This window comes from Battus philenor, unplaced genomic scaffold (assembly GCF_028537555.1).
Source record: "Battus philenor isolate CCGP_79_NKW_IND1 unplaced genomic scaffold, ilBatPhil1.0.hap1 SCAF_12, whole genome shotgun sequence".
Classification (NCBI taxonomy): Eukaryota; Metazoa; Arthropoda; class Insecta; order Lepidoptera; family Papilionidae; genus Battus; species Battus philenor.
This window is the reverse complement of record NW_027181674.1, coordinates 3,563,799-3,635,887: the sequence shown is the minus strand read 5'-3', so window position 1 is coordinate 3,635,887 and position 72,089 is coordinate 3,563,799.

Below are 72,089 nucleotides of genomic sequence, written 5' to 3'. Positions count from 1 at the left end.
AAAGTAAAATAATTGTTAATAAAACATTAAAATCTCAATTTACAAGAACGTTTCTATTTAAGGTTTTAAATTTTAATACTTACTGAAAGATACTTATACTTAGTGTATTGTAATACAGTACACAGTTGTCCATAATTGTGTCACTAATAATGAATCTAAGAGAGAAGATAGAGATATTTCTGATGGTAAATGATATCGTAATAGCATAGGACCTCGGAAGACAATCTATTTTATTGTCATATATAGGAGAATACGTGAGAAGTTTGTAAAATATTGTATTGAAATAGCAGAAAAGTATTTAAGAAACCGAACACCCATAACATAATTTTATTTAGTGATCAACTATGGTAATGTAAAGAAATAAATATAATGAAGCATTGTAAATAAAAGAACGAGAGTGTGATTAATAGGAAACAGTACTGGACATCTAAAAGTAGAAGTAAGAAAGTTAATGGCAGGGCGGAAAATGTTTACAAAATTGATAACAAAAAAGTAACGTAATGAAAGACACTGGGTCTCTCCATGTTAGTAGAAACAGATTACTAAAAAGATCTCTAGGGAGGCCTATGTGTCTAGTAGTCGAAGTTTTACGACTGAACTGATGAGTATTTTAACAATGCCACAATTCGTCGTCGTTCCAACCCATAGACGCCTACTGCAACCTATAGATCTTCCCCAAAGATATCTACGGTACATCCATAATCGACAGGCTTGGCAGGCGGTTTAACGATCGCAGTATAGTATTATGGTAGACAAAGAATACAGCTGCCTATCATCTAGAAACTCGTTTGTGAGTAGTAGCAATCCTATATTGATAATGCAAAAAGTGTGAATTATACATGGGATTGTATGAGAAATCGAACCTGCGACCTACAATCGGAAGTTTCAGTCCACTGCTCATGCCAACAGTAAAACTTACGAATTATTATTTGGCAGCTAGCTAACAAGCCTCTACATTTGTTTGAGTAGGAACCATTACCAATCAGTAATAAATATTAATAAAAGTCATAGCCAATAATAAAAGTTATGTTGGAAAATTATATTATATGTGTATATATATATATATATATAAGTATACATACCTGATCCCGCAAACGTTGTTTTGCAAAAAAAATATTTTTAATTTTCAATTTAAAATTAAGGGTTGATCGTAGAGGGGTGAAAATTTAGGGTTGTATGTATTTTTGTATGTTGTATCATAAAAAAATAAAATCAAAAAATTTGGGTGAACAACCCTTATCACTTAGGGGTATGAAAAATAGATAGTAGCCGATTCTCAGACCTACTAAAGACTCATATAAAATTTGGTAAAAATCGGTCAAGCCGTTTCAGAGGAGTTCAAGTTCGAACACCGTGACACGAGAATTTTATATATTAGATATATATATATATATATATATATATAAATATATGTATATGTATATATATACATATTATACCTTGATTTTAGGTAAATGACTGTTACCTTAGTTACTGTTGTACAATCGAAACCTATTGTCCTGTCGAACAATGGTATAACAATAACTCGCTGTAAATTATTTGTGTGTACAAAGCAAAATACGAACACAGAATTCAGAGGCAAGACCGCCTTTTCGAGAATCGATATCTTCAAAATTTTTGCTTTGTTTATCACAGGGTGGACTTTGTAAAGGCTAGTGAATCGTGTTTATTTATTTAACACTTTTGTGCACATCGGGACACGAAAAAATGTATAAAATAGTCAGTAAACAACAAATCAAACCACCGACTAGACTTATTTACCAAGTATAAGGGAGGTTTACTTTATCCCATAAAAAGGAAAAAAATTACGAAATCGACACCTCATATGATTAACCTAGTAATGTTTTAAGCACAGTTCTTGTGTAATTTTTTGTATCTAGTGACCATAATGCATTTTAATAAATTTCTGATTGTTTTTAATATACGTAGATATAAATAAATATGTATTTATTCTATAACAAGGCGTTCTATTTTAGGCAATGATCATTAATGAGTTATTGCAATGTTAAAAAGAATTTCGTGTTTAAATTGAAAATTCCTTATCATCATTGACTCAAGAAAAACAGATGAAGGAAACAGCGGAACTATGTTTATTAAAGAATATAGAATTACATAAAAATTTACATTGATTCAATTAAAAGAGCTAAAAATAAAGTTCAATAAAATGCTCTGCAAACATGTTTTACTTAAATTTACTTAATACTTTGACTTTACCGAACAATATCATCTAGTTATATCGTAAAAAATTTCTGTATAATGTCAAGTTACACGAATAACATAGTAGGCTTTTACACGTCAAAAACTTATCTACGCCTAGTATCTTCATATATGATCGGTTTCATTGTAATGATATGATTGACTGTAATGAAATGTTATCCAAATTATTAAAAGTCAGAAAAACATCTTTCGTTTGCTATCAAAAATCCTTCCAGTCATATATTAAAAGTAATCCAAAAAAAAGCTTCTAATTTATCCGGATAAACCGCAGGTGTTGAATTAATTAAAAAAAAATTGATAATAGTTTAAATTTAGAATAGATTCTTCGTGCACTCTTGTCAGAGATAGTGGTCATGCCTCGGTGGGTTTTGATGCCCGCACTGCGAGAGGGATATGCGTCGCCATATAGCTCGGCGTTTGCCGGTAAGAGAGCATTAAAAATTAAGAGGAAAATAAATTGTGTATAAACTGTAATACCTATCAAAGTTTTATTTTAAAAATAAATACAAACTGAAATAGGTTGTCATAGGTTTGTAGCCGAGAACTATCGATACTAAACAGATTATATTCGCAAATAGAATATATTACACCTATTTTAATTCGTTCTATATTAAAATTGATCCTTCTGAAATAACTTTTTTTTTTCTATTGAATTCTGACACACGTATAAATTCTGGCAATACAAAGACTGTACGGAGAAATAATAAACAATAATTAAATTTAATAAGTAGGTATCCGTATTTTGACAACAATTTTTCTTTACTATATTATCACCACGTTATTTATTAAACTATTGATTTTCGGAAAAGCTGTAAAATATATTAATTTACAGCAAATGATGTACACATTAACCCTTTTAAAACTTTTAAATTTATAACATTCTGTATAATTTCTTGTTTAAAATAACTTATTTAACCCATTTAGGCCATCAATATATCATATTAATTTAACCGACTTCACACAAATAAAAAGTCAGCGCTTCTAAACGCATCCTAATAAAAAAACCAATGCCGGCTTTCGCGAGAATTATGAATGGGCAAGACGCCATCGCCATGCCGATGTACGTTGATCTCGCTGGGTTGAGATACGATTGTGGTCCTTATTACTATTGTGTTAATGTTGTTGTTGTTTTGCGAATCATAACGGCTAGTGTACATGGTCGTTTTAATAAAACGCATGACTACATTCGTTAGGATCGCGGGCAGAAGCGGCGCGTGCGGTTTTTTGTACCGCCCCTCATTAATTGTTCTTTAATGAGAGACCGCATCCCTATGGATACGGCGGTCGCGGCGCACTTTGTTCTGTGGCGCCCTGATATAATTTACCTGTAATGGAGTCTACGAACAGATTGACCGAGCGCTATCTCCGTTTGCTGGGAGGAATATTTTAACAGATTCGAACGCGAGATAGTTGTTTAACGGAAATATTATATACATAATGTCGTAGCTTTGAGTTACAATAATTTTCATCCAAAAAAATATCTTTTATTTTTTTTTCTTCTTTCTGTCCCAAAACTCTACGCTTTAGTGGCTACACATTTTAATATTATTATTTATTAATTCATTCCGTCTTTATCCACTTATACCATTTGCAGTGATCGGTTTGATTTTAATAGAAACTAGAACAACTTCAACAACGAGGGTTACAAATGCGTTCTGCTCTGAGAAGAGCGCACAACAATCTAAGATGGAGTTTTTTTTGTGTGATCACATTTATTATTCTTAATGTACTATATTAAACTTGAGAAATGTATTACTACGTTTCAATAATATCAATTTAAACGTGTTTAAAAAAAAGATTTCGTAATATTTTTGTTAATACTTGTAAGAGGATTTTAATTACGTATAACTTAATATAAACAATGTTGGCGAAATTACATGAATATTAATAATTCTGCTTAATATTAGTTTCATAAGTATGGGGAGACAACTCAACATCATTACATTATCAGCCGATAGCACTGCAAAGTTTACCCTAAAAGTCGCCATGGTTTTGCGCTTCCCGAATTCAGAGACTTTCCGAGACTTCAACTATACTTAAACTATACTCACGCCACCTCTATCAGCTTATGATCATCATAAGAAATCTTCTAACTAACAATTACTTTTTCAATTAAATTTCTTGTTCTTCCGGTAAACGTCCGATAGGATCTTGGCGTCTTCTCTCAGACCTTCAATTATTGCGACTCTCGCTAACTCTTTTTAAGTTGTAAGCTTCTCCATGTTTCTTTATTCATCTTTGGTTTTGAGTTTAATTTTACGAGACTATTTTTATGTTCTATTTCTATTTTTTTGATTAAATTAATGCTGCTAGCCCTTAGACTTTTACGGCTTCGTGGGATATGAGTTCACGGAGCGGAAGATTATTCTTGTTTATCGATATCCATTACAATGAAATATTTAAATGTTTCCCTTCCCGTGCAACAAGCCTCGTAGACAAATAACAATGTTCGAGATTGCTCCGTTAGTTCTTTCATTTGAACAACAAAAATTTACCGTTGAAATGTTTGCTCCACGAAATGTCTGAAGATTTTAAAATTTGTTTTGTAAAGTCAATACTTTGCAAACATTAACCTATCACTCACTTTTTAAAGTTAAACAATAAAATGTTACTAAATTATGTAAATACGTTTCAAGTATAAGATTTCATTTATTTTATCGTTTTGTACAATGTAAGATTCAGTCACCAAGCCCACTAAGTTTTCGGCTCACAGATATATACTTTTTATATCTTATCGTCGTTTCAGTCAATAGACGTTTACTAGAAGGTATAGGCCTCTGTATGGAGGATATACAATAATCAACAAGTCGGCTGTCAATCCTTTAGAAACTTGTTTGTGCTCAGCGGTAATTTCATATAATTAATGCACATAGTGTGAATTTTAAGACTTTATCCCAGGAATCGAACCCGTGACTCTACCGCTGGAATACCACTTTTACTTTTAATTTATTAAAAAAATATATTTTAGTTGTACAGAAAATGAAATGTCATGATGATCTGTGTGATGAGTTATGGCGAAAAATCATTATCATCAATGCAAGTTTTACAATAGTTCCACTGTTGCATTAGTGCCTAAAGGGTTAAATTCAAATTGATAACAATACAAAATATCTAAAAAATAATGAATACGTTTTTTTGTCACTGCACAGTGACAAAAAAACGTAAACTACTCACAGTTACATTGTGAAAACTTTAAAATGGTGAGTTTAGACCTCATTTGCTGTCAACTTTATATGACAGCTTTAAACAAATACTACATACTTTAGAAGGACCACTTTTAATACGACGCGATCGAAAATAGGTGTAAAAACTTTTTGGTAAAAAATGAGCTATACATTATTCCCTTTTAAACCTTTTTACATATTTAAGCAACTACTCAGTATATAAAAAATGTAATATACATCAATGTTCAAAGAAACAGCTCAACATATATCAGTGTTTAAAAAAGGAACTGTGCGTAACACAATATGGCAACGAAAGCGTCGCGTCTGAAACATACCATCCGTTCTATATTATTCAAAGACTAACGTTCGTAAAGTCTCATTCCTGAACGCGAATTCAATTAAGGAGGACGACGATGCGTCAGCCGCGTGCCGCATAATTTGCTTTCACTGAACATGCATCACACGAATCTTGCATAAAACTGTCGCCTGGAATAGCTCTGGTAAGCTTCGATTCTATTTCCGTTAATTTATTTGTGTTGACGTTGTCCACGAATGCACGAAACAAATTTCTTTTACTTTAACTACATATAAAAAAACTATGATTTATCGATCGATTTATAGATCTTCGTTTTTGATATATTTATAATACATAAATAGATTGTGTAAAAAGACGCAGGAGTTGCGACATCGAATTCCTATTTTTATTACTTTGAAATATAAAAAAAATTCTTACAAACGTAATAGATACAAGCGTGCGGCATACATGCTTAATTGAATTAATAAAAGAAATGTTATTTTTTTCTGTTGTTTACCAGTGTCATTTATAGAATTTAGATTATTATAGCACGTTTATAATAAAATAGTTTCGTATAATCAGAGTGACTAACGCGCAGCCTCCGTGAGCGAAAGCGAATTGTTAGAATGGAATGAGTAACACTCCTCCCCGTCTCGCCGCGCATAACTAAGGTGTGGTACAACAGTTTCGGTAGCACTGTAACAGAGCATCAAAATGTTACTAACTATACTGTAAATGAGACAACTTTCTCTCTCTCAGTAAGAAAAGGACCAATATTTAGCCACTTCCGCACATGCAGTAGTAGTCGTGCAACAAAGTGCACCGCCCGCCAGCCCGCTGATAACACAGAGTTGGCATTAATCGGTGTAACATAACTCCTAAAGATGCCCCGTGGAGGGGTGAAACACGTGTTGAGTGATTTGACAGTGGCAGTTGTGTAATTCGCATTGTTTGCCACATACGCATTTATGCATATATATATATATATATATATATGTATATATATATATATATATATATTGAAATTGTGGAAATTTTTACGTTGACGCCACTCCGCACCGGTGGCAATCCGGGCGAGATGGTTTTTTAAGTCGCCTATTAAATACTTATGACTACGATCGATATAATTTTAAACTGATTTAAAGTGCAACCTTATTCGTACAATTTATTCGAAAAAGATAGGGTGCAGGTAGCTTTTGACTGGGACTATTGTTAATATTTTTTGTAGGGGTGGGGGAGATAGGTCTATATCTATCAGCGGATATTATTTGCTGAAATGTTAATAATGGCGACAGAGCGTTTTCGAAAATATACGACAATTTTCGCTGGTGAAACCGCGGTAGAGTTAAGAGACACTTTTATTTCTCATACGTTATTTATTACAATATCCGGATGTACAAAACCACAGTTTGGAGCATTTTGTGTGCGCGATGGTCATGACAAATATTTGAACCCATCAAAGTACTCTAAAAATCGACGTGCGACATGAAGTTTAGTTTTTACTATTTGCTTTATGTTATAGAAGAGTATATGAAAATAGAATCAAAAATCTATTCTCTTTGAATGTTTGTACTAAAATGTATGATAAAAATACAGTCGGAAGGTCTGATAAAGTGCATCTGTTTTACCTCTACACTGTACAAAGTTTTTTATTTTTATTTAAAAAAAAATTCAACTTCATTAATTTTTAGTTAAGTAAATAAAATGTATTACATAACTACTTATATTACACAATGCTTATATAATTACAAGCTATCCCCTGCCCGCTTCGCGAACTTAATGAACGCCCTCTCAACCCACTTTGCGGATGGAATTTTGTGAAATCCAAATTTAGCTGACCTTTACACAACAAAAGAAATATTTCTGCCAAAAAAAGTCTTTTAAACTTTATGATTATAAGGATATCGCTATGAGTCAGCATATAATAAAGAAATCACATATACAGAGTTAAAAGATATAAATGCAACCGTAGAAACCTTTTTGATTTTTGGCTAGTTTGTACCATACATTAATTGACAGCAAATAATCAATGAATTCACCCCTTTATAGCTTTCACACCCATAACCAACCACCCTGTATACATGTATATTATTACAACGTTTAATATCATTACTTTTTGGGCAGCCATCAGACCTTAAAATTTACCTTCAAGAGAAATCTTTCAAAATTACATTGAAGACTGCCCTACGTATTTCATCATCATCACCATCATATTTTCAGGATTTGGACATGTGCTGCTGAACATAAACGTCACCCACAGATTTTCAATAATATCTGTTGAAAAGGACCTGTATCCGGGGTCTTCCGAGGACTTTAACAAGCCCGTCTGTCTGCCCACCTGAAAAGACAATTAAGATGCCTGAACTATTCATTTCATTTTAATTAGACGCTTGTTAATTATCATTATAAATAAAATCTTGTCAAGTCGTTAGATGAAAACGAAATAACATCGTACAGTAATCTGAAAGGGCAACCCTTGTTCGGAGAGGGCACGTTGCGGTCGCTTCGCCGAGACTAGTGTCACGGAATAATAAAACAGGGTGTGTTAGGTAGAGGACAAAGTTGGCAACATTCCTTATTTTAACTGTTTTAAAATAAACAGTATTTTTTATTATTTATTATTAAGCGTTTTACAAGATATTTTTTATGAAGTATTCTTAATTTTACAATTCATAAAAAATACATAGATGTATATTAAGTAAAAAACAATTAAATAAATAAATTTGATTTATGTAAAGACGATTCAGTCCATAGATGCCTACTGCAAGGCATAGGCGTACCTTAAAGGTGTCGTACTACCAGTGTCGTATTATGGCAGGCACAGGATGCTGCTACTCATCCTCTGAAAACTTGTTTGTGAGCAGTGGCAATCCCAGGTAATAAATTCACAGAGTACGAAATATGTAAAATATAAGACTATCTCGGGAACCGAATCCGCTACCTACGATTACAAGTCTCTGTCATCTTCTGCTGGTCTACCGATGCTATATATGTGACTTTGCTATAAGTCTCGACATTTTTTTTATTTTTTTTACACTTTATTATACTAAAAATGACAACTAAAATACGTCTAAAAGGACATGTAACCAAAAAAATTATCGTAAAGTAAAAATTAGCTTATAGACACAAAGACATCCATTGCCATACACATACATATATATTTCATTTGATTGCTCCATGACTTAAGAATGCGACTATGCTGATTTCACAATTTTTTTTCTTAATTCTCCTTTCTCCCTTTCGTGTTACGTTGTCAGAGAAAAATAAATAGAAAAATTGCTCATAAACTTTCTTTTTTTAGAAGTTATAATGTCTATCGAATCCTCGCATTTGACAGCTCTCGATGGACTTCACGCCTTTAACAATTCATTTTGAATTACGCGCGTTTCACATTCCACGCGTTGTAAATTTAAATTATTATTTTAATACTGCGTTGTTCAGTATTAATCGATTAAAAACTTGTATTTTTGCTTGTTATTCTTTCAAATCGCGGCCATTTTGATTCTTTTTGGTGCAATATATACCTATATTGTGCTTAGTTTAAGTTATTCTAGTGTTAAGCTCTAAAGCTCCGGAGACCATTTTAAAGAGAAGCGTCCAAGAAAATTAATTTCATTTACTATAAAGATATTATTAAAAAAATAAATTATTAAATAGTCCATACCAAATATTTTAAAAAATTATTACAATTCATTGGCTAAATTAAACCTAGATATCACGAAATAAAACTAAAGACCATTTAGAATGTTAAAGAACAAATTTATAAAAAGAATTGTTTAGCCACATCATACCATATTTTTGCGCTACCTTTTGAAACAAATAAATATACTAAACATTTTTCTTGTAATATAATTTTTACAATTTTAATAATTGATAACGAACAAAAAGTATAACATATCTTCTTTTTTCGATGATATGTCTAAAAGCAATTCGGTAAATATAGCTGCAAAATGTGCCAATTAAAGTTTTGATTTAAAATACACAACAAATACAAAATACTTTCTCAAATAAATACCTTGTAAATTCTAAGTACAGTTACGTACAAAAGACTTAGTTACAAAGCAATTTTATTTAGGTCCTTGATGACCTTAATATGTTCGGATATAAAACACATTTGTAGTAAATTAATCGATTACTATAGGCTTTGGTTTTGAGCAGTGGGCGGAAAACATTGTTCGTGTAGCCGAAGACCTGTAGGGTGGAAAGGTTTTTGAGTGGTCACCACGAGCAGGTAGACCCAGCGTGGGTTGGCCCCTCACTAGGTAGACTGACGACATAGCTAAAGTCACCAGGCAGCGCAATACCGCAAGAAAGTTGCAAACTAAGTTTTATTCGCAACGTAATATAAATAAAAATGTAATAAGCAAAAATATGCAAGAAGGGAAGTTTCTAAAAAGAAAAATTAGGCCTATCTCCTTTGTGCTTTGATTGAATTTTAATCTATTGAATAAAAGGAACAGTATTTTCCTCGTTAAATAATAATACTTAACATTTTCCTCAATTAAAACCTTGTTTTATTTCCCAAGTTTTGCTTTCATTAGGGAAAGTTTAATTATTGATTTAATTAGATGGAATATTGTTACAAAATAACTGAAAAGATTTAACTTTTTAAAAGAGAATATATTACAAGAGTATTTCCTTTATTGACATAGAGATATATAAATTCAAAGTCGTCGTGATCGTATTGTAAAATTGCATAATCAATGAAAATTTCCGGTGGACACACAATCAGAACTTATTGAGACTTGGTTGTGAATGATGGACCTTAAAGAAGGCCTGAAAGTCACATAGAGACCAATAAAGAGTGCTTGTTCGGAGCTATGCTACGGTACCCAATCAGAAATAAGGATATTAAAAACCGGAAGAACCTAGGTTACTAATACAGCTCAAACATTTGGTCGTCTGAAGTGATACTGGGTGTGGGGCATATCGCTCTTGCAACTGACGGCCATTGGTGTTGAAAGGTCAACCATGAGAAGACGTGGCGCAGTAGGGAGCGTGGACCTTTGCTAAGTGTACCGACAACATAGTCAAGTTTAATACGGGCAGCACAAGATGAGTCATAGTGGCAATCCTTGCGAGAGGGGCCTATACCATGCAGTACGCGTGAATTGGCTGACATGATCATGGTGATGGTGATGAGAAGTGTTTTTTAAGACCGTTTCGCAGGTGTAAATAACGACGCACCGAAGGCTTAATCGGTAATAGTTATCAGTTAAACCGCCGTACCTTTCGGATTTCTCAAGACTTCGTTGCGTATGACGCAGTCAAATATAAAGTAATTCTCCGAAAGTTATATTTTTTTTCGTTACCTCTGTTTGGTGTGTGGCCGGGATGTTACAGGGACGTTTCAAATATTTATTTTTTTATTAAAATTTGCCTCCTTTCTTTCTTAACAGTATCTGTCATGTTCTTTTGCGTTGTATTCCTGATGTGTTGTGATTACCGGAATAATTGTAGAGCTTACGTCGGACACTTTTTTGAAAAGGCTTCTGAGGATATTTCTCTGACATATGTTATATATCATAAAATACTAGATAAGTAAAGTGGTTGCACGACGACCGGTATGATTGAAAATAATCATCATCTTGATATTAGCGGTAGAATTTTTACGACTGGACATAATTCTACTCCATTTCCAATAGGGTTGGTTGGAAGCGCCCTGCATCCAGTGCTTTTCAATGACTTTGGCAAGATCTTTAGTCAACGTGCATGTCCTACGTTGCGCTTGCGGGTACGAGGTCTTTATCTTTAACCCTTCACTTCATGACCTAAAAAGACTAATGTGAATCAGTTATGCAGGCAGATGTGGCCTGTCCTCTGACATTTCACTGGTTTGTCTACGGACCTCTTAGCCCTTGATTTGATCTTGTGAATAAATTCCGTGGATTCTGGTATATCTTTTACCAGTTTCATTCAGTAGAAGCGTATTCGAAACCATATGTTTATAATAACATCGCTTACTTGTTTTCGTATTAATGCAGTGTATAAGTAATTTCGGTAAATTTGTTTAATTATATTCCGTTTGTGAGGCGACGTTAATAGTATTCAATGTATTATAAAGTCCATCGGGTACCGTAATTACAGAAGTCGGCATTGAAAGTGGGGCTGCACTTTGACTTGTGCGTTGCGAACACTGTTTAATAGCCCAGCTTTCCATTTTCCCACGAAACTAGCGCTGCCAGCGACTTATTTTATTAAATATTCAAACTTTATGAGAAAGTAGACACGTGTCATTTAAGCGCTTCACGCTACAAGGTCTTATGTTGTATTAACTTTTACGAAAGTAAGTTTTTGGACATATTTACTCTGTAAGAAAAAACTTTCTACGAAAATAATGTTATTTTATTTGAAGCTACTGACGACAAATATACCAGTAACACACCTTATAAATGTTTTTTTGGAAATGAATATATATTTTCAATGTAATTAAAATATTTATGCCTATTATCACATCAACATTTTAGCATTCGGACATCCACTGCAGGACGATCATTTCGTACAGATTTCTGATAAGACCGTCATCTGTCCGACAACCTTAACAATTTGGTTTATCCACCTTTTTGGTGGGCATCTTTCTCTGCTTGTCGATTCTTGGTCTCAATGTCAGAACTATAAAGCCTCAGAATACGTTGAGAATATTTTAAATTACAAATAATCTTGTGTAAATATTGACGATCACGTTGGACGCCCTCTTACTCAGGTATTTCGGGTCACTCGCTACAGAGGTGATCATTGGATAGCACTGACCTCGCGAACGATATTTTCTTTAAGCGCTGTGATGGTCACTGGGTACGTTTCGTACACCCATAATTACACACATGAAACAAAGATTATTATAGATTATATATGTGGTTAGCGCTGTTAAAATGTCTAGTACTAGCATTATTCGGTAAATGAACAAAATCGGACTGATGACGTCATCCGGCGTTGTTCAGGAGATCAGTGAATAAAACAAAATGTAATTTGAATTCTCATTACTATTGATCACAGCTCAAATCACGACAGGAGGGACGAGGTCCCGGCCGATCACGTATGTGGATGCATGCATAATTTACTAGTTTCGCGTTCGCTGCTGTACAATACATTTACTCACTAATTGCTCTTATTTAATGACTTGCGCCGACAATTAATGATAATAATTTGTCATTTATTTGTACTCTACTTACTAAAACGAGCTAGTAATTCTTTATTTAGTAAAACAGTAGGTTGTGTTAACCTACATATGCTTTAGAGAAGAATCAAGTACTTCAAGTTCTTGTCACATATATAGAAATCATTAACATTAAAAATTTATGATGTAGATATTTGTAAAATAATATACACATATAAATATTAAAAATAAGTTTATTATGACATTTTAATCAATAAATAAAGTGATATAAAATATGTAACAATATATTTTTTCTATTGGAATGCGACTGGTCGCTAACTTCTGGCGGCAAAAAATAAAAAAAAAATGTGTTCATAGCAAAGCAGTTGTTTTATGATAAAATTCTAAAATCATAATATTATCATTTTTATGTTATCTTTCACGGGTGTGATATATATATTATATTAGATATAAATATTTATAAATTTATTAATGAAAGCACAAGAATTGATTAAAGTTTTATGTAATATACGAATATAAACGTATTTGGGATAAAATTTGTTTAATATTTTAAAAAGAAAAACCTTGTCTAAGTTTATACAGTTATATGAAAAGTTTGCGAATGTTCTGTAAGGATCCGATTAATTTATTTTGGCGGAGATTGTGTCAAGCCGAAGTGTTCCAATAGATTTCATTTATATCGTCATCGATTTGCATAAATCCGACAGGCGTGTGCGTGTCTTTAGGTAATAACACAATCAGGCATAACGACGTTATAATTTTGATTGACTTTGCTTTATTTTACTTCATTATATAAGATTAGAGGTAGTTAACTTATTTGTTCTTTTTATTCTTCATTCGGTTCATTTTTAGTCACCAAATGATTATATTTAAAGAAGTGTGGGAGAAAATCCATATTTATGCATCAAATTGAATACCCATGTAATGACGTCATTAATTTAAAAAATAGTGAAGGGAATTCTAATCGCGTTCTAAGAAGAATTTATTCAAACTGTCAGGTTCTTTTTATGTAACACATTTTTATCATTACTAGGTTTTATTATAAGTAAAAAAATTCCGTACGTACTTTTACTTTTTAAATATCGTTCTTAACTTTATTATAAAAGCGTAAATAGTTCCTACAAATATCTTTTTATTCATATGAAGCCTAAAGTAAGGTGTAATATTTTCCACGTGTCTAAAGACGGTTTTTTAAATAATACTATCCTAATCCTATTTTTATAACTTTGCCAGTATTTCATAGAACCTGGAGTAAAGAACACGGACCAGAAAGGTAGGTTTCTGTACATACCTCTTGGTCCGCCAACTATACGTACAGAGGAGTTTGTTATGATCTTCTAATGCCTCTGGATGCAATTTGCGTCGAAGTCTATGAGAGAAACCGAAGTCCAGTTGTGGGCGTCCTATAGTTGAAATGACGATATTGAATTATTTCATATAAATTGTTGTATTTCAAAAAATTACTCTTTCATCTTTCACAGGTATTTACCATTGCGACATCAATAATTAAAATGTACTTATGAAATTTCATTCTTTAGTGTTTTTTTTAATCAAAAATTAAATTCAGTTCACAAAATGATAACGGAAGCAGTTAATAATATTTTACATTCTGTAACGGTGTTAGAAAATGCAATCAATTTCTTATTACCGCTTAGTTTAAAATATATAGAACAAGTTTGTATAGATCGGTCGGTGGCAGCCCGAGTTCACTTTGCCACAAGCAATTTAACAAAGTGATTGCAAAATTGCTCTAGAATTTAAAATGCTGGCTGTCCACTTTGAAAATATCTTTTATAAATGATAATATAGAATCGTTGTTCACATTGACGGTAATGCTTTGGATGTGTAATAGTAATGTGCATACTAACTTAGTTGAGTAATGAGAACTTTTAATTATTTGTCGTGAATGGCTTGATCTTTAGTATTGTCAACATTGAAATCTACTTCGCGTGTTGTTATATAGTACATGCTGCTTGACACTGTCCTCCTCCATAGATGTGCATGCAGATAGATCGGTTGAAAATGTGGCAGGAAGCGGAGAACATCGTTCGTGCTACCGATGACCTTTGATCCGAAAAGTTCTCGAATAGCAGACACGATCCGGTAGAAGCGGCAAAGGTAGGCCCCCTGGTAGTTGGATTGACGACATAGTTAAAATCGTGGGAAGTTCGGAAGACCGGTTATCTTGGGTGAGGCTTAATCCTCGCAGCGGGCGTCTTTCCACTGAAAAGAATGAACTATGCGTTATCAAAATAAGTCTCGATTCTACGACAAAACATTCCATTTTCTTACGACACGAACTAATGATTACAATTCCATTGACTTAAACTAATTGTCCATTAACGGGGTAAATTGTTACAAAGTTGTTAAACTTTGCTACAATTTAACCCAAGGGGACGGTTGACCACAATGATTATAAACTTTGTTAATAAAAATTGTTTTAATTGAACCATTGTAATATTCATTAAAGATTATATTGTAAGTTTATGTTTTATCCACAGTCTTGGGTTACGTTATATAGTTTTGCCTATAAAATTTTATATGTAGACGTGACCGTCTTACAAACTAGAGTAATTGTTAGAATTAATTATTTTAGGGTACTCATATTTATATGAAAAATAATAATAGAGGTATGAATAACGAGGTATAGACGTCACGAAAGTGTCGTCTCGTTGATTGACGTACGTTGTTATTCGACGATAAAAAGATTCCTAGTAATAATCTTATCATCACCGAATTATATTATATATGATGTAGATCAGTGTTGCCTAACGTGGGGTCCACACCGCATAGGGAGAAAATTGCAAATAAAGCATATTCACTAACATTAGTTTATTTTAGTGTATGACATTATATATTTATAATTTGTTTTATTAAGAGTGATTTTGTCAAGGCATCAAGTTTTATCAGTGAGTAGTTTCAAAGAAGAGTCGTCATTGATATTGCAGAAATCATTCTTTGGATATTTGCACTATTTAATTTTTTTTTATTTGGATACTGATAGGAACTGGACACAGTTTGAAATACGTATACCACACGTAAATATACGTTAAGTTCTCTCTTATAGCTACCTCTTGTCTTTCTGCTCTTGTCTTTGTGCTCTTGTCAAGTGAGGGGTAAGAAATACTGCAAATTTCTGACTCGTGAGGAACGATCTAATTACTACTCATAAATAATATTAAAAATATTTGCTTTTACCTTTGTATGCATATCCTTGGTCATATTTATGCTTATTTTACATAAACTTTCAGATTAAGTTTTAAAATATACGATCCGTAATAAGCTTTAAGAAAAATCACATTAATCGTACATTTTTCAATCGTAAACTCAACTCCCTTAGAGTTTTTTTTTTGTTTGCGTGCCACGTTTTATTTTAGCGCGCCGTTGCGGAGTGTGGTCGTGTGGGGCGAATGAGGAGGCCAAATTAAAAAAGTTGAACCGAGTGGGAAATAAAAAACGATGCACTTGTAAACGAAATAGAAGAGCTGTTCTATAGACAAATTTATTGAATTTATCGGTGAGATTTCCGTATTGCGGAATAGGTTTATTATTCTTGCCTGCTTACAAAACGAATATATAAACCGAGTGCGTGAAAAATTGGGAGTTCGAGAGACGAAGCGATCCCGGATGGAAAGCAGAAGTAAAAACAGAAAATATGATAAACAATAAGTATAAATAGATAGAGGAGTAGGCGGTAGTTCCTTTTATTTTATGGTCTGGGTTTTATTTGTTTGAATATGTCAATCCCATTGTGACCAATCTGGATTTTGATTTTGGAACTGTTATTTGTTTCAAATGAAATCAAATATACTGTAATTGTATATATTCCATTTTTAAATTCTGATTTGTTTTCTCCCGAAAATTTATGTTTAAACGTAAGACCAATGAATCGATACGGTCGTATATCGATTAATAGGCAGTTTGTTGTACAAATGTTAATAAACACGCGCGCAGAGGAACATTATTAAGTGTAATAGACACCGTGCTTCCGATTTACTTCGCTCCAGCCCAATTAAACGGGATAAGCGCCAATAAAAGTCTGGACTGGAGTTATAAATTGATCAATTTGTGGGAGCGAAGCCAACGCATCCAACGAACACGGTTGCGGGGGCGGACGATCGAATTATTTGCTTGAATATACACTTACCTACTTCAGAAGGGCCGACGACTGGATTGTCGCAAAAAAATTCACGACTATAGTTTCTCTAACATTGCTTGCAATCTGTATATCTGTATTTTTTTATAACTGTCCTTGCGTAGGTATGTTTATCCTTAGTAAAAGTCACTGTGATTTTTCGCAACTATGAAAAAGACCAATATTTAGCCACTTCCGCACATGCAGTGGTAGTCGTGCAACAAAGAGTCCTCTCTGTGTTTGGCATTAATCGGTGTAATATAACTCCTGAAGATGCCCCGTGGTGGAGTGAAACACGTGTTGAGTGATTTAACGGTGGCAGTTGTGCAATTCGCATTATTTGCCGCATATGCATTTATGGGCGGGCTGGCGGGCGGTGCACTTTGTTGCACGACTACCGCTGCATGTGCGGAAGTGGCTAAATATTGGTCTTTTTCATACTTAGGATGGACTTCTGCAAGATAACGCCTGATTCCATGAAATATTTTTAACATCATTTTTCTTCTACATAACACTTTTGCTTTTGTCACGTCATGCCCTGTTTACATGTGCGATTGTGATGAGTGAAGTGTTTTTGTATTCCTTATATGCGAGCGTCTTCCGTCGATCTTATTGAAGACATCTGTCCACCTTATGAATGTCCGTTCTACTCTGCACTTGCTATTTTGTTGTCTCCGCTCCAAAACTCTAAGGCCCCTACGGGACATGCGCTATTTGGCTTCTCTACTGCCACTTAAACTTGTCTATACGCTGGACTATGTTTGGTTACTTTTATTCGTCTATGTATCTCATCTTTTCTGATTTCATTACATAGAGGAATCTCGAGCATTACAGACATACTAAAATAATGAATTCAAATTTAACTTAAAAATAAAACCAAATACGGATAAATACGTTTTTTTTACCATTAATACACATAAGATTTGCCTATACCGGGTAATTGGTTAGAGGGAAAAAGCTTTAAAGAATTGAATTTAATAGCTGTGTTTTTAGCAAAAACCTTTAGATATTTTACACCTGTTTCAATGACACTTAGTGAAAAGTGTATCACAGTTGAAACATCACTTTGAAACATGTTACATTAATTTATGGTATAAGGACTACAGGGAGAGATAGTAAACCATATTCTATATGGACTTTTTCGGATTTTGAAATTGCTTCTTGTTTCATTTAGATGTACCATGTACATACAAATGAGCAATACATTCATACTTTTTAAACTTTTACACCTACATAACCAATAACCCCGTATGTTGACAGTGTATAGTAAAACAGTTCGGATTGCCTAGAGCGGGTTCCTCTGCTCTGGTCTCATTTGCAATGCAGTAAATAAATGGGGGACGCCAGTGTTAAAAGTGCAATGGTCCCGCCCCGCACGGCCCATTAGATGCGTCCGCGGGAAATCGTCATTTGCATAAGCGGCTTGGCTCTCTACACATAGTAATTGGGATCACATGAATGTGCCCACTTTATATTGAAACGCAACCCCCCCACCGGGCGCCTCATTGTAAAGGATATTCGCGAGTTTCATTAAATGTCGCCGGGGTCAATCTAAACTGGCACCGTCCAGTATCGGTTCAAGTTAGCCGGGTACCGTTGTTTGCTTTACACTTAGGCACGCGTTGCTCTTCGAGCTTTTAATCGAAGTGCAAAATTTGAATGTAATTTAAATTCGTATTGTTTTAATGGAACCGAATGGCTGTGAGAAGTTCCACCCCTTGCAAGTGCCACAAGAAATTTGCATTTAATTTGAACTGCGCTCAAATCTTAGAAGTTAGTTGTAATAATTAATTTGGCGTCGGTGACTTAATTACTTGTTTAAAGCGAACACGTGCCTCTGTTTAGTTTTCATTCTGAAGTGTTTATTTAAAGGTGCCGTTTCGAGAGAAATAAATTTTAATTTTGCAAAATCTGAATTAAGAGTTTCCCACGGCACCGCGCCGGTAGGTTTGGACGTTTAAAACCTAATGAATATTAATTTTTGAACCTACAATGCTTCTGAATTTAAATTCGTTTATTTTTGCTTCATTCTCGCAGACAATACGTTAACAAATGTATTTATTTATTTTTCGCTTGCTCATCTTGATTTTGTGTTTATCATATATATTTGTATTTAAAACCTTGCCACAACCTACTTTGTATTGTTGAAAGTCAAGAATTCGTTGCGTTTCGAAATCAGACTGATCTATAAATAAATTCATTTAATATATGCATAATAAGCAACAAATGACGCTATCTCGTACACTACAGAATTGGTAGATAATGTGATATTTTCTATTATACATCACATATTTTCTTTTTTACATAGCCTGCGATTGATATAAAACGTTTGAGGGCTGTGAAAAAGTGTTACTATGCGGTTTAATGGGATAAAAATCCTATATTCACTGTTTCATGTTTATTGTTATATGTTATTCCTGTCCATTAAAACCTTCTTCGTGTCTTAACTAAAACATGAAAAATAACCAAATTGATCGAACAGTTTCCGACATCGGTTTGTGCGTATTTTATATTTACGTAGACTAGGGCGTACATAGAAGTGGATTATATGTATAAAAGAAATTGGAACTCTTAATGAGGTTTGTTCTGTAAAAGAAGAATATTATGAACTGTTTATATTCATTCACGTCTTCAGACTAGAATTTTATTAGTACTCCATCAATCGGTGCTATTTGAAGTTAAGTTAAACCACGACCACTCATCCTGATAGCAGTATACTATTTTAACAGTATTGTTTTTAAAAGAATTAATTAATGTTTAGAATACAAACTCCTCTATCTGCTTATTGTTATCTGTATTTTTGGATTTGATTTTTTTTACCACTTGCGGGCAGCAACTATGTTATTCACTAAAACCTAAAACTGTAGGATATTGAAACCGGCTGTTGGGTTATCATTGAAAATTCAGACTTTTGCCTACTGGACCACTGTGATAACTATATCATGACCTATTACATCAATTATACCTGGTGAAGTGTTTTAATAAATTATTGTTTTAGTCTAGTTTTTCTTTTCTTATTGCACATGTGTACCTTAAGAAGAATAGTTATTTATTAAATCTTTAGGAAGGGGCAAATCCTATATGACTGATAAATTTGTACGTCATCACATATTTTAATCGATGGAAAGATTGAGAATGTATGCGAGCGGGACAAAGTGAGATTATACGAAGAGCAATGTTCGATTTTAATCAAAGCTTCGAGGTTAAGTGGTCGCTCAAAGAAGTATTTATTGCGCTGCGCCTTCACGTCAATAGTTTCAACTGCGGGGCGCTAACTGAAACCTGATTTAACTCCGCCGCCTCGCTTCTGAAGCTGGAATAGTTTAATTTAATCATGGGATATTTTTCTTTAAACATTTTTAGATTAAAGCAAACGGGTAAGTAAATGGCTTTTTATTTTGGTTACGGGAGGAAAATTTTTATTACATACTAGCTGATCCCGCAAACGTTGTTTTGCAAAAAAAATGATATTTTAATTTACAAATAAAAAATAAGGGTTGATCGTAGAGGGGTGAAAATTTATGGTTGTATGTATTCTTGTATGCTGTATCATAAAAAATAAAAACAAAAAATTTCGTTAAAAAAATAAAAAAATTTTTTTTAAGTGTGAACAACCTTTATCACTTAGGGGTATAGAAAATAGATAGTAGCCGATTCTCAGATCTACTGAATACGCATATTAAATTTGGTAAAAATCAGTCAAGCCGTTTCAGAGGAGTTCAAGTTCGAACACCGTGACACGAGAATTTCATTTTTATAACATATAACATTTTTTTTTCGCCCAGCGGGCTAGCATTATGAAGTTACAAGGACCACGTGGTGCGCGCTACGTGGTCAACTCCGGCCAGAAAGCCGCTGGAGCCATAGAGTTGGGAAGTTAGCATCGACCGTCACATTGGGTTTCTACTCTCAAGGTGGATAGATCTTGTTAGTGTCGCCGAAAGATAGAAGAAGAAGCTGGATATGGGCCCTCTCCATCTGGTTCTATAGTATAACCTAACGGTTGGAAACTTAGGGAACACTATAATCAACAAATTAAGAATAAGTTAGAGATGTTGATGTTCTGAAAAACTGTAGAGGACACCTATGTCGTCCAGTTGTGGACATCCTACGGCTGAAATGCTGATAAAGGTGACGATATCTTGAAAATCAGAGCTGGTAGTCAATTTAATAATTTTAAAAGACTACGTCATTGTGTAACTATTGCTGTCCAGTCAGTTGACGGAATGTCCACAAACTAAGTGCTTGGCGACTTATTTATCCTAGTGAAATAATTAAAGTATCACTTAAAATCATGGCTCCTGGTAGAGTCATGGAGCTTTGTTACTGTAAGGACACAAATCAAACCAGGTAAAGGTAATATTGCCAATTGTGATCAGCATTTGTTCATGATGAAAAAAATTCTTGCAAGCAAGTCCGCAGGAATCCTTCTGCGGTTTACATAATACCCTTACTGTTTTAAAGCAAAACGGGTCCTTTGGTTTAGGTGACCCCCAGAAAGCGCTTCAGACGATTTTTGAGGTCCCTCACCTTCAATGCCCTTTGTACCAAATAACGCTATATAGTTGTCATCTAAGTTAGGCTAAGGAATAACAGTGAGAGGTATCATTAGCTTCTACCAAGTTGTCTTCGTTTTCTAGCAATAGCAACTCATCTCCGAATCCACTCGGCCGTCTCTCTATGCTCTATGCCGCTTTCACTTAAGAGAGATGAGAATGATTGTAGTCGGTAACCCGTGGTCTAACGTTTGAAAGCATAACCCGCTTTCAAACGTTAGACCACGGGTTGGATCAACCATAGATACACTTACTGTGCGTATTATCTAATATACAGGATGATGTTGATGATGTTTTGGTGTATAAGCTCTAAAGAGATGAATATATACAGTTGATTTGTTCCTGTAGAAAGTTATCACTCTAAAACAGGTTAGTTGGAATACGATACCCTGTTAATTTCTCGTAATATCTGTAAACGTATAGTAAACTAAATTGAGAATAAGGTTTTTTTTTGTACTTAAGTTATTTATTATATCTGAAACTATTCCTATTCGCAAAGAGTATACCAAAAATTAATTGTAAATGAACTATACATCTACTTATTTAAAGCATTTATATCTATAAATAATGTCCCTGTGTAACTGTTTTAAAAAGTTATTGTAAATTGTGAATAAATTGTTACATTTTTAAATCAAAAATAGATGTTCATATGACATTCTATAATCCAAACACATTCCACAAAATGCATATGATCTTTCTCCTTTGAAACGGTGCTGAATCCTAACAATAGGATAGCAGGGCTGAAATTTAAAAACAATTTTTCTGAGCTTTGTTAATCCACGAGAAAAGAATACTTTCGACGCAAGTCTTCGTTGCTTTCCAGGCGTGCTATTAAAATACACCATGCTCCTTTTTAATTAAATATTATGAGTTTGCACGATGTTACTCGTTCATTGTTTTGTTTGCATCAGCTAAGTAATCTTTTAATATGAAGATGTTGTAGAATATTTTCTATACATTAATATCCTGACACCATCTTTTATGTTTACTTTATAATATTTAATATTACTTTATAATATTAAATTGACTTTGTAATTTGTTTAGTGTTTCACTAAACAAATTACAAAGTCAATTTACTCGGTCTATATTCAACTGTTTTAATAATAGTTATATTAAAAATGTATACTAGTTTTTATAAACACATAAGTTTTGATATAAATATGAAATATAGTGGTAAAATATTTTCTTCGAATTAATGCGTTGATTATATATATACATATATGCATATACTCATAAATACATATATACTTATATTTGTATATATTCACATTTATGTGTAATAAGTGTATATGTATATATAAATATAGGTTAAAGATATAGTTATTTTTAAGGCTTTATTTACTCAAATTTCATAAACGTAACTTATTTGTCACTTATGTTTGACGTTTATTTGACGTTAATTCGATGCAATAACACAAGATATATAGAGTCAAAAGATAGTTACGCTGCTAAGAACAAAAGTAACGACTTCGGGGCGGCCCCTTTTACTGTTTGACAATTCCACATATAAAAATATATCACTTGCAGTGATGATTATTATTTGATTATTATTATTACGTTACATTCCTTGTCAATGTTAAGTATCGTTTAATAAAATTAAGAAAATAAATTCAAACATAAACTTTATCAAACGAAGTCAATTATACAGTGAAAGATTATTAATATAATAAAAAGCCTTGAGATTTAATTGCTCTATCACTGTGTTAAGGATTTTGTTGAAATTACCCAAAAAAAAAAAAAAAACAGTGTTTATTGTGGATTATTTTCTGTGCAGGGCACCTTTGGAACCCTCGTGGCTTTAAATTAAAGGATGCCATGATTGGGGAACTCAATCGGATTTTGTTCTATCGAGTTGGACTTACCTGACAGTCTTTTTAAGTCACAGTCAGACAGTCTTATTAACATGTACAGTTTAAATGATCCTAGGTGAACAGTGATAAAAATTAGTTCTTAGTTTTTGCTACATAATTTCAAAGTATTTTTTTATAAAAAATACCAAACACTGGATATTGAATCAATGACAAAAAAGCTCCAAAAGATGTCTGAGGACACGACGCGCGAGGTTCCCGCAGCGAGCGCCCGCGGCGAGCTTTAATAAAGCTCGGGGGTCGTGTGTCGTCATTTACATTTAAAGCACCAATTATTTGACGTCATTAGCGCCCTCTGCCGACCATAAAACGCACCCAACACGCGCGATCGCCAGCTCTATTGCGATTATAAATTATAAATAAAATGGCAATTTTTAATCTCAACCACTCGTTCAGCTGTCCAGTACTTACCTATGTTTATATCTGTCGCTCTTTTTTATACTCTTAAAATTATCGGGTTTATCGAGAATTTTATCCTGAAAAATAAGGTAAAGGACTGTATTTACAGATTTACATTCCGAAACGACGAGCACGTATCATCCTTCAGTATATTTAGTATAAAAACAACTCAAGTCAAAATATTTAATGGAATCAGGCGTTACCTCGCAGAAGTCCATCCTACGCATTTATCAGCGGGCTGGCGGGCGGTGCATTTTATTGCATGACTACCACTGCATGTGCGGAAGTGGCTAAATATTGGTCCTTTTCTTACTCAAGTCAAAATAAAAAAACTTTGTTCTTTTAGGATGAAATTTATATCTTTGTGCGACCTTTAGTAACGGCTTTTAATTAATATATTTGTTATGAGCTTTAATTTGGATTTCATTCTTTTAAGCGGATAGACGATCACTGCAAAGTATAGGCCTCCTCTAAAGATAGCTATGATGATCGATATTGCGGTGCTGCATCCAGTTACTTCCTGCTACTCTATGTCGTCGGACAGCCTAATGGGGGGCCGACCCATGTCACGTCTTCTATCTCGTGGTAGCCACATGAGAAACTTTTAACAATTATGACTAAAATTGGAATAAAATTTAAAAAACTATGCATCGAACACACGATTGTTGCACATTTATAAAATTGCATTAATGGTATATTAAGTGATTTCGTTTAAAGTGAAAAAAGACTACGGTCAAAGCAATATATTTGCACATATGATACATGTGTAATCGTTGACGTAAATCTACAAAGTACTATTACTACATGATCGATGGTAATTGAATCTAAAATGCTCTATTCGCTTCTTGTCGTATACAGGCATACAAAAATAAATACATGTTCGGTTCTATTCTATATCTTTCTGTTTAACGAGAATTACCCTACCAATTATTGTAATGTCATTACATGTCACTAATTGCATTTGATTGGTTTGTTACGATCTGTTTGTACAATTTCCTTTGTTATTTCATAGGTATTGTATTACTTGATTAATGTTCTTTTATGCTGAAAACAAATATGTTGCATGTTGAAAAATGATTTAGAAACTTTGTGTTGTTATTTGTTGTTTAATTTTATTTTGATATCTATACGAAGGTAAAAAGAATTACTATATTATTGTAACGTTCGTTCATAGATAGAGAATGGCCAACAGCGTCCTTAGCGTAAAATATTACAACACTGTGATCGCCAAACTGCCTGCTAAGTGTGACGATTATGTAATATCGCCCATAGATATCTTTCAGAAAGGACTATGCCTTATACTGGAAGACATTCGTTTGCTTTTTTGATACAACTTGGAATAGTTGTGAAGCACCGGCTATAAGTATCCTTATCCATACAAAAAATAAATTAGGTGTGTCCATTTGTAAAATTATAATAACCGTCTTTTACTACATACATATGAATATATATGGTTACATTGTTTTTGTTTTTGTCTGTCTGTTTGTCGCGGCCAATCTCATGAAGGGTTAAATCGATTTTAACGGGACTTACACTGATAGGTAGCTGATTTAATAAGGAGTAACCTTAGGCTGCTTTTATGTTAGAAAAGTTCCTGAACCAAAAAAAAGTAAAGACTGAAAAAAATATAAAAATTATTAATATTGTCGTCATCAACACCATCTTCATATCAGTCGCACACGTCCATTCTGAACCATAAGCTTTCCCCAAAGATCACGACGATGACTAGATATGCACTACTCGTATCGGGCGAATTCTCGCGACTTTGTTTATATCGTCGGTGTATTTAGTAGGAGCATACCTACGCCGCGTCTAGCAGCTCGTGATCGCCTCTCAGAGAGAAGCTTTCGGCCATAAGGGCCTATTTATTTAAAGCTGTTTTTTTACTTATAAAACCTCTTATACTGCAGTATGTTTTTTTATTTTTTTCATAATCGCAGAAAAAGAGAAAAGAATGAGGAGATAAGCTTGCCTTAATTTCTAATGCTAGACTTATGTACAAGATTATTTTGTAATAAACATAAACGTCAGGGATATTTAAATCAAAATCTCAACTGTTGTGATTTCTTTACAATACATGTGTTATAAAAAGTACCCTCGAAATTATTCCCTTCTATTTTATATGACTACCGGAGCACACGCGATGAGACGCACTCACCGAGCCATAAAAAGGGAAATCAATTATAACGAAACGCCAAGCCCGCAACGAACGGTAGCCAGTTTTTGATAAAACCTTCCACCCCTCACAATGTCACCCAAACACAAATATAGATGAATACATCTAGGATGATACAGAGGTCAGCGGAAAATGGACACGGGGTGAAAGACCGGCACAAAGAACACAATATGTTGTTGTCTCGGGCCTTTTCAAATCGAAGCCTAATTAGTGAATTGATGTAATTCGACAATGGAACGTTCTCTGTTATGATTTTTAATATTGGTTACGAACCGAACGATTTTTATTTATGTAGTATATACATTATATTCGTTACACGCGTTTTTGTGGTGAGAATCAATTTTAGTTTTATTTTTTTACAAATTTTCCTACTGGTAACTTGTTTGCTATTTTCAAAATATTTGTATCGCGAGAGCTTTATGAAATATGAAATAGTTCTATTGGAATGGGATTGGCCAATCATTTCTGACAGTACAAAATCTGCAGAGACAGATTGTAAACGATAATTAAATTAATTTTGTTTTTAATTAATTATTGTTTACTATCGAATTACTTCTAAATTTTAAAAAAGCTTTTTCTTACTATATAACCTTTACGTCATTTTAGTAAAAATTAATTTTTGAGATAGAGTGAACGATACGAAATTAATAGCAAATAAACGAAATATTTACCTCTTTAAGCTTTTATATTTATTTTCAATTACTCTATATATATGTTTACAGCGTGAAATGTGAAAATATATTAGATTTTTATGAAAGCAAAACGTCGTTTATTTTAGATATATATTCAACGTGCGAGTTGTAAAACTATGAGATATTAAACAAAAATGTTCTCTTGTAAAATATGAAAAATTTTATGCATTTCGCGTATTTTAAAAACGACTACAGTTCACCGTATAATGTTGGTGTGGATGCATATGATAGTCAATTCTTGTGGTATGTGAAAGGTAGGATGAACAAAACCTAGGGAATTATCTGATCTCAAATATCTCGTGTGCGTCTCGATCTCTTCTGCCTTACCGTTCAAATGCCTCAGACGATGACTACTACTGCCTACACTACACTATAGTTACATAGGAGTGTTATATGCAAATTTGGTTCGAAAGAGAAATAATTAAAATTACGAAGTCTTCAAAAGTGTTCATTGCAAATAGTGGTTTAACTACTACCAAATATATTTGGTAGTAGTTTAATTTTATAAAATAACGTTATATCTTTTCAATTAAACGTTTGCAATAAATAGATGTACATCGCATATAATAATATATCAACAATTAAAAGTATTTATTTTACTTAATACTTCTACGATACGGACCAGCGGGATTTTAAGATTACTAGTAATAATAATTTTAACAATTTAAACTGTTTGCCACGTAGAAGAATTATAAATTGACGACTATTTTATAATAATGCAAATAGATTTTTAAAAATATTTTGATGTACGTTAAATCAATAAATATCAGTTTTAATTAGTCGTTACTTTTATGAGTTAGTCATAATCAAGTTCGCGGGAAGACCGGCGATCTTTGGGACAGGCCTATTGCCTTGCAGTGAGGGTCTCATGTTTGACATAAATATTTAAATAAATTAGTTAGTGGAGTTTCTTGTTAAACTGTAAGCGTTACTACTACTACTCCGCTAGCTCAGTGACCCAAAGTGGGTCGTGGCCTCCGAAGCGAGAGACTTCCACTTTCCTCTATCTTGCGCCATCGTCTCCCATTGGTTGACATTCAATTCGCGCAAGTCAGCCTCAACGCGATCGATCCAGAGATACCTGGGTCTACCCACTGGTCTTCGACCCCTCGGTTTTTCCAGGTACGCTACCTTCACGCTCCGATCCGATCCCATTCGCTCCAAGCGACCAAGCCAGCGGATTCGTTGAGCTTTATATTCGCCAATGATATTTGGCTGTGCTACTAAAGTCTCAATTTCGACATTCTTTCGGAGCGTAAAGTACACTTAAATGTATGCTCATAATTTAATACATGTCTTGAAAAATTGTTACATTTGTAAACAAAAACAAAGCGAATAAACATGTAAATATCACATGTCGCGGAAAGTAAAGAATTATTTTCTCATTCGAAATAAGCCTCCGATAATTTTGTGTACACTTTCTCCGTTTGATTGTTTAAACAGTTTGGCGGCGGGGGTGTATTCTGACTCGTTTTACTTGTTTAGTAGCCCGAGTACGTAAGCGGGGTGGAGCGAAGAAGCACCTGTTGCCTCGAGTTTCTATGTGAGAAAGCCTAATCCGCGCAGAGAAGAAATAAATAGAACGCCGGATCAACAAGACTTTGCGAAATATTTTAACCTTTATTCTTTTGTTAGAAACTTTACGAAAATATTTGAAATTTATGTTGATGGGTTCATAGTTGAAATAAATCAATATGTCTGTGGAAGTTTTGTTTTTGATTTTCTTTATATTTTTGGTTAATATCTATAATTGAAAAACAACTTTCTATCCTTTCAAATCAATTTTGGTTTTAATATAATTTATATGGGAAGCTCCGAAATGTCACCTCGTCCAAAATACCGCATTGCATGACGATGAAGGTCTTTGACTTGTGTCTGTAGCCGGTGACATATACCTACGGATCCGAAGCGTGGTTGCTTACGTGGAATCTTATAAGAAAGTCCAATATCACCCAGAGAGCAATAGAGAGAGCTATGCTCGGAATTTCTCATGAAAAAGAAACGAGGAGATCCGTGGAAGAATCAATGTCATCGACATATCTCGAAAAATTACAAGTCTTTAGTGGCAGTTGACGGAGCACATCCCTCGTGCAACCAAGGGCCGAAAATTTCTCGAGTGATGACCACATTCTAATAGACCTGGCGTGGGTAAACCCGCTCCTTGGTGGACCGGCGTCATTGTTAAAGTAGCAAAATGTCCCTGGATCCGAGCAGCACAAGACTGGTTATCGTTGCGATCTTTGGGGAAAGCTTATGTCTTGTAGTGTTCGTCTATATGCTAAAAAGAAGGAGATATGTAAAACATACATAACGAATAATACAGTTTTTTGACTATCAATTTCTTATATGCTTCACTTACGTGAGTAAGACACAAGACAGTACTTGAGGATTTGTGAATATTTTTATATCAACTTTAGCGAAAATAATAATTTTTTCTATTAATTGAACTTTTTCAATTTTACTAGCGCATTTAAATGTTTATTTCTTCATTATTGTATGTATTCGTTGTCTTGTTTATGCAAAAGATGTCAATAAAAACCAAACCCGACTGTGGTTTTAGAGTGCTCTTCTGAGATAAGGGTGCATTTAGAACCATATTAAACACGAATGTTTCATTGAGATTTGCCATTATGATTAGATTCCAATTTGTTTCAAATTGGGTTCTTTTGATTTTCTTCTCATGATGTACATTAGTGATCCAAAGTTAATATTTAAACCTATAGATTTGGCGTTACCCACTTTGTCAGTAACAAACTTATGCAGCTATAATTATATATAAGTAATTTAAAAAAGAATTAAAATAGCTTCTACTAAAATGCCTAATTTATTCCACTTATTGTATTTGAGTTTTTAAATTAAGCCATGTTTTTTTGTGTAAGTACATGTTTAGATAATTGGAAAGGGAGAGACATTAGAATATTCCCTTTTTCACCTTCGCCGAAGGGATAGGCGAGGTATTGCTAAGCCCTCCGTACCAAAAGTCTAATTTATAAAATTAATTAAATTTCGTCTCGGCCAAACAGCGAACTAATTACTCGCCTCTTTTGTTTCAGGTAACTCTTCTTCTATCCCACAAAGGAGCGCACAAACATAATTAATTACAAATGAAAATGTCAAATGGGGGTATACGGGTGTACAATTTGCATGAATGGATTATTATTCCAATGTTCTTTTTGCACGTTTCATTATCTCACATTATTCAAACAACGAATGTGGTAAACTATGTTCATTTGCGTAATGTTAACTTTGTACCTGTTTATATTTTGAGGGACTTGTACATTTTTATTCAAACTTTACACACTAACGACTATTTAAAAAGAAAATAAAAACAGACTAATTTGCTTTGTGCAAACAAATTTAAAAAATTGTACCAAGAAATCACGTTGTTTTAATTATCAAAAAGGGTCAAATCTGAGTCTTATGGTGAAGAATGTAAGCATTAGTAAGATCTTCAAGAAGACTGTACCGTGATTTTATCATTCGAGTACATACAATTATTGTTTAACTAATTCTGATGGTAAAAGAAAAAAATAAAGGATATTATTTTGATATGTTAAAATTGAGATAGAAATAGGAGTAAAATAATTCATATCAAATATTATCCTATTGTAAAAACGAACACATTATTAACCAGTGGCAAAGGACTGAGACTTGAGATCGTAGGTCGCGAGTTCCCGAGACACAGTCTTATATTATTCACACTTTGTGTTAATTATATAGGATTCCTATAGCTCACAAATAAGTTTCCAGAAGATGGGCAGCAGCGTCCTCTGCGTACCATAATACCACACTGCGATCACTAAACTTGCCTGCCGAGAGAAGCGATTATGGAATATCACCCTGTAGGTTTTTTTGTAGGAGCCTTATACCTTGCAGTGGGAATCTATGGGCTGAAACTAACTATAAAGTCAAGTCTTACGTATACATTATATATTTTTGTTCCTGTAATTTACAATGTGTATATATTACACTTTCTGGGAAAATCTTTTGGAGGAAGTAAAATATATTTTCATATTCGTATAAGTAACGTTCAATATATATTTTTTAAAACTTTACGTCGCAAAATCACAAATTGCATGTACAGTTCTTTTGCTTTATTTTTTTACAACAGAATGATCACACTGCAGTCTTAAGACAATACTGTGACAGTAGATGAAATAAATTATGCGAGCTGTTTCAACATCCGCGACTGATCTGTATCTTTTATCGCGAACGCTGTCGACCGGAGCCTTCTCGCTAGGTTTGTCTCAGAAGGTACATTTCCTGATTATGGCTTTTGTACCAGATTTTAAATATTATGTAATGTTGTTTCGACATCAAAAACATTGCGAATTCGCAGTCGATCCAGTTTCTACGATCGTCGATTGCAAAACGTTATTTTTAGCATTACCGCTATTTCCACTCGATCGCCTCGTTCTATTTCCGTTGGCAGACATTGACATAAATTCATTTTCAGATCTCGCGTCGCTTCAGCATTTCCATCCTAATGAATTCGTGTCTATAACAGGATTAGTCAACGTTCGTTGCGGTGCCCTAGTGTCCGTCTCTGTAACAATTAATTTTAATTCTCTAATGCACTAACTTGTCTGACTGTACATACGATAATAAAAGCCTTTTTAAATGCTATCAATCCTTTTTTAATATCGTTGTAAAATTTGGATAACACGGTTAAAGTAAATATTGCAGGTTTATGCATAGTTATAAAATAGATTTAGTTTGAATCGGCTAACAAGATGGTTATCTAGGGAACAGTTTTCTATTGAATATCAATGAATATTTAGTATATTAACCAAACCAGAGTTCCCCAAACTTTTTTGTGTCGTAGACCCCTTGCCATGTTTTTCCGTGTTGGGTAGACCCCATACTTACCTGATATTGATTTTGGTCGCAATACATTTTGAACATACACTAAACTTCACTACAGTTAGAAATTTACAGGAAATCAAATAAATAAATTTAAAAATAAAAGTAAATTTCTAACTGTAGTGAAGTTTAGTGTATGTTCAAAATGTATTACGACCACAAAGCGAATACCAACATCCCACAACTTACACAATTTTATAAACATATATAATAATGTAATGTAATGTAATGTAAATGTTTTGATATTATAAGATAGTATGATGTAAGTAAATAGGTACTATCAGTGTATGTGTTGAGATCCACTGTCGTGGACCCCCATTTTCATTTTATGGACCCCCAAATTTTTTTTCGCTGACGTAGACCCCTTGCAGGATGTCATAGACCGCTAGGGATCGATATAGACCACTTTGGGAATCACTGAACCAAACTATTTCTAATTTTATTTCTAAGAATGTAAACGAATACTTTTTCGTGTTCTAGTACAAGTTACAAAAGTGTTGAATATTATTATATAGGTAAATTTACCATCTATAGTTTACTATTGAATCCATTTGTTGCCTTACATTGTACTTTAACCTAAACACTTTTTTTTAAATTATATTTGTAAGTACTATCCGACAAATTAGTAAAAAAATTGGGATTGAATTTCTCAAAATACTACAATGAAGTTTTTTGTAAAATCACATAAAACCGATTGGTGTCGTTGTGAGCTTTTTACAAACTCTAACAAGGTATTTACTGTTATTGATCCATAGCAGAACATAGATAGTAACATGAATAAATACACATGTACAAATAGGCGATTGGAAATAGATGTAAAAGCTTTTAAGGAGGTGAATTTATAGCTCATTAGTGTTCTCAAAAAGCCTTTCAGCTTTTGGCATATTACCTACTCAAATATGTTTAATTAATCTATTTTGTCTTATGGAATGCGTGGGACGGTTGAAAACAGTAATTTAAATTTTAGCATCCTTCATTTCGTTAAAGATTTTACACCGATTTCCATTCATTCTGTATGTAAAAATCTTACTTAGCTATATACTGTTTTCTAAGCTGCCTCCGTCTCTCATTCCACATAGACAAATATACAGGAGAATCGAGAGTGCCTGCACTTTTTTATTTCCTGGTGCCGTTATTCTTGCTGTAACAAAAGCACGCGTTGATCCACACTCGCCTAATGGATCATTGGCTAATGGAACGGACAACCGTTTCAATCGGAAAATTGTTCGAATGCAAAACCAAGACTGTTGGGATATATATCGAGCCGGATTGAGAATGTTATTTTTAGTGTTTTCCTATAATTTAATTGATATATATATATTTACGTTTAGCCGTTTGATTTTTGATGTCACGGTTGTCAAAGATCTCACCATAAAAATCTGCAAAAGTGTACAGTTTTTTTTTTTGGTTACCAATTACTTGAAACATCCTTGAATCTCAATATGTTGTTTCATAACAAAGGAACATGCATTGTGCCCAATTATACTTGAATTTATTGCTCATTCGTTGCATTCTGGTAAAATAACAGAAAACAGTCAATGCTACTGTACCAAATCAAGAACCGGAGAAACAAAGAGAGATCTATATAAAATAGTTATTATAATATGTATATATATATTGAAGTACTCGACATCATTCTGTATTAGCTTGAAAAGTAAATATTCTGTTTATTATTATAACAAGTTACTGTTACTGTAACTTGCCACCTAGCTATATATTTGGTATAAATTTGGTAAAGAAACATCCGGCACTTTAACTAAAGAGTTCTCATAAATGCATTGATTACAAAGTTTTATCAGAAATCTATCAATTTTTTGACTACGAATATAAAAAATTACGCACCGTTAAAATTGAAACAAATAAAAAATTAGAGTTCGTAGAAAAATATCTTCTTTATTTTTCATTTTTTATCTTTTCGCTGATGTCTTCTGCAAGGCATTGGTTTCCTGAAAAGGTCGCCACGACATTTGGTCCTTTGCTGCCCGTATTCAGCAACTTCCAGCGACCTTTACTATGCTGTCTGTCTACCTACTGAGGGCTACCTACTTCGCCTTTACCGGCTCATGGTCGCCACTTGTGAAACTTTCAGCCCCACTTCAGAATCCGCTTATCTTGGTTCTTCTGCGGGTTTTCTCATTTCTGATACGATCTTGTAGCGAAAGTCTGAGCGTAGCCCTCTCCATGGCTCTGTGAGTTTTCCGGTTGCATCCTTCATTTTCCATTGACCTTAATACAACCACATATTGTGGACACCACATTTGCTTAAATCCAATCGATAAATAAGAACTTTACGTAAAGTACTTTTATTATTAAATTTTATAGTTACAAGTAAAAATAAAAAAATTAATGCTAATCATATATTATCATTATTAATTTACACGTCAACTTTGTATTCAAAAATTAAAAAATATGGTGTTTGTAATGATTTCTCGCCTCGGCGCATTCACTATGGTCGCATCCTAAGACGGAAATATCGTGAGTGGCATGAGGTGCGGACAGGCAGCCCGCTCGCGGAGGCCGCTTCCGGCGCGGCCTCGTTATGCCGCTTTGTGCCATCAGGCGGCGCTGGTATGAGTGACTCATTGTCCACCAATACTAACCCGGCCACGTACGCCTAACTGTCACAATGATTTGGGTATAAATGACCCTCAAACAGTAGCATCGAATTGAGTTTCCAATATAATACAATGCTCTCTGTTTCATACGTATTCCTTGAGTGTAAATATACACAGACAAGATATATATACAAATACTAGCTGATCCCGCAAACGTTGTTTTGCAAAAAAAAAATATTTTTAATTTTCAATTTAAAAATAACGGTTGATCGTAGAGGGGTGAAAATTTAGGGTTGTATGTATTTTTGTATGTTGTATCATAAAAAAATGAAAACACAAAATTTCGTCAAAAAAAAAATTAAGGGTGAACAACCCTTATCACTTAGGGATAGATAGTAGCCGATTCTCAGACCTACTAAATACGCATATAAAATTTGGTAAAAATCGGGCAATCCGTTTCAGAGGAGTTCAAGTTCGAACACCGTGACACGAGAATTTTATATATTAGATATATACCTTGTCACCGTGTATAAAAAATAGTAATAAATATGAAAAAAAAACCAAATTCGGTAAAGGTTTGCTTTGACCATAAAGACCGGTAAGTCTACATACAAGCCGGCAATTTTCATCATTTTTTAAAAAAAAATCTTTATTCATTAAACAGAAATATACAGTGCTATAACACAATATTACATCATAGCGGTAGAACCGTAATATACAAACAAAAACATTGCGTTGAGTTTTAATAAAACGGTGAACTATTTGGAATAAAAAAAATATTTACAGTAACAACGCTTGTCAAGTTGGTTACAATAAAAACTTATGTTATATAATACAAATATATATTTATCGAAGTTTCTTTATGTATATATATGCAACATTATAATTATCATATATTAACCGTATTAAGTGGACATAGGCTACACCTATAAATGTCCAAAAGTATCAATGGAAAGGGGGCAAAATACATCCTGCGTCTTCAATTGATCTGTTCCAATTTTGGTAATTATTAGATAAAAGTATAGTAAAGTATGTCAAATTATCGATGTTGGTATGTAAAAAAATTTATAGTCCTGGTAGTCTTTATAAAAAAGACCAGTAACGGCGGTTTTACTTGTTGACCAAGTTGTTTGAAAAAATGAGCCACGAATCTCTTAAAACGCGATTTACAGTTCAAAAACATTAGACAATTTTTTTTTTATTGATACAGTACCACTTTCTTTTAGTGTATGAATAATTTAAATTTTAGAAGGATGTAATTTCACGTCCTTTTTTTAAACTGAATAAATATTCCCCTGCCCCTGGAAGTCTTAGTGAGACTTCTCTATTCAGTATTGCATGTACCTATGTGGACACCCTGTATATAACATACATTTAAGGTTTTCTTCTTATAATTATTTATATCTATTATAAACGTCATCAAGCCTACGATATGATTTATATGATTTAAGTACTCAATTATTCAAACTAAACGTTTTTTTATATATGAATCGTATCATGTAATTTAATTTCTTTTAGTCAAATTGAAAATCACTAATAACAAATTGTCATTTTTAATGATATATGTATAGTCTTGCTCGGCCGTCGAAAAATTGTTCAATCTACTTCTAAATCCACCGAATAATTTAAAAAAAATATATAAAAGCCATAAAGCAATTCATTTCTTTACCGTAGTCTATACGTGATTTTTTTAACAACGTTACAAAGGTCGGGGAAAACATTTCAAAACCTAACATCATTGGAATGCATATAGCCCGCCCAAATCACGATGTAACGCAGTGCTCAACATTTTTCTCCGTCGGCACCCGATATACGAATCTCTAGGATTCCATTTTATTTTTGACATTTTTCCCGTTCAATGCCGGTAACCCGCGCCAGTCAATTCGTTACGGGCTACGCTTTCCACTGTTGCGTATTTGTATGGACTTCGCTCCAGTATTTTCGGCTTTCGATTAGCTTTTTTTTCCTATTTGAAATAAGAACAAAAGTCTGTTTCATCGCGTAATATTTATGAGCATTGGAATGGAATCAATCGATACGTGAATTTCTAATTTTTCTGTACATTCTCTAAAAATTTTCACTTATTTGAAAAGAAATACGCAGAGAGAGTATTTATTTAATAAGATAATTTATGCGCCAACATTCTAAACTTTATCTTAAGATGGGTCTGAGTGTAAAGTTATATATACGTTACACTTAGATCCTAGATAAAGTTCCATAAAATATGCAAGTCCTGCTTTTTCTAAATTGTAAATCTAAAATTAAAGCGTGTTATTAAATAAATTTTATTATAGCATTAAAGAGATTAAATCAAATGAAGATCGAAACCATAAAATGGGTCAACTCTTAACCCACAGACGTAAGTTATAAGCCTCCCTAAAAATATCTATGGAAGGATTTACTATAATCACTACGTTTGACGGGCTTTTATTGCAGTGTAGTATGTATACTATAGTATGCAGAGAAAGCTGATGCTCATCTTCTGGAAACTTTTTTGTGAGCAGTGTCAATTAATTAATGCATAAATGTGAATTATAAGAGTTTATGTATCCAGATCGAATCCGCGATCTACAATATAAATTTAGGTCCATATAGCTGGATACCACTTCTCCATATAAAGTACAAATATGCTCGTATACAAAATGAGTGATGGATTCTAAATTCATAAATCTTTAAAACCTTTTTTTTAAATGTTATTATGTACTAGTAAAATATAGCATACCATAGAAAAACAAGATCGCTTTACTGTATTGTATAAAATAGTATTGAGAAATGTTCAACTTAACCAAGTTCTCATTGCAACTTGTTGAATGAAAATGTTTATATTGAAAGTAACTTGACTTTGAAAGCTTTCAGTTTATTGTAACATGATCTTAATGCTTGCCTGTAATATGAGTTTTATGAAAAGTATATTTAAAAGTCATTTCGAATTACAAATTTTTACATTTTACTTTATATAAATTTATTTATAAAACTTGATGGGTACTTTATAATTGTATGGCATATTTAAAAGCAAGTTGCGATTTATTAAAAGAAATTTCTTGTTAGATCGGTATATTAAAGGCAAGGTACTTATTTAAGTTTTGTTAGATAATATTAATATTTGTTTTATTAGAAAATCAAAGTCAATAATGAAAATACAATATAGTTTGATCTAGTATTCTTTAATATAAATCATAGACAAGCATCCTAACAATAAATATTACTCTGTTTTCGTCGAGGAAGGCATAAGAATACTTCTTATGGAGAGAAAAACTACAGAGTCAATCAAAACGAAAATGGGTGTATTGGGTTGTAATTGATAACAAAAATAACGATTGTCATGAAGCGTTGCTATTATTTATTGCACTATTTTTATTAAGACATTAAAATAAAGTAATCATCCTGTAATACGTGTTGGTTTTTTTTAATTGGATCGCATCTTTCGACGAAACGAAGTCTGGTAAGAAAGGCAAAGGTGAGTTCTCTAGTAATTCTTCGTCGTCGTTTGAGCCCATAGATGCCCACAATGTCTTACGTTAAAATGTCTATTTATACCATAATTGTCACGTTTAACAGGTGGACTGGCGATCACAATATGGTATTATGTACGCAGAAAACACTGCTGCCCATACTTTGGAAACTTGAAAATTAAACCATACGTGGCAACACCTTATAATTAATACAATAACTGAGAACTATATTAGATTTAATCCCGGGTATCGAACACGTGACCTACGATCGCAAGTTTCAATCTTTTACCGCTAGGCCCATCTTTTACCACTGCTCACGAATGAAACCCCCTAATAAATAACTAACGAATTTTTACAGTTGTAAGCATTAACAAAACGTTAAAATGTCAAACGTGAAGTAAGGCATGCTACACACGAAATAGAACTATTAAATTTACCCGCTAAATGACCGACAGGTCTTAGATTATTATGCGACACACGTGCCTCTGACTTCAATGGCGCTGATGAACAGAATTTGAAACTACGGTCGGGGTACACGTTTGCAGACGCCCCGTCTGCAGATCGCCTACATATTAGTGTGCCTTCACGTCGACATTCCGTCTTTTTTAATATGCGCAGTAAAATGAATATTTAAAATTTAGATGGATGTAGTTTTTTTTTGGAATAAATATTTTGTCTCTCACGCCGCGGTCACAAACTAATGCGTGCGTATTGGTAAACTTTGCATTAATCAAGTAAATAGTAATTATGGGGACCGCAAAGTAATGTCGCTTTCTTAAATTAAATTTACATGATTACATTTTTAACAAGTGTTTATTATTACTATCATTTATATTCAAATTTCAACCTTTTGTCATCTAGTGTACAAATTTTCAATGCCAAAGCCGGTAAAAATCAAACGGTTTTTCTGTAAAAAATGTCGACAGAAACGACATTACTTTCCGGACCCCCTAATATATCTTTACAGCTATAAAGTTGTTGAATTTCGCCTTTCTCTGACAATGTTACGGGAAAGGAAGAACCCTATGAACAGGTTAGTTTTCTAAAATAGAGTCAGTGGCTTAAAAACAAAATATAACGCCCTACTATACTATAGGCAGATCAAATTATAACCAAGTTTTTTTGATTTTGGCACGTGAGATACCTTAATGGGAAAGAAATGGCGGGAAAATAAAAAAAAAATCAATAATTAAATGGTAAATAAAAAATGGAACAAGAATGATAAAACGATACTGCTTTAAAATTATAAAGCTTCAAAAATCATGCTCAAATAGACAGAAGTACGATCAGTCGAACATTCATAGTCGAAAATAAAGGTAAGCGAACAAAAGAGATCGCATAGCACTCGTGTTGCTACGAATTGAACCTAAATTATTTGTTTCGGAACCGAAACACAAGTAGCTACGGAACAATAGCTGCTCTCAATTAAAAAAAAAAAACTGTGCAAATTTACCTACACGCAGATTTTACAGAAGGTTGGCTGCTATTTTCAAAATTCGAATTCCAAATTTAAACTTTTAAATTGAAAATGTTTAATGTTTTGCTTTGGTACAATAAATAATTAGAATACGCTCAGTTTAAATGTGGTAGTAAAGTTATAATTATAGGCAGCAAAAACATGTGTTTTATGTATCATCAATGAACCGTGTAGTTTTTCTAAGAAAAATGATTGCAAAGAAGTATTTTACTTGTGTGCTATTATCTAGCTTAGTTTACATTTTGTTTGGCTATATTATTTTCTTAGTTCACTTTTTAATCCTTTATCACAGTTATATCACTATTAATCGCTATTCAATCACAATATTCGTTACTTTCTGTTCCTTTTTTAATTTATTTCTACTGATGGTTTCTCCTATGAACTGTATGCTAAATTCTAGAAAAGTCTAGCGACTCTTCTCGTCTTTCACGATGCGATGCGATTTATTCTTCCTCGATTCTTTACTGCAGCTAAAACTGGCAATCCAAACGCTCTGCGCCAAATAAAAAAGGGCCATATCTCACCAGGGTCACAGATGGACGAGGGACTCTCCTTTGAGCTTTTTCGAGTCCCTTGAATATCTGGATCAAAACCGTGTCCACTGGCGAAGCACGGTGTAGTTTGTCCTAGATGAGGTAAGGGACTTTCAAAGAAGTTAGAATACTTTTAAGTAAAGTGAAGACTTTTTGAAGGCAGCCGGAGGTCGACGCTTACCATGGTTCTTTTAAAAATCTAGGCCTATGTCTTGCAGTGGATATCCTATTGCTGAAATGATGATGAATTTATAAATATTATATTTAAAGGCTCTGGTATTACTATATGCCAAAAAAGATATAAAACTATTTTTAAGAAGACTTCTTAAAACCATCTTATGGTAAGCCAGGAAAGGAACATAAGAAGTTTCAATGTCAAATGATTTATAGCTAAATTAGGAACTATACCAAATACTTTTATTTATTATGAAATTTCCTGACATAACTGACTTTATATAAAAAATAAATATAGTCATAACTTACTTTTTATTTCTTGAGCCCTACAATCCTTTGTGGGTTTTGAAAGTCTGGAGGTGGAGGTTGTTGATGAAATGAAGAGCGAAAAATTAAGTGATCACTGTGAAAATGTTTTTCACTGTGATCGTGTCATTTCTTCATTTAATAAAAGATAACAATTGTTTACAAATACAAGTTTTATATTTAGCATACTTTAATACGGCTAGTAATAATGTTGTATATTATTGTTTGATTATGTCCCTGACAAATGGTACTGAAAAAAAGTAAAACCTTTATTTTTTTTCTCCACATTACCAACCTTGAACCCTAACGTGTGTGGTGTGAAAAACTGAACCGAAATGGTCAAGCTATTCTCGTGCTCGGCTCGTAGCAATACGTTTTTATTTATATTGATTAGTTACAATAACTGGTCGTTTTATTCGATATCATCGTCATAAACTCTTAGAAAATTCCAACAAAACAAAAATACCTTCGAATAGAAACGGGTCCGATTATGAGAACATTGATAGATTGAAATGAAGGTAAGGGAACAATGGAGATTGTAACATTGATCTGGCTCGGAATTGAACCGAAAGCATTCTTATTGGAATCGAAACGTTGCTATTCCTTATGACGGAGGCAGGTATACCGCTTTAATCAGAAAGCTCTGGCAATCGGTTCGAATATTGTGTTCATAGGTTTTTATTTCTCATTTTGTGTATCGAAGGGTGAACTAATCCTTCAATATTTATTACAAAATTGGTTACTTTAATAATAAGAAAAGGACCAATATTTAGCCAATGCATGGCATTTATCAGCGGGCTGGCGGGTAGTGCACTTTATCGCACGATTACCACTGCATGTGCGTCTTCCGACGTCCTTGTGGATGAATGTCTTATGCTGCTGCTGGTCTGTTGTTTCCATAAGACTCTGAAATCTTAAGGCTCGCTGGCTGTCCTGTGTTTGAAGGACTCCGACTTGAGCTCGAGGTAGAAATATGTAAGAAAATAGATGAAGAAAAAGTTGCCTCTTTCATTGGCGATGATAAATGTTGCCCTACATTTTTCAGATCTTGCAAACAGGTAGTTCAGCAGACCATCGATAGAAAAAAAAAACTAAAGAATAAACATTAACGGTTTGATGACATACCCGTTAAATGTAGCAGCATATAATAAAGAACTTAATACTATTTATGCAATAGCTGTTGCAAATGGCTACGAGCGGAGAATGGTGGATGGTTTAATTAGGAAGAAGATGAACCAGCGAGTGAGGGGCCTTTTATACTCGGTGACACCTGAGCGCGGTGTCCAAAACTGTAGGTCTAGTTTAGTGTATTTGGGACCAATATCCGAAAAATTATCTAAAATATTAAGAAAAAACGGCGTTTCTGTTTCATTCAGAACCAACAACACTATTCGGCGTGCGATTTGCAACGGCAAGGAAAAAACAGAGGTTGACAAAAAGTCGGGTATTTATAGGTTGAAGTGTGGTGGGTGTGAAGGGGTGTACGTGGGCCAAACTGGTCGAAGTTTCAACATTCGTTATAAGGAGCATATTTCCGCATATAGAAATGATCGCCCTGAAAGATCTCATTTTTCTAAACATTTATTAGAGACTGGACATAGTTTGCCCCATGGTCATTCCTATGACGTGCTGCACACCTGTAGCAAAGGATTACGTATGGACGTGTTGGAACGGCTAGAAATAATAAGACACGCGGGTAGTGGACCTGTATTTAATGAGCAGGTCAATGTCTCCTCCTCTCCATTATTGCAGGTTTGTCTGGGGAATCGGTCGGGGCACTCGTCTATTACGTAAAATCTCAAATATAACAAATGCGTAAGAGAGGGTAAAATAAAAATACCCACGTGGTCGATCACGTGACATTAAGTTGTGGTGGGGAGGAGGTGACATATAAATAACAAAGCGACAGCGGACTGAGCTCACTCGGTGTTTAGCACTAATCTGTGTAACAACTCCTGAAGATGCCCCGTGGAGGGGTGAAACACGTGTTGAGTGAATTTACGGTGGCGGTTGTGTGGTTGGCATTGTCTGTCGCGTGCGCATTTACGAGCGGGCTGGCGGGCGGTGCACTTTCATGCACGACAACCACTGCATGTGCGGAGGTGGCTAGATATTGGTCCTTTCTTATTTAGGATGGACTTCCGCAATGTAACGCCTGAATCCATTAAATATTAACGGTTTGTTGATGTAGCCCGACTGTAAGATAAACGGTGATATAAAAATGATAATTATATAAATGAATAATAGTAAGAGTTAAAAAAAAATATTTTAAATTAAAATTACTGTTAAATTAAACAAAACAAATGTTGCTGTAAAAAACTTAATGTTACCAGGAATGTCGATTAGGGAAAAAAGGTGATGTGTGAGAGAAGATTAGAAAGGAATGAATGAAATAGAAGGATGCAAGGAAAAGTATGAAGAAATTGTGAAGAAAGAAAGAAAGATTGAATACATAAAAAAAGTAAAATAATGTTATAACACGAAACTGTGACTTCCCTACCGTAAACAAAACAGGAGGAACGAGAGCCCATCAAGAACGGGGTGATTAAAAAAATAGTAAGACTTGAGTGGAAACCACGGTCTCCTGACAATCATGATTCTCGTAGAGAAATCCCGAGGGAAATTCATGGCCCTTTGAGCGACTGTAAGCTTGCCAATATGGCCGAAAGTAAGAGACCGTGTTTCAGTGCCGAAAGTCATCACCGGTAACACATATCGATTGTAAAGTCTCGTCTTAAGGTACTGAAGGATATTGGACCGGAAGATATTTTTTGTCTCTCAGGCTGCCAAACTATATATTATATCCATAAAATTTTTTTCGCAAGAAATTTAATCTGCGTTTATTTAAATTTCGCATATCAAATATTCACCTCGGCGGAATTCACTTCACCACATCTGAATAATTTGACTGGATATCTCAACCGAGACGAGATTAGCTACTTTATGAGCCATTAAATGTATTACATTTTTATTTCCCTTTGGTTTCCGCGGAGGTAATAAAATACGTCTAACGAAATGGGGATTATACGTACACATGAATTAAATAAAATCTAGAACAGATTAGTTTAAATTACATGACTTTCGAGAGATGAACGGTCGGAGGCTGATGTTTAACCAAATGAAATCGGTGAAGAAATTAACATCTGAAAGAAAACATGTGTACACACCTACCCGACTGCGACGAAGATGTACTAACATCTTTACATCTATTTTAATAGGTTGTTTCACATTTTTTTGATGAAAGTAAACTTATTTGCGCTGTGTTAAATACTCTTGTAAAAATGGTATACAAACGAACCAATGTAAATTTCTGAAACTACAAGTTTTTTGTCTTCGTATGCAGCTAGAGGCTTCGAGAATATGCAGTTCCTTTTTTAAATTATACATTATCTCATTTAATCCGCTTTAATAATATCACAGTGTAAAATAATTGGGACAATAAGCATCCATATATCCCGTTCCCGTAGTAGTGCTTTTACATAAAATAAAGTATTTTTACTGCAATTCCATCCATGGTATTTAAACTTGTATAAATGTAAAGTACATGGAAATTGTTCACAAATCTTTTCTGTAATTTCATGAATCATAAAGATGTAATCTTTTACAACTCCGCTGTAGTCGTTGGGAGGTAATAAAATTCAAAGTCGAAATAAAGATTACGGGCAAGGTATAAATAAAAGAATGTAAGAATCGACTTGTAAATATCCAGATAACCCTACGGGAATAGCGCAGGTACATTTTTATCGCTTGCCAAGAGGAGTATCTCAGTTTTGCTGGCATACCTATAATTTACAAGAGCGAGGAAGTAATAAAACTTAATGCAAACGCGTCGACTGCGGTGGTGTTTGTCGAAATCTTCGCTGCGGAAACGGTACACGACCAGTAGAATTAGGCCCGTGCAGTTCCTTCACTAAACACTTCATCCGTATTATTCCGTTATACACGACGAGCGACAGTGCGGCTCTAGTTATTATTGTCGGCAAACCGCCCGGTATTAATGGTGTAAATACATTAGCGAAGAGAAAGCGAATGTGTATTAAACCTAAAATCACTGTTGTTTGTTTCGGTAACATTGTTTTGCATCCGTGATTCGAGCAAAAGTTAAACAAAGTCAATAAAACGAAAGATAATGTTGAGTCGCACTTATTCTTTCTACTCTATGATACATTTTTGGTTTTGTATGAGTATTCTTCTAGATGTGCAAAATACCCTATCCTCATGGCAGGTGTTTTAATGCTACGCTAATATAGCCTACCATATCCTTGAAAACCTCGTTGTACTATACCACGTTCGAGGCTCGGTATAAAATATGCCGACGTGACCGCGTTGTGTAATCATTTGATTGTTGAAAATTACTTATTCTTTATTACAATAACACTATTTAATGTACATGCCAGCCCACAGTAGCTTAACGAGTAATAGCTCAAAATTTCTGTACGAGATTGAATCAATGATTTGAAGATTTGTAGATGAATGAAAGTCCGACATAACCCAATAAATTGGTACGAAGTATTAACAGTTGGCTGACCATATAACACGTAAAATGGATGGTCGTTGGAGCCATAAGATTCTGCAATGGAGATCACGAATAAGCAAGCGCAGCGGAGAGAGTCCAATGACAAGGTGGACAGACAACCTGAAGGTCATTGAAAGAGGCCGGTAGCAGGCCGCTTTCCACCGATCCTATTGGATGTCTCGTCTTATGTCTTACAGCAAAAATGATGATGCTGAAAGACATATATTATTTTTGCGTAGTGATATAATAAGTTTTATAAAACTAATTATTGAGACCAAACAAAAATTTGTAAGTCTTTTTTAGGATGTATATATAATTTTTGTTCTTATACATAAATAAGATCAAACTGATCTAGTATTCGGATCTATAAACACTTTGTTACATGTAGAAGATTATATAAAACTGTGTTTGTATTTAAGAAGAATATTCTATGAAATTATGTTAAAAATATCAGAGTTGCTGTCGTCACGCTTTTTTGTGAATGCACCGTTATATATAATTCAAATTAACTTACGTTTCACAGTATTTAAGAACTGCGATTCGAGATTATAAGCTGTAGTTTCAATTCCATGTTGAATGTACTTTTACTTAGTTCATCTTCATTTTTCCATATTTTACAATTTGGATTATTTAAAACGATCATATGTGGAGCCAAAAAATTATCAGAATTGAATAATTTTATAGAAAGTTAAATAAAATTAAACTCGACTATTATCATTAAAATTTCAGCCGCAAGATAGTCAATGCTGGACACGGGCCTCCTCTATAGATTTACTAGCTGATCCCGCAAACGTTGTTTTGCAAAAAAAAAATAGGGTTTTAATTAACAAAAAAATAAGGGTTGATCGTAGAGGGGTAAAAATTTAAGGTTGTATGTATTTTTGTATGCTGTATCAAAAACCAAAAAAATTGTCTAAAAAATAAAAAAAATAATTTAGGGGTGGGCCACCCTTATCACTTAGGGGTATGAAAAATAGATAGTAGTCCATTCTCAGATCTACTGAATACGCATATAAAATTTGGTAAAAGTCGGTCAAGCCGTTTAGGAGGAGTTCAAGTTCGAACACCGTGACACGAGAAATTTATGTATTAGATTATAAAATTACTTCATTCTTTAATATAAAATAAAGCTACCGAATTTAATCATGTCCTTAAATAAAAATAAGTTATGTTTTAAGTTGTTTTAATCAACTTTACAAATTTTCTTAATACTATAAAAGGTCTTAAAAAATAAATGTGCTTTTAATAACTGGATTTATTTCATCCGCTATAAGTTTCTACCCTCATCGAAAAGCTCCGAGGTAAAATAATTGCTTCCGACGTAACTAGCGTAGGTAGGAGTCCGTTTCCGTTGCAAAGTACCGATGTGTAGATAATATCAATACACTCTGTTACGTTTGCCCTTTCTAGAAATAAATTCGATGAAACGCGATTCCTCGGAGTAAATATAGAATGTTTTATGATATTCCGCCAAATCATTGGGTATTCTGGCCTGGTGAAATCTCCGACGCTGATCTACTGGATAGGTGCCACAAATATATAATCGAATAACAGACCAAACGGCGCAATTGAAGTTGGATTGACCACACCTTACGAAGGGCTCCTGACCATATATCAGATAGCTAAATACTTCACAAAACCTAAGATTTGCAGTTCTAAAGATGTCATCACAACTTACTAGTTGAAGGAAAATGCATTGGAAAGTCATGAAGCGAAGTGATGTATGAAAACCTAGACAGATTGTCCTGAAAATTTACTGTGGATGACTTCTGCAGCAATACAGAAAACACTGGATCATAATCTAAGCGATTTGATAAGTGTCACACTTTTCATGATCATGTTTTGATAATTATTTTTAATAACTTAATGACGAGAGATAATACTTTAAGATATTAGATTATTAGATGCAATTGTACCCTTTGAATTTGGAAAGAAAAAAATATTAACTTATTGATTTAATAAATGTTTCAGTATATCGAAAATTTCTAGATCTTAAACGACAAGTATAATTGCTAGATTTTTTTTTTATCAATCAATAGTTACACAAACTTGCTACGTAGCATTTATTTTATGTATTTGGTATTGTTTAACACATTTTAATATTACAAAAGAGCTTGTAAATTATAGTACATAAATAATGAGCTTTATTCATTAGATATACGAGGAGATATACGATACTGGTATGGAGCCTTAATAATGTGAAGTAAGTAGACGTCTAGTAAGAAATGACACAAAGTAAGATAGAGACGATTAAGAACTAGGGATGGGCGGCAAAGGTTCGTGACAAATGAAAAGTGACTTTGGAGGCGACCCTAATCCACTAATGGTCGTACTCTCACTGGAATACGATAAAAAGGATGCCAGAAGAAAAAGGTGAAGAAACAAGAAGAGAAGGAATAATAATAATAATTAATAAATTATATTCACAGAACTGTATTATACGTAACAGATCCTTAGACTATGAAGCTTTGGAATAAATAAAAAAGAAACGTGGAAATATGATATAATTGTAATTTTCATAATAGTATGGATAGAACGCCATTTTGTTTACACGGCGCGACCGCAGCGGAGCTATAAAATATGTGTGCGTTTGGTTTCGAATTTCATTTTGTTCGTTTCGCTCGTATACTGTTGACATTAATACGAGGATAATATCGCTCGGCAAAACAAACAGACCTGATAATTAGATTCAAAATTGGAACATTTGTTTGTTAGTCTCGCATTTAATATTTACTTGACTTTGTTTTTTATGTTCCTTTTTTGAATAACAATAATCATGTTTCGTGGTTGATAGATATATCTGTTTTAATTTAAACAAATGATTAATCGAAATGCATTCTACAAATATTTCGATTATCAAATCAAATCCGTAGAATTCAAATTAGGCAGCAAAAGTTATTAGGCCATATTGGTCGCCGGAAAAGTTCATTCGATGGAAAAGGATCATGAAAAGGAAGGTCATTTTCCTAAACGATCTCGACTCTTGGCTATGAGACATATAATGCAAGAGTGCGCATCGTAATATTATTGTTTAATAAAATATTATTTTATTTTCCTATCATTTGGACCATAATCTCTCCTTACCAACAACAATGTTCTGTAAATATTATTACTTTTTTCTTTCGATTTCCGGTTTCGACTACAAATTTAGATTTAACTTTTAATTTTTTGGTTTAAATCTCATTTTTTTTCTCCACTTTGTGTTTTGAATATAATTAGCTATGGTATATGGGGTACAAGCAACATTATCTATCTGGGAAACAAGATTATCTTTATTTAATAACATTAGCATGAACCTTACTATCTGATGGAACTTAAAACTCTTCTCGGAAAAAGAGAAGTGGGTATACTCTATTATGCAGTACAAGAGATTGCAGACATGACTTTCAGATTTTTGTTTCTAATTGTTTTGTTGATTCGTTTACTGAGATTTATTTATGTTATGTTATATATGTACACATTTAGTATATCTACGATACCATATATGATAAGGACTATTATTATGTAGTATGTATTAGTATGTTATTGTAATAATATAACAATAAAGACTAAAATTCTTTGTCATTTCGCTTCGCTGCATGTTCCTTGGAATTGTAGAGAGTAACATGAAGATCGCTGTCGAGTAATCTGCGACATATGTGACCATAATTTTGAGACACAATAATCATACAATACTGTCACAACAAATCCTATATATCAGACATTCGGATTATGATCCACCCTGTCGCATATCATGTCAACAAATTGATCCAGATTCCGGAAGGCCAATTAAATCATGAATTCTCAGTTCGCCGGAATGCACCAGTGCTACTTTCGTGTGTGGTGCAAGATGAATGCATACATTAATGTCTAAACCGCAGTTCACGCATTGCAAGCGACTGTTTCATGTCTCGTCATATTTGCGACTAGAGTTTGTCTTTGACGATTGCACTATATATACTTAATCAAGACAATAACATTGTTACAAGGAATCGTGTTTGTATTTTATATCACATAAAATATTAATTAGTGTATTGTGTGTTAGTTAATAAATTATCATAAAAATATGTAAAGATTTTTCAAAGGTGTGTTTATATAAAATCAGATAAGATAAACATTTATACAATAAAAGTGATAACCTACTCAAAATTAGAATATGATAGTAAAAACTAGTAATATTTAAGTAGGTATAGTTGATATGTGAGTAAATCCGCAGAAGAATTAGGATAACTTACGTAGCTCGAAAAATTGCTCATCTGAAGTAGGAGTGCGGAGCACATCGCTCGTACAACCGATAGCCGATGCGGCGTGGGTAGCCCCCCCAATAGGAGGACCAGTCGCGGGAAGTCACTGGATACGGGCAGCATGACTCCCCCTGCAATGTATAGGCCTTCTAAAATACCTATGGGGAATGCTATAATCGCTACGCTTGTCGAGCAGGTTGGCGATCGCAGTGTGGTATTATGGCACGCAGAGAACGCTGCTGCCTATCCTTTGGAAAATTATGAACAATGGTAAAGTCTTTTATTAATGCAAAAAGTGTGAATTATATAAGGTTGCATTCCAAAAATCATATGTTTAATACATAATAGTTAATTATATACTGTCAAAAGTACTGTACAAACATATAATTAACTGATAAATATGCACCGTGAATGCATTTATCAATTGATTATATGTATATGTATATAATTATATGTTTGTACAATACTTTTGACAGTATATCAGTATACGTTAAATCAATTAAGGAATCGGCATTCTTTAAACTGACAATTTTTTCATATTGGTTAGATATGGTCATGCCGCGCCATTGGTTCAAATCCCAAACTATACTATGATAATTACTTATTTATCAGCGTAAATGTAAACGCATGAAAGTGGCTTTAATTTCAATTACTCACCTAATATTTACGAGTTAACGAATTAGAAATGATGGAGATCTGTAGACGAAAGAAAGAAGCCGATATGGCGTAGGATTAGCAAGTTGAAGCGGCGGTAGGCGGCCATGTAGAGTTCTAAATAGATGTCCATCTTATGATTACCACGTACCCGTAATGTGGACAAACAACCTTGTTAAGGTCGGCAAAAGAATGAAGATTGTTTCTGGCCAGTGTCATTGAAAATCTAAACATAGGCTTATGTTACGCATGTGTACATCTAGCAGTGGAAGTCCTGCGGCTGAAATTATGATGATGGTGATGATGAATGCCTAAGTATTTAGTAGAATTTATTGCGCGTAAAATAATGGAGTTTTGAGACAGAAATTTTTAGTCGTATTTTTAGTCATAAATCTAATCCGTTAGACAAATTACTCATTGACAATTAAATAAAAGATAATTCCTAAATTACTCATAATAATGGCGATATTTGAAATAAAATTATCTATATTCTAAAAGGGGCCGCTAGAAACTGTTTTAATAATTTAAATACTTAATAGCGTGCATTTGAAAACAATTCTCTCTGACGTAATGTTCATAAAATTAACAATTTGATTCGTTGGAAATGAAATACAAATTGTACTTCGAAGAATTTTAATAATTTAAAATTTCAATGTATTTGGGATTAAATTCCACAGATGTTAAAATTATTGAACCGCCATTTTGCTGTTAGCGTCGGTACAATGATACGTGGAGTAAATAAAAATATCTGCAGCAGTTTACGTTGACACTGAGCGAATTTGTAGCGCATTCGTGTGACACTTCCATTTGTTCACGTCAAAACTGGTCTAGCTGTATTGAGCTGTATTGCGACTGTTTAAGTGCTACAATCGCTTGCTGCCCTTTGACAATTGGTATAACGAGCCACACCGCAGCCATTGTTTAAACTTAAATTGCTTTCGCATCTTGAGCGCCCGGCGTCACCGCTCGTGGACGCGGCTGCAACGCTCGCTTCCGGTAAACAGAGTGGGTGTGTGGCGGGACTGCTAAGGCAGCTCCCTATCCCCAACGTAATGTATAACGAACAATGAAAAGTAGCCGTACTGGGCGATGTTTTTTTTTTTTTCAATTTATTATCAATGACCAGGATAGGTGAGTGTATGATTTGTACACGCCTCAAAGAAAAAAATCGAAGAGTTAATGGTAACTTACTTTACTTAACTTTAGTAAGCAGTTATATAGGTCATTAGGATTCCGAACTTTGGAACCAAATCTTTTTAAATGAAAATTTCTCAAATATTCTTGTTCTTTCTTATGTCGAATAGCATTAAAATCACTACGATCCTGTATAAAGGTTTAAACATTTACATATGTTGAGATCCTTATTTCCTTTTACATTTTTATACGTTTCTTGAAACCTTGCAGGAGGTTTTTATAGGAAACAAAATTACAGCTTCCATAACGAATTACATTTATAATGTCAAAAAATAAATCAGCTAACGCAGTGGTCAATTGTTTGTAGCATCAATTTTAAAATCCTTGTTTTACAAATGTCCTATTCAACGTTACAAGTTTCCGTCTTGGAAAAGCATTAATGTAGATTATTTATGCATTAAAAATAAAGTAACAATTTTCACCGTTTTTAATTGTTTTCATTAACTTTATGTAAACGCCCTGTGCATTAGAGAGATAGTTATTGGATATTCCGGTAACATTAAAAATATATTAAACCAGATAAAGCGAATTTATTTCAATTTCCGATAGCCATTTACCAATAAATTACATCCTTATATTCCAACAGATCGATCGGCCATTACAAAACTGATACTAAACCAAATAATTTTATTAAACGAAATAGACAAACTGTTGTGTCACTCTGGCAACACTCAAAAGCTTTCTAAAGCTGCAACCGACTAACATATCGTACGCTCGGAGCTTTCCGGATTAAGAGCCTACTCACGGCGGTCGGTTTTTGTAGTGACGTAGATGCCAGACTAAAGAAAAAAAGGCTAATTTTACCTTTTGGCTTGGTAAATTGTGATAGTTATTCAACAATGGTATCATTTTCATCACCATCATCATTCACTGTTAGATCAAAACAATATCGACCTTAACAAGGTTGTCTGTTTAAGGTATTGATGGTTCAGTCCCAAGCGAGCATCTGTTCTAGACCATTGCTACTTCTGCCGTGTTATTTCTGTTACATTCATTTGTATACATATATCTTTATTCTTGATCTCGTAGAGGAAGCTCGAGCATTATCATCTTCGTGGTTCTAGGAGTGACAGGAAGCTTGCTAACGAGGCCCAGAATAAGTGACTGCGTTTCAGTGCCATAAGTCATCACTGTTAACACACATTGGACGAAATTTCGAAGTAAAGATTTATAGTTAGAATAAAGCCTTGTTACATTTTAAACTAATAAAAAACTATAATTTAATTTAGTGCCTTTTGGTTATAGCAATAATGTTTATTTATATACGAGAATTTTTTCTATTCATTATTTTAAAAATAACTATACGTGAATCATAAAGACAAATATAGTCAAAGTCCCAAGAAATATTTAACATATAATTGGACACGACTAGACCTTTAAACTAGTGTTTAAAGTTTGAGCCTTTGATAGGAGTCCTTATAAATAAAAAATAACGCGTGTTTTATAAAAATAATATAATACTGTAATCAAAAAGTAAGGTAAAATTTTCATTTAAAACTCCCGGGTATAAGCCAGTATTAGCAGGTATTTTTTTTTCCCTAGTTTGGTAAGACTGTCTATAACATTTTCCAAGCGTCTGCTTGTCAAAAGGTGTAATTATCTCGGAGTTACACATGTTTTTCTCAAACGCGTCTAAACTTTTTTTAAATTTTTTTTTAGCCTCTAAAACTCGATTCATGTCGTTCTGCAACCACCGTATTCGCCTGATTTCCCTCCGCACGACTTCTGGCTTTTCAACATACTCAAAAGGTCAATGCGGTGACGCTGGGCGGGTGATAAGATAAAAACCGAATCGAAGAAGGTCTTGAAGGCTATGTCGGAAGAAGACTATCCCAACTGTTTCGAGGACTGGAGTTCGCAAAAGTGCGTTCCATCGGACGGGGATGAAATTGATAGATAATGATGATAAATAAAGAATTTACATTTTTAAATAAATTATATATCTTGTTCAAAGTATTATTTCTAAGTGGCTCACTATGTACACATGTGTAACATAAACGCGAATCGGTAACCTCTTTTCTACGCTAAAATCATTAATTACTGTCGTTCAAAAGAATATTTAGTTCATTTTTATTACTTTTCTATATTAAACTTTCAGACTTACATTATAAAAATAAATTATAGAGTATTAAATATGTGCATAAATCAAAGACGAAATGAAACGAAAATACTATTTTTTAATTAAGTCATACATGATGTAATTTTTCTTTATAAAAGTCTTTTGAGACATAGGCTTAAACACTAACACAGGAGTGTATAATTTGAGTAGATAGCTAAAGTGCCCTAGTGTGTAACCATCCTAACTAGGGTAACGTGTCGCCGGAGCGATTCCCGGAAAGTTTTAAACGGTCACCCTTGTGCCGGTGACGAGGTGTCGGTTCCGCTGACGGCTCCATTACTCGCGGCGGCTTGATTTAGGTCCGCTTTTGATTTTGCGAATGAAGTTTGCGGTATTGTTACAGACTACCCACTGGCAGGCAAAGAGAGAGTTTTGGAATTCGAAAAACAAGTGTACGTGGCGTTTAACGATGAAATGGGACAATAATTTCCTTAATTTATATTTTTTTACTTCATACATATATAGGTAATATATAACGTACTTTTATCATCATCTTCAGCTGTCAGGCGCCCACTGCAACGCAAACGTTTCCCTCGAAATATCGCCATCAGTCATTAATCTGTCGACAACGCTCGCGGCTGAACTAATGTTCTTTTGCTCTTGGCCCTCGCCTCACGACGATTTTCTAAGGCGTGGTACAGTAGTTTAGGGTAGCCCTTTAATAATATATTCCCTAATAAAAAAATAACCTGAACATTAAATTGGTGAAGGATATTTCTGACGCGTCAAATCAAATGCCACGACAAAAATTTTATACGGCTTTTAAAAGTTTGCGTGCCCTTGGCCCCAAGAGTAGTAGAAGTTTTTTACGTGTAATTGTGACGGGAATTCGTGAGTGATCGTGAAAAGGAAGAGTACATAAGAGGCAATGCGAATGTTTAACTTGAACCAAGGAAGGGAGTCCGATGATTAGCTTCATTTCTTGAAGGCACGCTCGCGCCCGGGGGCCTCGCTCCGCCCCAACACAATTTATTTCGCCTCATCAAAACGTCAACACGTTGACGCGTATTTTAGGGATTTTAATCGCATCTAGCCCCGGGGCTCGGCGTCGCGCTCTATGTAAATTACGGAACCCGTTTGTTCCAGTAATTGTTTTCGTTGCGAATCGACACGTACCGGGTTCTAGTTTTGACGCGCTTTGTGAGCGGGAAATTTGTTTATGATGAAAAATAATAAAAAAAAAACGTTGAAAACGGCACATTTGGTAACAATTTTTAAGCTATTGAAAGTTGAGTTTTAATTTACAAAGTCTAGCAAGAACGTGTAATATATCGATACCTAAATAGAAAGTCCAAACTGCCATTAAAAATGTATTAGAGATTTAAACGGGATACAATCGTATACTCATGTTCTAGTTTTGACGCGCTTTGTAAGCGGGAAATTTGTTTATGATGAAAAATAATAAAAAAAACGTTGAAAACGGCACATTAAGTAACAATTTTTAAGCTATTGAAAGTTTAGTTTTAATTTACAAAAGTCTAATAAGAACGTGTAATATATCGATACTTAAAAATAGAAAGTCCAAACTGCCATTAAATATATTTAAGATTTAAACGGCATACAATCGTGTACTCAAATGTTGTCAAGTGGGGACCACGGACTGGTAAACGCAATGGTATGTCCGCCGTAGGAGGATAGACGATATGACGATAAAATATAGTGGAGGCCTTTACCAGCAGCGGACGAGATTTCGTGATGCCCATAAAAATGAAAACGGTTATATATAAACATAACTTTAAATATATATATCCTAACACACAGAGGTCATATTTATACCATTACAAGAACACATGGCTATATTATTCAAGTGGCAGTTTAAGAGTCTCAACGAAGTCGCTAAAGATTTTGTGCCCAAACTACTGGGTAGCCGAGATATAGCTGACAAGCTATAATAAACTCATAATGATCGTTTTAGTTGTAAGACGTCCACAGCTGGACATACGCTTCCTCTATAGACATATATATATATATATATATATATATATATATATATATATATATATATATATATATATAATTATACAGGTAGAGAGAGAAAGTTGTCTCATTTACAGTACAGTTAGTAACATTTTGATGCTTTGTTACAGTGCTACCGAATGTTGTACCACACTTTAGGTATGCGCAGCGAGACGGGGAGGAGTGTTGCTCATTCCATTCTAACAATTCGCTTTCCACACTCACGGAGGCTGCGCGATAGTCACTCTAATTACGCGAAACTATTGTATTATAAACGTGCTATAATAATCTAAATTCTATAAATTATACTGGTAAACAACAACAAAAAAAAAATAAAAAATACATTCCTCGGTTGGAAGCCAAGGTTCGTCTGCCCACCATATATCACTTAAACCCCTATCTGATTTTTTTTTATAATACTGCATATCGAAACCTTATTCAATTCACGCCTGGGTTTACGTTATTTGAACGTAAAGCCGCACGTGGAGCGTAACTACCTGCTCATCACATATTTACGGCAATATAAACCCTCCCCGACTCATTAGTTAATTGCAGGAATAACTCGACCTTATATATTATTGAAAGTCTGTCGAACACCCCAATCACAGGACTAGCTTAGCAACATGTAGAGAAATTGTTTATTTAGATATTACTAGGAGAAATAGTTTGCCAAACGATACAGATAATACATTTTTTATCAGGACTAAACATCGTAGAAGAATCCTTTGAGTTTTATTAAATTTCAATTCTTTTACTTACTTACTTACTTACTTTTTCTTTTTAATTTATTTAATTTAATGATATCATCTTAGTCATTTAATTCGTGCGACGTTCGTTGCTGAACATAGACATAGGAATTTTCTATGATTTCCAATAGAGAAGGTAATACACAGTTTGCACCTAGCTTCTTCCGATGACCGATGTCATCTGTTCACGATATGTATGTTTTACGCTAGCTTTGTCGGTCGTAGTCTCCCCTTCAGAACCATACGGCTACAATGACCAATTGTTATGCGTGTTATATGATTAATTACATTTGATAACAGATGTAATCAAAACTTAAACTTATATGAGCTGTGGTTTTTAACAACATTTATCTAATTATCTTACTAGACTGATGTAGGCAGTGGTAGCCAAGCGCTAAGGGCTGAGACATGATCGTAGATCGCAGGTTCGGTTAGGGAACAATGTTGTATAATTATTGCTTTGTACATTAGTTATATATAATGCTACTTGCTACGTACTTACAATATATTACAAATCTATGTACACTATTTCTACTGGTAATTAAATTATGCTTATTAATTATATTTTTATGCAACCGATGGCCATTGGAATGTTTCTGTTGCAACTATGAGTCGGTAGACGTGGCGTGATTATGCCCACAATAAGGTAGACCAACGACAAAGTTACGGTCGTGGACAAGTTGCTAGATGCGGGAAGCGTAAGATGGGTTATCGAGGCGGTCTTGGAGTGAAGCAGCAATGCCTTACTATGGCTACTATCGGCGGTGTGATATATGATGGTGATGATGGTGATATTCCTATTTTTTTATGTGTCACAATTAATATAGAACATTATTAAATTGAGTGACGTACATAGGTTTGCATGATTACACATAGTATATAAAGATATCTATGCATAAACATATACAGAAGTGGTTTCCACTTATGTACTGACTTATTACGATATCTCTTAAACCATGGAAGATTAGGGTCCAAAAATTTAATTTTTATATTTCATTTATTAAGTACAGGTCAGCTAAGGATGATTTTACGTAGTCCTGTGCGTAGATGGGTTGTGGGAGAGCAAACATTTAAAAATGCATGTTTTCAAACCGTTCGATCCGTTCTCTATATAGGCTTGCATGTACATGTATATTTAATAATGAGGAATATATTTATTACCCACATTAGGTTAAATAAAGACATAAAAGTGCGTATATATTATCAAAGTGAACAATATGTACAAGCGAGTCCGTATGAATAAATGACGCATAAACACGCCACGGAGCAGTAAAAACGACCCAATGAGATAATTATCCCAGCAGTTTCTACTCCTCATTAATTATTCATAATATTTAGTGTCGCGGTTGTAACGAGCAACAAATGACTGGACCAGCGGGCCGCAGGGGTTGCCGGGAGGCGTATGGACCTCCCGGGAGGTCCCGCGGGACCTCCTGCAACAAATTAGATCTTATTGAAGGGTTGTTCTGTTCAAATTACCTCCATAGCAAATAATTTAATTACATTCTTGGTTTTCGTAGTAAAAGAATGTTGAAGAGAAATTTTATATTATTTAATTTTTTTGTGTTATATAATTAAGGAATAGCAGGAATACTATTGAATTGGAGATAATATGAAATTGGGCACAAAAAAAAACAGTCTGAAAATATATTTATTTTTTCTCAATCCGTGGAGTATTTGATGTGACTCTCGGAGCAGCAATATATTGAAGGATTTCTTTATTGGAAAGTACAATATGATTATAATGTATTCTAGCAATTGTCTCATGACAACAACATACATATTAATAAAAAACACAATTTATGTTTATTTAAATCAATCGAGAAGGAATGGAGCTAAAGCTAGCAAGGGATTTGTAGAATTAGAACACAAAAGTGAGTATTTTATAGTTTTTAAAAATTATATATCTTTAATTGGTATATTATTATCTAATTATTTATTAACAAGAAAGCTTACGGTTTATTAATGAAATAACTTTGAGATGAACAAGCTTTCTCGGTTGTATTATTCATGCACTAATTTCACTTGTGAATTTTTAATGAAATATCACAAAACTATGCAAACATTTATAAATGAAACCAAAAATAAAAAACAAAAGTCACTAAGTCACGGCCTGAGTGCCACACACCGAATTAGTAACTTTCATAGTATAGTTTTGTAAAGAGTTGTCTTACCGTGTCCATTCTAATTTTAAATATGTCAAGATCAAAAAGGGTGAAGTTCGTTAAATGCTGTCATACTGGGTAACAAGACTGATTACTATTGTTGTTGGTATATACAAAGGTTACATTAAGTTTTGGTCGCAGTCTAAAACCAGTTGGATTAGTCCGCAATTCTAATATTTCCATTAATAATATTAAATATATAAATAAATCCATATACAAAAAAAGACAGAAACAAATTTAAATTTAGAATCAATTGTTTTATTTGTTATAACGTAAGCGTGATATTTAAGTTAAAAATGGTAGATTGTATGCAAGAAAATGACCAATATTTAGCCACTTCCGCACATGCAGTGGTAGTTGTGCAATGAAATGCACCGCCGGCCAGCCCGCTGATAAACACAGAGTCACCGGCACTAATCGCTGTAACATAACTCCTGAAGATGCCCCGTGGAGGGGTGAAACACGTGTTGAGTAATTTGCCGGTGGCAGTTGTGTGATTCGCATTGTTTGCCGCATACGCATTTAACAGCGGGCTGGCGGCGGTGCATTTCATTGCACGACTACCACTGCATGTGCGGAGCTGGCTAAATATTGGTCCTTTTCTTGCTCAGGATGGACTTCCGTGAGGTAACGCCTGATTCCATTAAATAGTTAGAATATATGATTGAGTAACGATACCAACGACTACTCAATCAAGAATACAAAATTCTGGATTGCAGACAAAACAACTTCTGGCGTGTTTCTTGAAAAACAATTTTATAATAACTCAGCACATAGAAGAACTTGAGACCATCTTTTGAATCTTGCATGTTATTTAGGTGCAATTCTATGCATTTCGCTTGCTTTTAAAAGGTAGCTCCAACGGTGCTCGTCCTTTGATCTCACGCGAAACGGTACGCCAAGTGCCGACTGTATTGTCATGGATAAAGGCGCAACGAAAATTGGCGAAAACGCTGTGAAGAAAATGGGGCGTCTTACTTAAAAGTGACAAGTAAGGCAGGAATTACTATAACTCGCTTGTTTGGCAGTTGAATTTCAAAGATTATCAAAATTTTTACAGATAAATATAGAAAAGTCGTAGATAAATCAATATCCATTGATGAAAAAATAATACAACGTGAAGGGAAAAATAAAATCAAATGCACCAATACTTCACTTTGCATCGTGGTTAGTTTCCAAAAGAACATGACGCAAAGTGAATAAAGATTTTCTATAGCAAACCATATAAAAAAAAAAAACAAAGGTTCCAGGGTTACGAAAATACTACTTTTTAAAAATAAAATTGAACAAATTAACCTATAAAAAAACAAAATAAATATAAAATGTTATTAAATACATGCAAAAAAATGTATCCAATTAAAATATAATGAACTACTCAATTAATATATGAAAAACAAAATTCAAAAAAATCACTGTCTGATGAGTCCATAGTGGCTGTTAACCTTAGTAGGCTTTTTTCACAAAAAATTGATCAAATGTTTTTGCTTATATTAGGGGCCATCCTTTATAAAATGATCACTGAAATATGTTCCATTATTTTTTTTTTCTATTGGATTTCAACAGAACAATCACTTCTGGCAGTACGAAGTTTGCAGGGAAAGATATAAAGCAGCAAAATATTTAAATGTGTTGTAATCAGAACTTAAAAACGCCTTTTCTTAACATGTTATTGTTTTTAATTTTACAAACCATTGATTTCTGGAAAGAGTGTACGGTGTTTTAATGAGCAGTAATTGAGATATGTACCTATTTCCAATTACTACGTATTCCGGTTTCCTAGTAAAATGAACACATTTCTACACACATTAATGTTGATAAATATAACAAATGTACGCAAGAAACTAGCATCACGTAGTCGCTTACCAAGTCGAAAGCCGTATGCGAGCTTTTTGTTGGTGGCCAGTGTAACTTCCGCACGACGTGAAAGGGTAAAGAAAATTCCAGTCGTTTCCAAAGATGGATGGCCGGATCCTGTATTGTGACTTCAATTTATAGTACTCGCAAAATGAGTTATTTTCAGTCAATTAATTTTGTAAGGTAACTTAAATGGTCAAGGTAATTTCAAGAATTATTAACATACATGTTTTATCCGTATTGACTGGTTAATATATCGTCAAAATTACTTTGCTTTAATCTCCTTCTGGTTATAAGGTATCGCCAAAATATTGGGTGTTCAGTTAGTCAAACAAAATGTAGAGCAAGCTAAAGAAAAAACACGAAAAAAAAAACAAAATTGTAAGTAGTATTTCTGAAGGAAGGCGACGGAAGCGAGGCGAAATATGGAAGGAGATAATGTATGAAAAGGAATGGAAGTTTGTGTTGGGTAAAAAAGGAAAAAATATGTGATATTGAGAGAAATAAAAGAAAGTTAAAATAAAAATATTTCGTAAAAAAGTAATTTTGCCAAAAAAGTCCCTGGGAACCATGACGGAGAGTGAACTAAAGGTCCTCAAAACATTCTTAGTGGAGTCCTCCTTCTTAGTAGAGTCCTCCTATAGGATCAATTAAACGCTTAACCGTACGTTCGATTATTTATCCTCGTTTATTTTCAAAAACAAAGCAAACAAGTTGCATAAGAAGTTGGCTTAGTTCGAAAACGCCATAAAAATTCCAGCGGAATAGGCCAAACGCTTCTCACAATGCTTTTACATTATACAACGAGGCATAGGTTGTGAGGGGTGCTATTTTGAAAAACTATAAATAAAATTTTAGGTGATACTTTATTTTAATATTTTAAAAAGCTTGTTTATAATTATTAAAAACAAGTTATAGTGTTGTTTAATACAATGTAATAAACTAATGACCTACGCCGACAATCGCAATAGTACGATAAATAGAAGAAGAAGACTGCGAAGTGAAAACAAACGAGAGAACGCCAATTGAAATCGAACGCCCCGAACACGTCATTAATCAGAGTCTAGCCGGTGCCGGGCGAAAATACGAGACGTTACTTTTTACTTCCATTTCAATGTTTTCAGCTCAAAAACCTGTTGTTCGCGAGAGAGGGAGCTAAGCGCGAGTTGGTGCAGATGAGTGAAGCAAGAAGCTGGAACGCTTTGTAATTAAAATGACGTGTGTCAAGTATAGCAATGGTAGCCTATCGGCAGAGCAATCCTACAAAGCGAGTTCGATTCTCAGTACTTATTTTTTTTAAATATATCTACTAAGTGATCGGTTATAGGTGTAAAAGCTTTAATAAAGTGAGTTTGTAGTTCATTTGCTGTCAATCAATGTAATTTTAGAATTAATGAATCTGTCCCAGCAGACTTCGTACTGCCAGAAGTCATTGACCAGTCCTATTTCAATACAAAAAAATGAATGTAACATTTTTTAAAATTATCACTTTAAAAGAAGTGATTAGAAGTAGGTTTTAAAACTATTTGCTGACAAATGAGCTTTTATACCTTAACCCAAAACTTGTTTTACTATACAAGTTATTGGTTAGACAATATTTTGTGTCTAATATATAGTCACAAACTTTGTGAGTAAAACAAATTGTACGAAAAAATCTTGTCATTCCATGTGACCTGCAAAAAGATTACATCATATCTAACAGAGGAGGCTTTAGTAAAAATCAAATTATGTTTTTGAAGACAACTTGTTTTTATTTATTAAAACCAACTTACACGCGCTTTCATTTGAGTTGTGCAAATCTAACGAGAGACATAAAAAGATTCGACTTAATATAGTTTTTTAATAATTAAGTACATCTTTCATATCACATTTTTTTCTGTAAATATTTTGAGTTTAATTGACGAAAATAATTAAATTATTGTAATTTATGCTTTACTGGTAAAATCCCCAATGGAAATGAACGTCTTTAAGGACTATCTTGAAGAATTTTTTCAAAAACGGATACAAGAATTTCCCTAAAGAACAGAGGACTCCATCGATCCTTTGTTCTTTTACTTCGCTAAAAAGTTGTCGGGGAAACAAAAAAAGTATTATACGGAACGGTTCGCCTAAATCATAAACGGAACCCCTTTCACTTCGCAGTTGTTAAAAGGAAAGGTCCTCGGTATGGTTATAATGAGAGCGAAGCAATCATCACAATGAATGGAGAGTCGGAGAGATGAGGAGGGCCCTTGTCTGAATGCCGGATTCTTAACCGTCTCGTTGGTTTGCCGGCGGCTAACCACCCGACCGCGACGACTGCGATGCGATTCCGAAACGATTCTTGTGCGATGCGATTTTCTTTGAGCACATGTCATTTTTCCTTGTGCGCCGTGAAACTCAACGCGTTGCTCTTTTGCAAACTTTAATGACTTTGCTTCTTTAAAGACGTTTTGTTCTCGCGCACTAATGTGGGACAAATGAGAAACTCTTGTTCCCGTTGCATTACTTTTTTAAGATAGAAATACAAATGTCTTGGCGTATTTTCTAAGATGCGATACTCTAAAAAGGTTTTATCTGTTAGTTAGACAGCGCCTGATCACTTTATAATATTTGTTACGCAATAAAATCTTTCTAAAGCATATCGAATTTGCAATTTTTTCTAAATATTTTTAATTTTACTTGTTAAGGAAATTTAAAAATTAGTAAGCAATAACAGGTGATTTATATAATAAGCGGTCACTATAAGTTTCCGCCTTTAGCATTATTTAGACTGTGAAGACGTGCAAAAGGATCATAATCCTACATACAAGAAGTTACTCGAAAAACTTTACAGCATATACTGGATGTGCAACAAAGTTTTACAAGATATGTATAAATATATACAAATATACACATGTATATATTTTTTTTATTTGTGAAAAAGAGCCACAGAGGTCAATCAGCAATGAGCACACCTGTAGACATACGAAAGTAACCCATCGAAAAAGTTCAATGAAAAGGCAAATTTATGTGGAAGTTGCCTGGTCATATAGCACTTGGAACAGATGACCACTGGGACCTTAACGTACTGGAGCGAAGACCACCAATTGGTAAGCGCAATGTGACAGCCACAAAGTGGACAGGCGACCTAACTAGGTGTTGCAGAAAAAGTTCGTGATGATGATCGCATGTCGATTTTTACCGTTGTTGTTGGACATCGTTTTGTGGCTGAAATGGTAATCTGATGTGTTATCTAGCAATAGGTTTTCAGAAAATACTAGTTAAAGTAAAACTAAAAGATAATAAGACTACAACAACCCAGTACAATGTAACTTTTTTGTGCAATTAATATTACTTAACTATCTTGGCTAGAACCGATAAGATTTAAAAATTTAATTAAAGAAGACACTACGGATTAAGGATAAGCTCTCTAGCTGTAACAACCTAAGTTAATGTTTTTCCACCGCGTATCTTACTCGTTTATATACAAGTTTTATTTAAGTAAGCAAAAAATTTATTCGTTAAATAATCTTTTGTTACGAAGCTTACATTTTCCGCAATGAACAAACTAACAATATAATAATTGTGAGTGAAAATCTCTTAAAGCACTAACAAAGCAAAAGGAGGCTCGAAGTGAAGAATCCAATTTAAATGTTTCCTTTAAGCAAAAAGATTCCTCTCACAGTGGAGCGAAATCATGAACAACGTTCCAATTTGAAGCGTCGACAAAAAGTAGCTACTAAAATATAAAAAAACGTCATTCACAAGGATTCATTGCCTTGCCCGCGGTGACAGCTGAGGGCCACGACGTTTCATTTTTCCATTTTGTTAATAAAAGTAATATTCTTCGCGTTCAAAAAGGCACAACCCAACAATAGTATTTACACAAGCAGCGGTTAGCGCAAGACGCTCCCTCAGAGGAATGTAAATAATTTAGAGGACTGTCCTTTGAGTCATACCGTTGCCATTAAATTTGGTCTGTTTGCTAGGCTAATTTTGCAAATTGCTCTGGGGAAATCTCGGAGCGGAAAAATTCATAATTAAAATGTTTGTTCGAGCTGAATACCGATATGGAATTATTCAAAACGCCTCCTCGCGTTCTGTCCTCCGACTATCACTGTTCTCTTTACATTTTTATTACAAGTTCATGTATTTTTTTTAAATAATTTAAAACAAAAAAAAATAAGTACTCAAGTGCGACGTAGTTTTTATTTACATAGGCTGTCAAATTTAATTACAAAATGTTTAACCTTTACGGTTAGATTAATTACACCAAATTGAGATTAATTCGCAGTCTCAACAACGGGTTTTTGAACTAAAATCGAACTATACGATGTTCGGTTTTATGAAAGAATCTTTGACTAATATAAATATAAGAAATTTTTGTTTTGTTTGTTTGTTGTTTTTGGTTGATCGTAATGCATGGGGCTTAGTTTGTTGACTCATTTGCGTGATTGATAATAATTAATATATCAAATAGTTTTAAATTTAATTTAATAAGAGCAACTCGACAGTTGCTGAGCGTCTCTTCTCAGCAGGTCAGCAATTTTAGACGTACTCGTACTTATGACGTTAAAGTAATTGACAATTCAAAAGTACATGTAGATGCCTTTATGAATAAAGATCTGATCTGGACATTCAGATACGTATACCTTTTAATTCTTTTATAATTAGCATGCTAAAATGCTATGCATTCATGCTAAAATAGAAATAATTTTTATTATTATATGGGATAATAGTGTGCAAGGAAGTGTTAGTTGCTGTCTGACGTATGTGAGCGGTGTGGCAGTGGAGGGCGCAATTAACAAGACGCACATGAGATATTTGAGAACAGATTGCTTGACGTTCGTCTACCTCCATCGTAATGCCGCACAGATACGCCAGGTGACTAGCTCTTGCACGCCCACGTTTTAATAGCTTCGATAGCATCTTTGTTGAAAATCTAGGTGGACAGACGATATTAATAAGGTCCTTGAAAGCTACTGAATGAAGGTTGCTTCCTACCCAGTGGGTAGGTTTTTTGTAAATTTACGTAAAAGGCATCTGTTCAGCAGTTTACGTCTCGTTGCTGAAACGATGATGGCAATAAAATTACAGTTAAATTTTTGTAGTTTTCACAGTTCGCATCGGTGTAGTGGATGAGGGTCCTAATGAAGGGAGTTATCATGGCCTAGATTAGTATTCAGACATAGTTCGGTCAGTCAAATGTCTGCAGCTTTTAAATACGTCTACCGCAAGCTGCCCGACTGTCTCATACATACGAAATAAGTAGTGCGGACAGTGTGACTAGTTTCGGTTTCATTTAGGAAAGCTTCAATTACACTTGTTACGAACTAAGTTTTTGAATGTTAACAACTCGTTTCTTTTCGTTTGGAACTATGAAACTAGTGCGGTTTTGTTAATCCCTTTCGAAATGCCAAGAAATTTAATATATTAAGTACATACGATTGAATATATGATTATATAATGATAAAATAGTATATATAACACTGCATGTATATAACACTATGTTCAGAATGTTATTTCTATCGACAAGAACCATAGAAATTAATATATCTTTTCTTTACCACGTGAAAATCAGCCAGATACATATGTAATCTTAGGTATGTTTGTCTTCTACGTAACCTTTAATAAATAATATCATTATTATGCGAGCTTAATTGATCAATCTTTCCTTAACAAAAGTATTGAATGTACAATTGCTTCAGATATTTTATTATAGAGCATTACTGTATTTATGTTTAATTAAATACAATCGAGAGGAAAATTACAGTTTTCAAAATGCGAATAATGTACTACATATTAAAATTATTTGTTACTATCTGTTTCTGTAGAGTTTGTACTACAAGAAAACTATTGAAAAAATGAAAGAATTGATGTTACTTAAATAAAATAATTTTTCACATTAATTTTTATTGATCACGTGTGTAAGTTGTGAAATTAATTCTAGAAATGATAAATTTCATAGGAATTAATTTGCTATACGAGGTAATAATCTCTTTTGACTTTGAATAAACCTAAGAGGGTTATCGCTGTCTAGGATTCCGATCTGATACCTCTCTACAATAAATACAGTCGGGTTTCTGATTTTTGTGACCACTTTCAAAAATTGACTGTCCCGGAGTACACGCTTTCGAAGTTGAAAAAAACTTTTTGCAGGCCGTTTGAAGTTGTTTTTTAAACCCTTTAGTATAAGTACATTTTAAGTTTGTTATGTTACACTGTAAGGCATATGTCGCCCCAAATATATCAATGGAATATATTTACCATAATCGAGACACTTGGCTCCTGGGTTCGCGATCGCAGTATGGCACTGTGGTACGTAAAATGCTCTGCTGAGCATCACCTGGAAACTTATTTATGAGCAGCAACAATCATATATAATTAATATACAAAGTATAAATTACATAAGATTTCACCTCAGGAGTCAAACACGTGACCTAAGATCGCAAGTTTCTGTACTCTACCACTGAACTATGATTCCACATCTGTAACATTTAAAATACCGCGCGCTCTACGTGATTTTGTAATTAATCCAAATGTTTTGGACGAATTATAGCTAGTAGTTTAAGTAAGAAGGCTTTAATAACATATTTCTTTAAACATTGTATGCATTAAATAAAATAAATGTATTTATCTACATACCCTAATGTAATTTAACAAATTAGTAATTAAATACTGTGCTTTAGTTAACAGTTTTATTTTAAAAATGGTTTGAACTAAGATACGGGGTATGTATGTATATGTCTAAATTATTTATTTCCAATGATAGTTTTAGAGAGCTGATAGACGAGAAATATTATATTAAAGTTCTGTGAATATTATATCAAAGTTGATATCCTTTCGTTTGAACCCGTCTATAATATCTTCTAAAGTTCTAGAATACTTATAAAGCATTAACGTTTTCATTATCTTGTAAATGTTTTATATTTGCAAACATAACATTCAATGCAGCGGTTGTACATACTATAACTTTGTGGGAACGGAAGCGACAATTGTAATCCCAATTACGCTTGTCTGAAAATCTCGATCGTGCTGGCTCCTCCACTAGTTATTTCAGCTCTTTCTTTGTTACCTTTATATTTGTTGCTTCCTTGTTATATTCATTTTAAAATAGCTAACCCGATAGCCAGTTTGAAATAGATAGAAGTCGTACTAGTTGTTATAAGCTAGTCAAAATCCAATTAAAAATATATATCTAAGAAAATTAAGCGAAATTCAAAATCATTACTTTATTTATTGAATTAATTTCTTTATAATTAACGACTATTGTTAACTAAAATATGTTTTGTGTTTCGTTTGTTGCAAATCCTTCTGATAATTTGATTATATTTTTGCTCAATGTAATGTTATGTGGTACACAACATACACGTGAATATTTTAGTTTGCTTCCTAAAAAGCCTAGGTTTTGAGTGGCGAAAATTCATATGTTGAATACATGTGTATCATTATCATAATTTTGCACGTAATTTTTATTTTAAAACTGGCTACATTTACATAATAAAATTTTTTGAACGAAACTAAAACTAAACAACTAAATAATAAACTTACTGTTAAATTCCACGGGAACGAAGTCGCAGGCAAAGCTAGTTACGAATAATTGACGCATATCACGTTTCTTTCAGAAATTTAAAAAAATATAAGGGACATGTCATTCGTGTACATACATAGATTCAGGTTAAACATTATGAAATCTTAATTTACGTGATTTAACCAAAATTTTGTTCTTTGAAATATTCCTGGTATTTTCCATTTATTTTTTTTATACGGTCAAATCGATATCTATATTTTGTAGTTATAACGGGATTGTTCAAATGATTTACTTCCGAGTACAATTTAAATTGATTTTAATTTCAACACAGCATTAATGCTTTAGGCATTATCAACCAGTCTACCTCCGTCTGTTACAGCGGTAAAATGAAGTGGATAAAATTCTCAAAGTTGCACGAGAGGTAAAAAAATGAAACGTTTATTTTTTAAAACCTATTAAAAAATGCCAAAGCTCTCCGAATATTTTTTGCACTCGCAAAATTCGCTAAACTATTAAATTATATACAAAGAATGTGTTATTAAAAATTCTAGCCTTAATTTCACCCGCTCTACTCGTGGTAGGTAATTTTTAAATAGGAATATTTTTCAAATTAAGCGGAAAGTTATTTTCGTAACGAAATTTTCAACTCCCGTTGGGTAAAAATAGCAATGTGAAGATATCAAAAGCGACGTCACGACGTTTCCGAACGAAGATTTTGTAATTTAATTTCGTTAACGAATTCATAACTACATTTCTCTTTCGCTGGAATTGGAAACAACGGTGGAGTTTTGAAACTCAATGGCACACTCTATCGGAGAAGGGAGTCATTTGCGAATTGACAAGTGACTTAAAAAGTTTCCGTTTAGTGCTCAATTACTAACAAGGAATCCAATCAGACCTTCCGATATTCCGACTGAATTGGTGGTAATTTGCGCAAGACAATATCTCGAACAGAGAAAAGTTACGGTACTTATTTAAATTTAAATGCGACTTTACGAAAAATTAAATTATAACGCACTGTGTATTAAAGTGCACCGCCCGCCAGCCCGCTCGTAAATGCGCATGCGACAGACAATGCAAACTACACAACCGCCACCGTAAATTCACTCAACACGTGTTTCACCCCTCCACGGGGCATCTTCAGGAGTTGTTACACAGATTAGTGCTAAACACCGAGTTGTGTAGTTTGCATTGTCTGTCGCATGCGCATTTACGAGCGGGCTGGCGGGCGGTGCACTTTCATGCACGACAACCACTGCATGTGCGGAGGTGGCTAGATATTGGTCCTTTCTTATTTAGGATGGACTTCCGCAATGTAACGCCTGAATCCATTAAATATTTAAGCACTGTGTATTTTTACTTTTGAATTCGTAACCATTATGTCTATTGTAATAAACTTTATGATTTACTATTTATTCGCTTATATACTCCTGGCGAAGGACACATGATATACGTAGCGTACCATAAAGGGACATTTTATAATTCACACTATGGTGTGATTCTCAGTTATAAAAGATGACAGCATGCAAATTCATAAATAGCGATAAAAATTATACATTTTTTCGAACATATAAATTTAATAAAATTGGTTTACAATTTACAATTTAACGGCAATAAAATGATCTATTGGAAATAATGATTATCATCGTTGAGGCATCATATAGAATATTTAAAAGATAATTTTATTAAAGAGTGTGTTCTTTACCAAAAGGCAGAAATTATTAATTATGATTATTTAAAATAGCTGCTGTTACATGGGCTGATATGGTCGTTATCTGATCACAAATAAATAAAAGTGGAGCGTCTGCTTGTAATATTAAAAAGCTGCTTTTACTACATGCATGTAAATAAAGATATATATATATATATATATATATATATATATATATATATATATATATATATATATATATATATATATATATATATAGTTGGGGCCCGAAAGGTTGACGAGTGGCGACCACGTGCCGGCAGGCGGGGCGTGGTTAGGCCCCTCACTAAGTGGACAGACGACATAACTAAGATGCAGGAAGTCGCTGGATAAGTGTAACGCAGGGCCGGTCATAGAGGCAACCTTTGGGAGAGGCATATAACTTGCAGTGGACATCCATCGACTGAAAATAAAAACATATACTAGTATAACGTCTTTTTAATCTTTGTATGTCTGTTTGTTCCGGCTAACCTCTGAAATGGCTTGATCGATTTTGACAGAACTTACACTAATAAGTAACTGATATTATAGAAAGTTACTTAGGCTACTTATATTGTAGAAAAATTCTTGAACAAAAAAAGAAACTTAACCAAATAACTTTATGTTAAAATCCACGCGGACGAAGATATAGCTAGTACATATTAAAAATTACGTATTAAAACAATGTAAAATTAAAGCGTGTATAATATACAAGCGGTCGATATAAAATATAAGATATGAATTCAATGATCAATGTCTTACCTTTTAATAGTCAATACTAATGAAATTTTTATTTTATGTACTTATCAATCGAATTGTATTGGGTTTACGCCTCGATAAAGCGGTGAGTACTCTTAGTTTAACAAGTTACTAGGCCATTAGGATAAATATTTGTACAGGGCTGTCTAGATCTGGTCGATAAAACTTATTGCTAAGTTCAGGCCATGTAAATAATTAAATTATTTTTAAGAAGCCAATTAGAGTATAATTATAGCACTTACGAAACCTTAATAATTAACCATTCGTAAATCATTGTTCCGTAACACAAATTGTCCATAAAGACAAAGTTTGTTAGTCACTAAAGCTATCCACTAATTATAAAGGTCTTAAAACTTCCAGTTACCAGCAGCGACTCGATCCGCTTGTATGGTATACCTTACGGCGTTCGTACGACAAGGTAATTTATTTACTCGCGTATTACAAGCATTAGTTTGCGTAATTGTGTTATTGACGTGCGACGCTCGAAGTTGATTTAACTAAAGGAAGCGATGTCGCTAAATATATTACAGTGATTTATAATAGCTAAGTATTGCTTTTTTGTTGGTAAATTATTGTCTCCGCGATTTTTAACTAAAAAAAAAAAACTAAAAATATTTGAATAACCTTCACTATTATCATTTCAGGTGTAGAAATTCCACTGTTAGATATGGGTCTACCCCATAGACTTGTAATAAAACCAGCTGGAAGTGCCATTTGAATAAAATAACACAGTATACAGGATGACAGGCTATGGTTTAAAAGTTATAAAGGAGTGAATGTATAGCTCTATATAGAAAAGGCGCTTTCAAAATTTGTTTTACAAGAGCTTGAAATTAATTATTATTCAATCTCTGTCGCTATAAACTTTGTACTGACAGAAGTTATAAAAATAAATCAATTTATTTTAAAGTTATCACTTCATACGAAATGGGTGTAAAATGTTTAAAGCTCTTTTAATAACAAATAAGCTATGAATTTGCAATTTTAAAAACTTTTACACCTGTAACCTGTTGGCAGCTAATTTAAGCTATGAAATACACGAATACTTTGTATTTCTCTAATATGTAAAATATTTACGTAAAGTTACAAGTAACGTTACGTTCTTGTAACGTATCAAAGATTTTATTTATCTTCGTTTATATCACAGCGTTACTCCACGAATTTCAGTCGTTTGTTTTTAATGTTATAGTCGGTTAGCGACATGATTTCAATTCCCAAATGGTATGAATAACATCGTGAGTCGAGCTTGTGTATATAAATAAAATATGAATTTGCTTATTCTTGTAAACATTCGGAGTTTGTCAATCCGCTGGGGAGTAACGTGTTTAATTATGTTCAATTATACACTGAAAAATGAACTTAATAAATAGTCATAAAAGTTAATATATTGTAAGTTATTTATATGGAGTCGTATTACATTACTTACAGTTTGTTCTGCCGTCTGTGTCATTATGAATTGTCTGTGTATTCGTGTAATTGGTAATAATGAAACCGTACAGATTCTTAAGATATTTTGTGAATATTTTGATTAGTTTTTTTTTACACATTATACAAAAATGACTCTGTATGCTATTAAACCTTGGTAATGGTCGCGGTATGCGAGACCAAGTAGGGCTGGAAATCGATTGCAGGTACAGGGCTGGCTTTCTTTACGACCCCAGAGACACCTACATCTGTTTCTTGGATGAAAGAGTTCCATGTAATCATCGTCGTTCGAACCTATAGACGCCCAATGCAAGACATGCTTCTCTTAAAGATATCTAGAGAGGGATGTATCATAGTCGCTGTACTTGGCAAGCGAGTTTGTACGAGTTTGTTTTGTTTGTACTGGTACGCAGAGGACTATGCTGCCCATCCTCTGAAAAATAGTGAGTAGTGGTAATCCTAATTAATGCACAACGTGTAAATTATATAAGATTATATTCCGGTAATCGAACCCACGACCTATGAAATCTCAGTATTATACCACTGGACTATGACTACTCCCACATCTGTTACATTTAAAATACTAGGAGGCATTTACAATGTTATAATTCAATAAAGTATTTGGATCGAATTGTAACTAGTAGCTCAAACTTCAAGGCTTTAGTAACATTTTCTCTAACAATGTTTTTAAATTTTTTTTCTCCACTTTTAATCGGTAACTGACCATTTATGTACGTCCAAAGAATAATGACAGATGAGCCTAATTTGAGAGAAACTAGAATTAAATAGAAATTATCCTATAATGACATCAATAAACTCATAAATATTCGAGAGTTCCATACACGTCCTGGTTCATTAAGAGCCCACAACAACCACAGCCGATATTTTTTTGTTACCAATTTCACAAAGGTCCTTATTTATAATAAAAATAAATTTACGTTCTTAACTGGAAAATTGCTTATTTTCTTTCCATTTTTGATGTTTTTCAACTAAAATTTCATCTCGATATTAAGAACAATTTAAGTTTGTTCCTTTTTCAAATCTCCTTCATTTTATGGTGACTTTAACTATGACATTTGTACTGCATATGACGAATTTTGCCGAGTGTTCACTTTATCATTAACTATAAGTAAGCCTTTACAAGATTGAATAGTATTCTCTATGTTACTAATGTGGCAAAGTTGAATAGGTAGAACCAGCAATACTAAGTACAATAGATTTAAAACACATTTTGTTTTCTCTTGCCTCTTTCTTCTGTTTTTCTTTTTTCGCAACAACCTAAGAGCTTAAAGTACCTCGTTAGGGCGTTTTTGTGAATAG